Raw genomic sequence first — 72,089 nt, 5'->3', positions numbered from 1 at the left:
TTCATATATTTTCAGGCTACATTGTCCAGTTCCTAAAAGTTGAATTTAGGTAGATTATGATTTTTATCATGTTGAAGTATACTTTATGTTTATCAAGGTTTTATACTTTAAATTCAATATATTCCAGTATTAGTATGGTACACTAGCTTAATTTGGTTAGTATTTTCCTGGCATATCTTTTTATATCTTTAATAATTTCAAATTTTCTCCTGTTTTCTATTTTGCTTATAAGTGCATTTCTTGTAAGCAATAAAGAGCTGGATTTTTAGATTGGAATATTATCTTTCTTATCAAATCAATACATTTAATCAATATTCATAAGAGGAGAGTGAAAAAGTTGGCTTAAAGCTCAACATTCAGAAAATGAAGATCATGGCATCTGGTACCATCACTTCATGGAAAGTAGATGGGGAAACACTGGAAACAGTGTCAGACTTTATTTTGAGGGGCTCCAAAATCACTGCAGATGGTGATTGCAGCCATGAAATTAAAAGATGCTTACTCCTTGGAAGAAAAGTTATGACCAACCTAGATAGCATATTCAAAAGCAGAGACATTACTTTGCCAACAAAGGTCTGTCTAGTCAAGGCTATGGTTTTTTCCAGTGGTCATGTATGGATGTGAGAGTTGGACTATGAAGAAAGCTGAGCACCAAAGAATTGATTCTTTTGAACTGTGGTGTTAGAGAAGACTCTTGAGAGTCCCTTGGACTGCAAAGAGATCCAACCAGTCCATTGTAAAGGAGATCAGCCCTGGGATTTCTTTGGAAGGAATGATGCTAAAGCTGAAACTCCAGTACTTTGGCCTCCTCATGCGAAGAATTGACTCATTGGAAAAGACTCTGATGCTGGGAGGGATTGGGGGCAGGAGGAGAAGGGGACGACCGAGGATGAGATGGCTGGATGGCATCACTGACTCGATGGACGTGAGTCTGAGTGAAGTCCGGGAGTTGGTGATAGACAGGGTGGCCTGGTGTGCTGTGATTCATGGGGTCGCAAAGAGTCACGACTCGCAAAGGACACGACTGAGTTACTGACTGACTGAACTGATATTGTATATTTGGAAATATTTACATCTTTTTATGTTTTCTGTTTATTATGCATTTTATTTTATTTTTTTTTCCATCTTGATTTATACTGAAGCTTTTATCAAGCTTTTGTAAAAAAATTTTGTTTTCCCTTAGGAACTATACCTTATATATCTGTATTTCTGGTGGGTTTTCTTTAAATTTTTAGCATCTGCAGTAACATATACAATTTTTATAACAAGTTCCAAAGTTGCTCAATATCTCTAGTCTCCTACAATGCAAGACAAAGATCTTAGAATGTTCTCCAAATCATTGAATCCCCACACGAAGTGAGAGTTGCTCAGTCATGTCCGACTCTTTGCAACCCCATAGACTATACAGTCTGTGGAGTTCTCCAGGCCAGAATACTGGAGTGGGCAGCCTTTCCCTTCTCCAGGAGAATCTTTCCAACTCTGGGATCAAACCCAGGTCTCCCACATTGCAGGCAGATTCTTTACCAGCTGAGCCACAAGAGAAACCCAAGAATAGTAGAGGTGGTAGCCTATCACTTCTCCAGCAGATCTTCCTGACCCAGGAATTGAACCGGGGTCTCCTGCATTGCAGGCAAATTCTTTATCAACTGAACTCTCAGGGAAGCCTGAATCCGCATGGCCTGTGTCCTTATTTATTGTCTAAAACTTAATTCTTCCTTTCAGTACAAATAGAATCTGTGTTCTTTGTTGGGTATCAGGTATAGTTTTCGCATGCACCTTGCTTGGAGCAAGGGATCGCTCTCAGATCCAGCTTCATTCAGAGTGGTAGTTCTGATTTGTAGGGTTTTTCTTTTCACCTCAAGGAAATCAAATGAATCTCTGTCTAATTCCTGTTCTGTGACTTCAGTGGCACATCCCCATTGTTATGGGGCTGATTGTGTTTTCTGTAAATTCATATGTGAAATCCTAACCCCCTAATCCTAATATCTTGGAATATGACTGTTTGTAGAAATGCTGTCTTTAAAAGAGATAATTAAGATAAAAATTAGGTAATGATCTGGGCTTAATCCACTATGCTTGGCATCCTTGTAAGCAGAAGAGGAGATTAAGATACAGATAGGTACCTAGAGAAGACCATGTGAAGACAGAAGATGATGGCTATTAACAAGCCAAGAAGAGAGGCCTTTAGAAGGAACCAATTTGCTAACTTCTTGATCTTGGACATCTAATCTCCAGAATCGTGAGGAAATAAACATCTACTGTTTTAAGCCATCTAGTTTGTCATAGTCTGTTATGGCAGCCCTAGCAAGCTGGTATACGCACTCTATATTTCTGTTCTACTTGTGGTACACAGATTTATTTATTTATTTAAAAAGCCAGTTATGTCTTTTTATTTAAAAAAAACTTGTTCATTTCTATGTGAGAATTGGGGTGGGAAGCTTTGTTCTTTTAGATTGATATTTAATTGGAGGATGATTGCTTTGCAGTGTTGCACTGTTTTCTGCTTTACAACATCACAAATAAGTTATATATATATATATATATATATATGTGTGTGTATATATATATATACATCCTCCCTCTTGAATCTCTGTGTCACTCCCCTCATCCCACCCCTCTAGGTGGTTACAGAGCACCAGGCTGGGCTCCCTGTGTTACATAGCAGCTTCCCACTAGCTATTTTACACATGGTAGTGTATATATGTTAAAGCTACTTTCTCAATTCATTCCACCCCTCCTTGCCCCTCTGTGTCCACAAGCTCATTCTCTATGTCTGTGTCTCCATTACTTCCCTGCAAATAGGTTCATCAGTACTGTTTTTCTAGATTCCATATATATGTGATATTTGTTTTTCTCTTTCTGACTTACTTCATTCTGTATAACAGGCTTTAGGTTCATATACCTCAGTTCAGCTGATTCACATTTGTTCCTTTTTATGGCTGAGTGTGGTGTTGGAGAAGACTCTTGAGAGTCCCTTGGACTGCAAGGAGGTCCAACCAGTCCATTCTGAAGGAGATCAGCCCTGGGATTTCTTTGGAAGGAATGATGCTAAAGCTGAAACTCCAGTACTTTGGCCACCTCAATGCGAAGAGTTGACTCATTGGAAAAGACTCTGATGCTGGGAGGGTTTGGGGGCAGGAGGAGAAGGGGATGATAGAGGATGAGGTGGCTGGATGGCATCACTGACTCGATGGACGTGAGTCTGAGTGGAGTCCGGGAGATGGTGATGGACAGGGAGGCGTGGTATGCTGCAATTCATGAGGTCGCAAAGAGTCGGATACGACTGAGTGACTGAACTGAACTGAACTGAATATACCATTGTATATATGTACCAAGCTTCTTTATCCATTAATCTGTTGATGGATATCTACACTGTGTCCATGTCCTGGCTATTATAAATAGTGCTGCAATGAACACTGGGGTACATGTGTCTTGAATAGTTGTTTCCTCAGGGCATATGCTCAGTAGTAGGATTGCTGGGTCATATGGTGGTTTGGGGCTTTCCTGGTAGTTCAGATGGTAAGAAATCTGCTTGCAATACAGGGAATCCAGAGTCAATCCCTGGAATGGAAAGATCCCCTGAAGAATGGCTACCCAATCCAGTATTCTTACCTGGAGAATCTCATGGCAGGCTATAGTCTATGGAGTTGCAAAGAGTTGGACATGACTGAACATGCACATACTGTATGCCATGGTAGATTTCTTCCTAATTTTTAAAAGAACCTCCATACTGTTCTTTACGGGGTGGGAAGCTTTGAATATGAACTCCTAGAATCATTTTTAATTGAATCTCATCCTCTCTTCTTTCTATAACATTCAATATGGATTTTTAATGTAAACTCTGAGTGACATACTATGATTAGGACACACTTTGCTTTCAGAAACAACTAGAAGACAGGAAACATAATGGTCATTTTTGTATTCCCCTACATGTCTAACACAATGCCTGATACATCATTTGTGTTCAATACATTTTTAGTAAACTGACTAATGGAAAGAAGATTAGACTAGAGTCCAGAAATCTAGGTTCTATCATAGCTGTATATCTCACTAACTGGGCAAATCAGTTAAGTTCTCTGGGCCTCATTTTGTCCTCTTGAACTATGTGTGTCCGAGTTAGGACCTCTTAGGTTAGAATATTGCAAACCTATATATGTCCCAAAAAATATGCCTAGTCTATCCAAGGTCCTGTAGAGAGAGAAAAAAGTTAATGGAGTACAATTTTCCTCTTGGTTCTCCTCAATTACTTTGAAATCAATAACCAGTCTAGGCACTCCTTAGAAGCAGCTCTACAGCCCACCATTAGTCTTCAATTGACTAAACAAATCTAGACTTAAAACTTACTTTTGCTAATGGCAGGTAATGGAAGAATCAGAATCTCCCAGACACCACAGGGTTCATTTCCCTTCACACTTTACTTGCTGGATCAGCAGTTACTGCTGTACTTGAGCTGTATAACGCTAACAACCCTGGAGCAGAGAAAAAAAAAAAAAAAAGCCTCACTTACTGTTTTACAGCAGTCACTATCTGATAATCACAAAATAGTTTCTGGGTCAGTTATGCGTCCTTAAGGTAAGACCAAAATGCCAGCTCAAATAATAGGGCAATGGAGTGCCTTAATAAAGAGATTTCTATAAAATGCTTAGAGGCACTGGTCTTAAAATTGCAACAGATTTTCTTTCATGCCAGCTGCTACCTAAACTTGGTGCTCTATGAAATATATTTATTTAAAAGTTTAACTGAATTTCACTGATGTTGGTGGCAAATGTAATATTTGAATGCCTCTATTAAGATAAGTACTATTAAGCAAGAGATTTATGAAGATGTGTGCAAAGACTATTCATACTTTACATAGAAGCTCTGTCTTTGAGGGAATTCAATTAAAATTCCTGTACTCATACAGCTCAAGTGCCAGAAAGGGTTTCAGCTGGAAATCTCTCCTTCGAATAAAGAGATTAAAAGGATGGATTTTTAGTTCCTTTTTTAAATATCAGTACTCAGTGTTAATAACTAAGTTTAATGAGGGTTTTTGCCTCCGGTTAATCTCTTTACAATTCACAGGTTTAGAAATTGTGGAAGAAAGAATCTTCTGCCTCAGTGTACATTATCTCCTGGTTGTTTGTGAGTTTAAAAAGATGACAGCAGGTTACAAGCAGTTCATTGACAAGTATTTAAGGCAATTTACGATCCACAGGCATATTGGTTAGGAAAGTCATTATTAACAAAGTTTCACAAAACTTTTGAATATCTATGCTTGCTATTCCTGTTAGTTCTATGTAGGCCAAATCTAGCTTGTAGGAGACATCAATCTGCCTCATGAGTTTAGTCCCAGGTTAGTGAGTGTCTATAGCAATACAATTTATAAGGCTGAAATCAAAATAATCTGGGGAAAGGAGATCTCTTAGAGGTACCAGTTACCACTTAATCAAGGAAAAAAATCTATCTTACCTGTTTTTGTGCTGGTATCTCACTGTTACAATTAGTTATTGGGCCAAATTCATTTATTTTTCAACAAATATTGATCGAATGCCCACTATGTGCCAAGCAGTTTTCTAGACACCGAGCTTACAGCATTAAAGAAAACAAGCACATTTCTAATCTCATAGAAGGTAAATTCTGATAGGAGGATATAGGCATGCAGGAAGCATTGTGTAGTAGTTGAGTATGGTTTAAGTTAGATATGGTCACCAGAGAGACGTCACCAAGAAAATGGTATTTGAGTAGAGATCTGAAGGAAGTGAAGGAGTAAACCATGCAGATATCTGAAGAAGAGCATACTAGGCAGATGGAACAGCAATTACAGAGGCCCTGAAGCAGGAAGAAGCCTGATATTATCTAGCAATAGCTAGGAGGCCAGTGTAGCTGGGTCAGAATGAGTGAACAGGAGCATAGTCTGAGGTCAGGTCAAAAGATATAGGGGATTGTCATGCAGAATCTTATAGACCATTATATAAACTCTAGTTTTTTTCAGTGAGATGGGAATCATCACTGAGTTTGAAGCAAGGGAGGCAAATACAGAAGCAAGAGGTCCAATGAGGACGCTATTGTAGCATTCCAGGGGAAAGATAATGGTGTTTTTGGTTAAAGTAGTAGCAATGGAGTTTGTGGAGAAGGTGTCAGAGTCTTGATATAATTTGAAGTTTTAGTGATGGATTTGCAACAGGATTTACTGATGTATTTGCAACAGGATTTACTGATGAACCAGATGTGGGTTGTGTGATGTATTGGAGAATTAAGGATGGCTCCAGAAATGGCAACCCACTCCAGTACTCTTGCCTGGAAAATCCCATGAACAGAGGAGCATGGTAGGCTCCAGTTCATGGGTTTGCAAAGAGTTGGACATTACTGAGTGACTTCACTTTCACTTTCCAATATTTTTGCACTAAGCACCTGGAGCTACAAATTTTCACATGGAGAAAACTGCGGAAGGACAAATTTGGTGGTGGTGGTGATGGGGAACAGGAACTCAGTTTGATACGTGGTAAGTTTGAGATGCCTGGTAGTTGCTGGAAGTGATGGTATATCATTAAGAGCACACATTCAAGAGCTAAACTATCTGAATTTAAATTATCTTTCCACCATTCAGCAGCCATGTGACCTTGAGAAAATTACTTGATAAGTGTGTGTCCCTATTTTCTCATCTTAGAAGGGAGTGATATTAGCACATACTTCATACAGCTGTTTTAAGGATTAAATACGTTAATGTTTAGAAAAACTGCTTAAAATGAGGTTTAGAAAAGAATAAACACTATATGAGCTCAGTTGTGCCCGAATCTTTGCAACCCCATGGACTGTAGCCTACTAGGCATCTCTGTCTGTGGAATTCTTCAGGCAAGATCACTGGAGGTGGTTGCCATTCCCTTCTCCAGGGGATCTTCCCAACTCAAGGACTGAACCCCAGTCCCCTGCAATTGCAAGCAGATTCTTTACCATCTGAGCTACCACGGTAGTACATATAAGCATTAATTTTTATTATTGTTATTATTATCATTGCTATTATTTATTCTTACTATTAGACATTCCAGTTGAGCTGTCAACTATGCTACTGTCTAAGTCTGAAGTTCAGAAGAGGACGTAAGTTTGAGACTAATTTTGCAGTCATCAACATATAGATGGCACTTAAGCCAAGAGACAAGGAGAATAGCAAAGATATGAGTGTAGGTAAACTTTTCAAGGGCACTGGGACACACTGTGCCTTTTAGAAGTTTGGCAAATAAAGAAGAATTGAAAAGGAGATGGAAAAGGAGTGGTCAGAGAAGTGAGAGGAAACAATGTGTGGTATTCTGGAAACTAAGAAAGAAACTACATGAGATGAGGCCTCAGAAATAAGTTGTGGTTTCAATTCTATTTAATTCAATTTATTTGTGACCTTGACAAGAGCAGTTTTATTGGGGTGGTAGGATCATAAGCTTTATTCGGGTTCAAGAAGAAATATAAATAGTATAGACAATTCTTTCTAGGAGTTTTGCTGTATTTCTAGAAATTGGCATGAAGCTAAGCAAGGAAGAGGAGCCAAGAAAAGTTTTTACTTAGGACGGTAGAAATAGTATATTTGTATCTGATGATATTGATCCAGGAGAGAAGGAAATGTGATGATGTTGGAGAGAGAGAATTATTGGACTATTATGATTAAGGCCAGTTTCTCAACATTACTGGGTGGAAAAAGACATTACTTTTTATTATCTCTGAGAGCTTTAACTATATAATGAATAAAATTGGGTGTGGACTTTGATATCACTTAAAGAGGGAGATAAATTACCAGTAACATTTCTGAACAAATCAGAGAAGGGGGGTACTTCGGGGCTGGCTTCCTTCCTCACACTGATAAGCCTTGGAAGCCGCTAATGGTCATAGTCTTGAAAAGGCATATGTTGATAAAAGCTCATATCAGCAGTTCCTGAAATCTCAACAACAAAATTATATTATGAATTCCTGTACTTTTCTTTTTCATCTGCACTGATCCCAACTTAGTACAAGTCCCTATTGCCTCTCATCAGAAGCAGAGTAATGGGCTTCTAAGTGGTCATCCTACTTTGATTGTTGCCTCTTGCAGTCTCTTCTCCACACAATATGAAGAGAAATCCTTTTGAATGGAAGTTATGTAATATCAACATTCTACTTCCTCCAAGGTCTGTTGTGAATGAAAATTTTATACCAAACTTGGAAAATCACAAAATGTTAACTGCTTGATATGTCAATATCAAGGCTTCCCAGGCTGCTCAGCAGTAAAGAATCAGCTTGCCAATGCAGGAGACACAGGAGATGCGGGTTCGACCTCTGCCACCCCGGGCTGGGGGGATCCCCTCTAGGAGGTTAACAACCCACTCCAGTATTCTTGCCTGGGAAATCCCAAGGACAGAGGAGCCTGGTGGGCTAGAGCCCACGGGGTTGCAAGAGTTGGACATGATTTGGTGACTAAACCACCAACACCACCATGTCAGTATCATGCTAACACAGGTTCTAAGAAGCTTGCTTCGTTCTCATTTGACACACATTTTAATATGAGTGTTGCCTTATTGTCACAGTTTATTCTGATTAGTGGACTTTTCTGGTGGCTCAGTGGTAAAGAATCTCCCTGCCAAGAAGGAGACTAGGGTTGGATCCCTGGGTCAGGAAGATCTCCTGGAGAAGGAAATGGCAGCCTGCCCCCATATTCTTGTCTGGGAAATCTCATGGACAGAGGAGCCTGATGGGCTAAAATCCACGAGGTTGCAAAAGAGTCAGACACAACTTAGCAACAAAGTCACAACAACAAATCTGATTAATAATCATCTGCAGCAATTAAAGATGAAATCTATTTAGAGTTCTGAAAGTTTCAAGGCTAACCTGTAGAAATTGGCAAGTTGATGGCAAAGCCTGCTGGAAAAGTTATCCACAAAACTGTTATGATTTTACTTTCCTATAGAAAGATATACAATGTATATCTTTGTATATACATGTATATACAAAGATCCATGTATCTAACTTAGCAGCCTTAGGCATTTCTTTTTTGGTCTATACAAACCATTATTTGTCAGTCTTTGAACCAGCTCTTATTTCTTTCTTATTTATTCTTTTACTAATGAAGTTAATAAAAAGTTCACATATGCAGTTATCTGTTTATATGAGAATATTGTAATGTTCCTCATGATATTTTAAATAAAGTGGAAAGTCTTTAGCTATAGCCACAAAGCCCTATGTGATCAGGTTGCTATCTAACTCTGAGGTCATCCACTACCACTCTTCTAAGCCCTGTTGGCTTTTCTAGAGCACAGTAAGTCATTTCTGATCCTAAAGCCACTTCAATGTGCTATTATATCTTTTTGGAGAGTTTTTTCCCCCAGATTTCTACTTTGACTCATCGATTATATGAGACAGGTCTCTACTTAAATGTAAGCCCCTCACAAATGCTTCACTGAGTTCCCTATCCAAAATATCACAACTACATACCACTCTATAAAACTACTTAACTGGATTTACTCTTTCTAACATTTCACTGTGATCATTTTAAAACACATAGCTTAATGGAAAGGAATTTAGACTGAACACCCATCCATCCACCAGTGAGATCCTATCATTAAAATTTTTGCCATTGCATAATATTTTATAAATTCATTTATGATCCAAACTTATCATTTTCATGCCCAAATGCACCCCCCCCAACACTGCAATTTAAAATCCAGAAGTACAGTGTGTTTGTCTGTTTTAAGCACTGCTGTATCCTCAGTACTTGTAACAGCACTTAATATGCAGAAGATGTCATAGATTAAATGACTGGTTCTAATTATTTAGTCACCTGCAATAGCATTATACATCCATGTCCTATGATAGATGAGTAGGATCTCTATAAGGAAGGAACCTCAGCCTTGCATAGGCTTTCTTCTCAGTGAAGCAGCATTCAACACACACTTAAACCTAGTGTCATGGCCCATGGTTCAGGCCCCTCACTATAACAGTTTCTGGGGAAACTGAGGAAGGGTTCCATAAGCCCTGACATCTTAGAATGGGTATCCTTACCCTTAAAGCTGTCACTACTGTTGGGCCCCTTAGACTTAGGCAGGTAGGGGCACATCATCACAGGAGATTTACTAGGCTAAACAAATTTACATGCCTACTATAATTAATGTTTAGCAATCAAGAGATGTTTTACTTAACTGACAGAAAAACATCCAATAGTGCAGTAACCATTTTTACCATTATAATAACATTTTCCTCTTTTAATAAGTTGATTGCATTTGATGGTATAGTTTAAGACATAATGGGGTAGTAAGAGTTCTGTGATAAAGAAAGATAAATATATTACCCAATTTGAACTATGTGTCAAACAATGGTAGATTTAAGACTTCATTTATTGGAATGAGCTAAAGAGAAAAATCACATGCAAAAGTGATAAAACTATACATTTTAGCTTTCATTGGTAAAATGTTAAAGAAGTAGTCATTTATTAGTTCCCTTGATAGTCACAATGGTGATATTAATCATAATGGGTTCACTAAATAATAATGTGACTGAGATGCAGTGCTAGACATTCTAATTTACTTTTTGAAATAATTAATAAAATATACTCAGAAGTATTGGCCTCTTGTTCTGGAGAAACAATTTAAATGGAAAATGTTAATTTTACTGGTGTCACAACTATATTATAGAATTAATGATGATATTGTTCACCTAGATGTAAAAAGGAATTTTAATGCAATTTAAATTTCTTGAACTGTATTTTTGTGGATTTCAGTTAATTTTACTTTGCAGAATGAAAACTGAACACAGCATATTTTGATATGTGTAAAGTGGTAAATGGGATAGCCTTTAGATACTTCTCTAAAACAGTAGAATGTAATCTATTTGCAAGTGAGTCTTCTATGTACATTTTCCTATATAATTCCTATAAATTTATTTCTGATATTCCTATAAAATATAAGAAGATTATGTGAATTAGTACACCTAAATGTATTGAAGTCTCCTTAAGGATATGGTGCCTAAAGAACCCTTTCAAGTGTTGGCATGATTGCAAATGGCGGGAGTTCTTTTCAGAAGATAATTTCACCCTCTATGGAGCTAGAGCTATTCCAGTGGGTTAGATCAATGTGCTTTAAAATTTCAGGGATATTTCAATATAGTCATTGGATCAGATTGGTGAAGGGTATTCCTTCAAAGGGACAAGTATGTTCTTAAGTCAGTATTTTCAAACCTGTGTAAGACCAGTGTGACTTTATGTTAATGCAATTTGCTTCATGGAGCTGGTGTGTAGGATGACAGTTGCCCTGTTAAAGGCTTGTCATAGGTCATGTTATCCAACTTACTCATTGCATACATAAGGAAAATATGTCTTGCTCAGGGAATAAACTTTGAAATGGTGAGGTATTTTAGAAGGCTGTTCGGTAGAAACGTGTATTATCTATATAAACTTCTGATCATATTTAGGTATAGTGTATAGAGATAAATTTTGCTTGTCCAATTCACAGTGAGATATTTAGCAGATTCAGGTTATCAGTCTTTTTCTTGTGGTAGGAGCTATGATATATTTTCCAAGTAGACAATATTTTAATGAAAATAATATGTTTTCTTCATTTAAATTAAGAGGTTTAATCTTAAGGATTTAAATTAAATGTCTTGAATTATTTTAATTTGAATTATTTATATGTTTAAAATGAGAGCTTTAATTTTATGTATTAAAACTCATATATGAATGATGTACCTAAATTCAACTCTTTAGTTTTATAATCAGAAATTAGAAATTATCCATGACACCATTATTAAAAACAGAATTGAATCAGTGTTTCCCCTCCCACACAGGTGTTTATCATCCTCATCAAATCTAGTGAGAATATCCAACACACTACTGAAAAAAAGCAAGCTAATTAAGAACTACCATAGGAAATAATTTTTTATTTAATTGTATTTGTGAAATAGCATTTTTATTTGATTACCAAAGTAATACACGTTAATTGCTCTAAGTGTAGCAAATGCATAAAACTACAAAGAGGGGAAATAAAAATAATTTTACTTCTTAGAGATGAGATCTGTGAACAGGCTGGCATTTATCTTTCTACTTTTTGTTTCTATGTATATATCTAAATATATAGTCATTATTAAATAAAATCTTAGCCTATGATGTTGTTTGCTGCTGCTGCTGTTAAGTCGCTTCAGTCGTATCTGACTCTGTGTGACCCCATAGATGGCAGCCCACCAGGCTCCCCGGTCCCTGGGATTCTCCAGGCAAGAATACTGGAGTGGGTTGTCATTTCCTTCTCCAATGCATGAAAGTGAAAAGTCAAAGTGAAGTCACTCAGTCGTGTCCGACTCTTAGTGACCCCATGGACCACAGCCTTCCAGGCTCCTCCGTCCATGGGATTTTCCAGGCAAGAGTAGTGAAGTGGGCTGGCATTGCCTTCTCCATGATGCTCTTTAGTGATTGCTTTTTGGATATGATATATCATAAAATTTTGCTACAAGATTTTAAGATTCTTTTTTAAAAAAATACTTATTTTTAATTGAAAGATAATTGCTTTACTGAATTTTGTTTTCTGTTAAATCTCAACATGAATCAGCCATAGGTATACATATATCCCCTCCCTTTTGAACCCCCCTCCCACCTCCTTCCGCATCCCACCCCTCTAGGTTGATACAGAGCCCCTGTTTGAGTTTCCTGAGCCATATAGCAAATTCCCGTTGGCTATCTATTTTACATATATAACCACATTCTTAAGAGCTCCATCATTTTCTATGTAATGATGCCTTAGGCTCTGGTTAAAGAAGACCAAAGCATGTTTGAGGAAGGTTGAAAAGAAAATTTAGGGACACCTATTGTTTCTACTCATAAATCTTATTAAGATAGAAATGATAGAAGGATAGGAGAGGCATAGGAGACAGCTGAAGTAGGACAGTTTCTGAATGTCTCCTTTCATTTGGAGGTCAATCCCAAAGTGATGAGGAATGCAAGAATCTGTTAGATCCATCGAGTCTTGAGAAAACGAGCTCATACATAGGCTCTTATGTCTACCGGAAGGGTCTCCAAAGACATTATTTTTCTACTCAAGAAACACTATTATAAGACTTAACTTTAAACTTTCAAATCCTTGAGTGACAACAGAAAAATAGCACAATAGGAATTTTCTACCATCTTTAATGTCAAGAGAGAACATCTCGACCTGCAGTTTCTGCCACAAGGGAAAGTGAGAGCTTATGAGTTAGTATAACAGCTTCCCTAGCTGTGCATGGTGCTACTAAAGAGGCTCATTTCTTTGTCACCCAATCCAGAATAAAGTGATGTGTTGCACAACTGGAGGGCATGGAGGGGCTGTGAAAACAGTAACCAGGGCTCTTTAAGAGCATCAAAGTGTTGCGGATCCTAAGAGCTTTGACGAATTCATCAGAAAGCCTGCCCACAAATCACAGGGGATGACTCACTTGTAGATCCTGCCAGTGGGCCCACAAGAACCCCCCAGTGCTCCTAACCACAAACACACCCACACTGTGGCTAGCTCCCATGAATGCTCTGGAAGACTTTGAGTGTAAGCTTTTGTATATGTCTCGTGAGGTTACTGGAAGGATTCCCTGGTGGCTCAGACGGTAAAGCATTTACCTGCAATGAGGGAGACCCAGGTTCGATCCCTGGGGTCAGGAAGATCCCCTGGGTTGGGAAGATCCTCTGGAGAAGGAAATGGCAACCCACCTCAGTACTCTTGCCTAGAAAATTCCATGGATGGGGGAGCCTGGTGGGCTACAGTCCATGGCGTCACAAAGAGTCAGACACGACTGAGCCACTTCACTTTCTAGAGAGGTTACTCAGAAAACTGGCCTGATTCTGCAGGATTTAAAGAAAGTACACTAACTTGAGAGTTAGCATCACCATAAGGAAAGCAAATAGGACGCTGTGAGCACTCAGCCTGGCTTTGCAAGATTGAGAGAAGGCATACAGTTTTAGGAATTCATTTCCCTGACCACACACAATAAGAGGAAACAAGAAGTGTGGAAATGGTGTATTCATAAAAAAGGTCGACAAAACCTCAGAATCTCCAGAAGGACTAAAAGAAGGTATTTTCATCTCCAAAGCAGTGAATAGAGACTGGAGGACTTGACTGCTTCTTTAAATGTGAAGACAATGGTGTAATACATCAAGAAACATAAGAAGTCAAGTAAGCATGGCAACACTAAAGAAATAATGATTATTAACCAACCAAAAAGAAATCAATATACAATAATCAGTTGTGTTTCTGTAACTAACAACAGACTATTGAAAAAAGAGATTAAGAAAATGGCCCAATTTACAATAGCATCAAAAATACTTAGGAATAAAGTTGAGGAACTGTGTATTTAATGTAAATTTCATGAGTGAACTGTATACTAAAAATTTTAAAGTGGTGATGCAAGAAATTGAGGAAGATGCAAATAAATGGAAAAATATTCCTTGCTCATGAATTGGAAATATTAGTATTGTTATAAAATTTATTCCATACAAAGTGATCTATAGGTTCTATGCATTCCCTATCAAAACTGCATTAACACTTTTTTTGCAGAAAAAATGCTGAAGGTTGTATGGAGCCATAAATGACCACAAATAGCCAAAGCAAAGAAATCTTGAGAAAGGATAACTAAGGTGGACATGTTGCAGTTTGCAATTTCAAGCTATACTACAAAGCTATAGTAATAAAAATAACATGTAACTGACAAAAAAAACGCATACAGACCAATGGAAAAGAATTAATAGACCCAAAATAAGCCCATGCATATAAAATCAACCAATATTTGATGATTCAGAAAAGGTAGTTTCTTTAATAAATAGTGTCAGGAAAACTGGACAACCACAATGCAGATGAACGAAACTGGACCCCTGTTTACACCACTCACAAAAATTAGCTTGAAATGGATTAAAGCTTAAATACAAGACCTTAAACTATAAAATGTAGAAGAAAACACAAGGGAAAAGCTGCTTGACATTGGTCTTTGCAATGATTTTTTTTTTTTAGTGATACCAAGGCACAACCAACCAAAAACAAACATTTTTTATTATATATTTTCTCAGTTTGTGTATGCTACACATTGACAGTAACTCCAGAATATTTCATTTATAATTTACATATATATTGAAATATTTATTGCCACCTCATTTCCTTTCTTTCATTATCGTTTTCTCTCTTAAGGCTTCTTTTTTTGGTTCATTTGGTGTTCGACTAGAGTCCCATTATCTTTTCTCGAAAATATCACTCAGACAGGGTTGTGGTTGATATATTATCTGATGGGTGATTTATATCTTGCCTAAATTTGTTAATCACAGTTCTTCTTTTTTTTTCTTTTTTTCCAGTTCTTTGTCCCTAATAGTATACTATTTCTAGTTGCTGACATTAGACATGACAAGCTTCGTATTTGTCTGATTTTTAAAAAAAATCACTTTATTCTGTCCAGGTGATTGTTTTCTTTTTTTTCCTTTTTTTTCCCTTTTTCTTTTCCACAGTGGCTGCACCGACTTTTATTTCTGCCAAGAGTGCAGAAGAGTTCCCTTTTCTCCACACCCTCTCCAACATTTTTACTGGTAGACATTTTAGTGATGGCCATTCTGAGTGGTGTGAGGTGGTACCTTATTTCAGTTTAGATTTGCATTTCTCTAATAATTAGCCACGTTGAGCATTTTTTTCTTTTTTATTTCTTTTTTAAATTTAAATATTATTTTTTTACTTTGCAGTACTGTATTGATTTTGCTATACATTGACATGAATCCACCACAGGTGTACATGAGTTCCCAACTCTGAACCCCCCTCCCACCACCCTCCCCATATCATCTCTCTGGGTCATCCCAGTGCACCAGCCTCAAGCATCCTGTATCCTGTATCGAACCTAGACTAGCGATTTGTTTCTTACATGATAGTATACATGTTTCAATGCCATTCTCCCAAATCATCACACCCTCTCCCTCTCCCAAAGAGTCCAAAAGTCTGTTCTTTACATCTGTGTCTCTTTTGCTGTCTCATATATAGGGTTATCATTACCATCTTTCTAAATTCCATATATATGTGTTAGTGTATTATATTGGCGTTTTTCTTTCTGGCTTACTTTGTATAATCGGCTCCAGTTTCATCCACCTTATTAGAACTGATTCAAATATATTCGTTTTAATGGCTGAGTAATACTCCATAGTGTATATGTACCACAGCTTTCTTATCCATTCATCTGCTGATGGACATCTAGGTTGCTTTTATTTTGTAGTTTGGGAACTTCCCAGGTGGCGCCAGTGGTAAAGAACCCACCTGCCAAAGTAAGAGACATAACATATGTGGATTCTATCCCTGGATTGGGAAGACCCCCTGGAGGAGGGCATGGCAACGCACTCCAGTATTCTTGCCTGGAAAATTCCATGGACAGAGGTGCCTCGTGGGCTACATTCCATGGGGTTGCAAAGAGTTGGACATGACTGAAGCAACTTGACAGGCGTGTATGCACACCTAATTGTATGTTCCTTAATGAGTCCTTTCTGTAAATTCCTCAGTCGTTTCAATAGATTCATTCACATCTTTTCAGTTATTTGACTAATGATTACTTCTGTTGAATTTTCTCTTTCTGTACCTCCTATTCATTTGTATGATCTGGATTTCAGTTCAGATTTACATCTCTTTATTTGTGCCTTGTGTTTTGAGTTATTTTTTCTCCTACTAGGCCCTTCAGGCATTTCATTTTGGTTTCAATATCATCCTCTTCATCTTATCAACTGAAAATTTAACTTCAAAACACATATTTCTTGTTGTTCTGTAGTCTTTTCATGCAATAATTGAATGTTTTTAAGTGTTTTTATTAAAATTGTTGTCATCCATCTCTTCTAGCAGTTTCCTTGTACTAGTAACCTCCTGTTACTTTGTTCTGTCTGGTAGTTTTCTTGCCAGTGAATCATCTTAAATTAGTTATTTCCTTTTACTTGCTCATGTATCTATTTACTCTCAGAGCTTAAAAGAAGCTGTTAAGTTTCACTAGACACTGTTGGTCTTGCCTGTGTCAGGTAACATGGTAGTTTCTGTCCTAGTATGTTGGTGATGTACCACCTAGCAAGTCATCAGCTCCCTGTCAAGGTACCAGCAGGAAGTATTTCTGTTCTATGGTCTCCTTAGTTGGAAACATGTCCACTCTATCTCTTAGGGGATAGAAGACTCAAATCACTTCTTAAAATCTTTCCATAGCAAAGAGTGAGCTAGGGAGACTGCTACTCATCTTCTAAGAGGACTTGTAGATCTCCTCTTGCCAAACTGTTCCCAGCAGCTCCTCATTCCTGAGCTCTGCAGCAAATCACCAAGGTCTAGCTTGAGTCACAAAAGAGCAAATTCATCCTCTATTTTTTTTTTTTTTGTGAGGACTGCAGCAGAGCTGGGGCTTGGTTTATATAGTCTTGGGGCTCCATAGGTTTTCTGTCTCAGCCACTAGGCTGGTAAGGAGAGTAAACTGGCAATTGGATTAAAATTGGAGGTGAGACATGCAGAGATGAATGTTAAAATTGGGATCTTCCACAGTCTTTCTCCATTTCACTTAACCATTCCTCACATGACATGATCTGATTCTCCTTACATAACATCCAACCAATCTATCCTAAAGGAAATAAGTCCTGAATATTCATTGGAAAGACCAATGTTAAAACTGAAGCTCCAATACTTTGGTCACCTGATGCAAAGTACTGACTCACTAGAAAAGACTCTGATGCTGGGAAAGAATGAAGGCGGGAGGAGAAGGGGACGACAGAGGATGAGATGGTTGGATGGCATCACCAACTCCATGGACATGAGTTTGAGTAAACTCTGGGAGTTGGTGATGGACAGGGAGGCCTGGTGTGCTGTAGTCCATGGGGTCACAAAGAATTGGACATGATTGAGCGACTGAACTGAACTGAACTGAACATAACATCCTGGTCGCATTCATTAGGCTACCCTCTAGTTTTCAAATGCTCCAAGATAGTTGTACTGACTATTGCAGAATTGGTAGGGAAATTAGGAAAAAAAATAGTTTTATTTAGGTTTCAGGGACAAAGCATAGCAGACCTCTGACCTTGCTTCTAACTTGCCTGGACACTGCCCTGGCTGGGAGTAACTGTAAGTGACTGCCTGCTGTGAGTTCAAGACTTGCAGCACCTTAGATAAGATAGGGGAGGAATCTTGAGATTGTTGAATCCCTGAAGGGGGCCTTGCCAGGCTTAGCAACATCCCAAGTTTTTCAAAACAAACATCATTACCATGAAACTAGGCTTGCAATTTGATCACAGATTGATGGTGATAAATCAGTTTGCATCAATCCTGGGATTATATAAGCAGGAACCAAACTGCAGTCTTTGAAATCTCACCCACAGAGTGGACGTTTCTGCCTGGGACCCTTTCCCAATTAAGACTCCAGATGTACTTTGACATGGGACTCCCCAATGCTGCTTATTTATTTATTTATTTATTTTGGTGTGATCCCTTAGTTTATTAAAAATTTTTTAATATGTTTATTTTAATTGGAGGCTAATTATTTTACAATATTGTATTGGTTTTGCCATATATCAACATGAATCCACCACAGGTATACACGTGTTCCCCATCCTGAACCCCCCTCCCTCCTCCCTCCCCGTACCATCCCTCTGGGTCATCTCAGTGCACCAGCCCCAAGCATCCAGTGTCATGCATTGAACCTGGACTGGCGATTCATTTCACCCAGTGCTGTTTAAATCTAGATGTTGGTCAAAACCCAACTTGGTGATGTATCCTCTGATGTCTCTTTCTTTTTTAATGTTAGTATGTTGAACTAAGCTAAGTAATTCTCTAATAAGTATTTATATTATTCATTAGTATATAATGAGTGGCTTAGTTTGCTAACAAATCCTTTGAACCTGAGACAAAAGTAAAAACTTTCAACAAAACAAGAATTTGCACAATGAGTAACATAATCATCAGCAGATTACTGCCCCTAAAGAATTAGGAACACTTCAATTTGCAAAAATGGAGCTATCCCCACTTGAAAGTAAACTCCTAAGAAAATAAAATTTCTCACATTTACTTTAAACACATAATCTTTTAGTCATTTAAAACTATATGGCATGCAAACTTTCATTGTTTATCTTCTTAGTAACTAGAGCAGCACATTTTAAGATTACTCTGAAATGAGAAATAAAGATTTTCCCCCCAGAGACCTAGAAATGAAGTAACATGCTTTAAAGGTTTTCAGGAAAATGATATTTCATCAAGCAAGATACATGAAAAAAAATTGAGAAGCACCCAATATTTGTATCTCATTTTCCCTACAATATTCACTGTTTAGAGTAATAAGAAAACTCTGCCCAGGTGATGCTAGTAAAGAATCCATCTGCCAATGCAGGAGACATAAGAGATGTGGGTTCTATCCCTAGGTTGGGAAGATGCCCTGGAGAAAGAAATGGCACCCCATTCCAGTGTTCTTGCCTGGAGAATCCCATGGATGGAGAGCCTGGTGGGCTACAGTCCACAGGGTTGCAAGAGTCAGACTGAGCACAACACACACTCTGAAGAGGATAGTTTTTAATGATTTTGGAGAAACCACCTTCTCTAGGCCAGCTGCTATAACATTAGGCCACATCTTCCTAGGATCCAAAATTTTCTGTGGTATTTCATTGATTTATAATTACTGTGATCATAAATTCTGGAATTTCTAGAATGTTTTCATTTGAAAGTTTCTGTAATATTGTCAAGCCATATTTTGCAACACTGGGCTCAGAAATATGAGTTGTATGTTGCATTTGGATTTTGTGGGAGAATTTCTCCAAGGTTATAGAGGATGAATATCTATTAACCAGATGATGAACAGGTAATGGATTTGGAACCTCTAGCGTACTTAGCAATTCCTTCCATGTAAAGTGAAAGTGATCTTTGTTTTATGAAAACTAGTCTTGACAGTCTTGATAATGGGAAAAAAGAAACTGTAATTTGGAATGGATGGTTTAGTCCCTAATGCCTTACCAGAAAAGTTGCTCTGTTCCTGTTGTTATCTGTTCTGACTTGCTACTGTGAAAATAATATTTAATCCCAATTATAAAGACTTGGAATAAATGAAGGCCAGAAATCATTAAAAACCTATTGGTTTAATATAACATTTTATTTTAATGTTCTTTTTGCTACTTTTCACTTAACCTTTTCAGTGACCTAGTGTGCTCAGGCATGGTATAGAATAACCAAGGGAAGTAGGACAGTTAATTGAAGTTCATAGAACTCCATCTGAAAAAGTGTTTTCCACTTTTTGTAATTTATTGGATTCTTAAATGTAATATATTTTGATTGTATTTTAATTATTTTTCTGAAATGCTTCAGGGGCTGGTTTTTCTAGTATATGTTATGGAGTCGTGCTGTCTAGTAGAGTAGCAACCAACTAGAACTAGCCACATGTGGTTACTACACTTGACGTACTCAGTTCAAGTGGAGATGTGCTGTAAGTATAAAATACAAACTAGATTTCAAAAGATAATGTGCAATATGTTATTAAAAATTTTATATGTTGAAATAATAATTTAGCTTTATTGGGTTAAACCAAATCTACTTTTAAAATTAATTTCATAAATAAATTTATATTTAAAAAATAAATAAAATTAATTTCAATGTTTAAATGTTTGTATTGTGGTTATTGAAAAATTTTAACATGCATTTCTATTGTTCAACACTTGTATAGTGAAGAGAGATCTTTAAATGATTTAAAGGAGAAGCTGATAAAAAGCTTTTGCTGTTATTATCTCTGTTGGAAAGAATTTCAAGTAGGACTTAACTACTCAGAAAAGCTAGTCAGCTGCTGGTCCTTCATGAAGAAAAGGACAGTGCCAGTGTGCTTTAGTCAGTCCCTCACATTATATTTTGGGGCCTGTGACTTACTGTGTCTGGCCCATATCAAGTATTCCACATATATGTGTGAATTGATAATGACTGGCTTGTGAATTAGGAATTTTTTGAGTTTTGTCTCCAGCTCTGCCATAACCTAGCTCTGTGACCTTGCACAAATCATATCCCTTTTAATTGTCTTATTTTTTTATATGTAAAATGAGAGAATTTAATATGCTGACTAAATAATTTTCAGTTCAGACATGCTGTGGTTCTATTATGTGACTTCATATTGCTAGTCTACTAGGCTGTTAGAATCCCCAGTTCTAACGAGGCACAGAAGTTTCTGCTCTAATGAAGATGAGTTTAGTTTGCATGTGTCTGTCCCCTTAGACTGATTATTTCTTTATTCCTGACTATGTTAACATAATGAGGTTCTGGAACCTGTACACCCTTCTGTGACCCTTACCTGGTAAGTGAAATATTTCCCCTCATCTCTCTCTTTATCCTCTATAAAGTTCAATACTTTTATTATTAGCCATGTCGAAATTTTAACTTTAATTTTGCATTAGAATATGCCTAGTTGCTCAGCCCATATGAGCACATTTAGACTTTGAGGCATAGGGATGCCTTACTGGATGACACAGAGAATCTGTCACCACTTGGTGCCTTAGTTTATGACTCCATAGAATCTAGTTGGTAATACTTTCTATGTTCCTGCTGACCTGTGTGAGGAAAAGTTCTGCTCTGGCAGCTGTACTTTCAGATGAAAGATGAAGAAGAACTAGACTGGATAATATGTGCCAAGAAAAAAAAAATCCCTTGAGGAGCCCATTTAGCATCTTTTGCTCCTTTCTATCTATGCTTTAAATTTTGCTGTTAGCATTGGTTCATACCTACTCCTCATAGCCCTGTTTTCCCATATATGTGCCTTAATAATGGAGAGGACAAGAACTACTTCTGAGAATTTACAGCTACACAAGGAGTATAAATTGTTTGTTTCTGTGTACTGAATAATTCTGTGGCTTTGTCAAACTTAGATACTTCCACCAAAGAGCTCGCTGTTTGACATATCTATATATGTCTTATATAGATACAAATAACTCTAAAACAAGGAACATATAAGTTGGATTGCCATTAGAATTCAGAGAAGACAATTTAGAAGAATTAAGGAGGGCCTTGGGCATATTTATGCTGGCCTTTTAGGGATTGGTAACAAGTAAACATGGGGTGAAGGTGGGAGGGTAAAGGATTAAAGGAAGGAGGAGCAATGTAAGAAGGGCAGAAGTAGGAGCCAAGTTAATAGAATAGTTAATAGAATCTCATTTGAATTGATCATAGAATAGACGGTTAGTGAAATGAAATTTGTTAGATTGTTTTAGGGTTGCAAGGGATCTCTAATGGGAAGCCGCAAATTTGAAAGATCTGAAATGTCATGGCATGATTTGCAGACATTATCTCCAATTAGCACAGTTCTCTCACTCACAATTGGCCAGTATAGTGAATATTATGGCTCTCCACTCAGATGCTAATCTCAAGTCTGTGCCCTCTGCAACAGAGAATTATAAACCATTTGAAAAGCAGCTCCTGTTGTTCTACTCTACTGGATGGTAGAGTTAGAATATCTAAGCATGGGACTTGAAGTGATCACAGAGACAGAGTTGCACATTAAGAGCTGGATCCTGTCAGACCTCCCAGTGCATAAGGACAGGAGGACCCAGTAGGAATCCATTGTAAAATTGCAGCAATGCATTCAAGAACAGGATTGAACAGCTGTAAGCTGTAAAATCTATGTGTCTCCCTGCTTCATCTCTATGCATTTTTAAGGCAATTTTCCTTGCTGTTCATTAGGGATATATGTGGAGTAGTCAGGTTAACAGGACTTTTCAACATCAGCAGGATTTGTTAACCAACTATTGACATTTTGGTCCAGATAATTGTTTATTGTGGATGTCTATCCTATGCATTTTAGTTTGTTTAGCAGTATCACTAGTCTCTAACCACTAGATACCTGTAGTACACCTCAGCTGAGATAGCCCAAAATATCCCAAGATTTTGTCAAACATCCTCTAGGGGGCAAAATTAGCTTTGTTTGAGAACCACCAACCTAGAATAGCTACTAAAATAATATTTATTTATTTATTAATGAGGAGTCATAGGGTTGAATTGCAATTTTGCCCTTACTGACAGTGTGACTTTGAGTCTATAAAATGATGGTCATAATAGTAATCCACTTACAGTTTTGCTGGGAGAATTAAAGAAAATAATGTATATAAAGCATTTGCCAGAGTGTTTTATGTGTAAAAACCACTCAACTAATGTTTTACTATTATTATCACTAACATCTTTTAAGACCTAGATCAAATATCACTTTTTACTTGAAACCTTCTCTGATTTCTTTCTCACAAAACTACTCATTCTCTGTTCTAAATTGTACTAAAATTTTGTGTTTTATAGGCCATGACACATCAGTTTATTTGTTTCAGTGTCTGTTTATTCAAGTGGACTATGAACTACTCTCCAGGAAAAGGGACAGGGACGTATATGTTTTGGTATCATTTGAGGTATCTAGCATTTGGCACAATTGCCAACATCCTTTGAATCATAGAAAAAGCTAGAGAATCCCAGAAAAACATCTACCTCTGTTTCACTGACTACGCTAAAGCCTTTGTCTGTGTAGATTACAACAAATTAAAAAGTTCTTAAACAGATGGGAAAATCTGTTTGCAGGACAAGAAGCAACAGTTAGAACTAGACTTGGAACAACAGACTGGTTCCAAATTGGGAAAGGAGTACATCAAGGCTGTATACTGTCACCCTTGCTTATATAACTTCTCTGCAGAGTACAACATGTGAAGTGCTAGGCTGGATGAAACACAAGCTGGAATCAAGATTGCTGGGAGAATTATCAATAACCTCAGATATGCAGATGATGCCACCCTTATAGCAGAAAGCAAAGAGGAATTAAATAGCCTCTTGATGAAGGTGAAAGAGGAGAGTGAAAAAGCTGGCTTAAAACTCAGTATTCAAAAATGAAGATATGGCATCCAGTCCCATCACTTCCTTGCAAATAGATGGGGAAACAAAGGAAACAGCAACAGACTTTATTTTCTTGGGCTCCAAAATTACTGTGGACAGTCACTGCAGCCTTGAATTTAAAAGACTCTTGCTCCTTGGAAGAAATGCAATGACAAACCTAGACAGCATATTAAAAAGCAGAGACATCACTTTGCTGACAAAAGTCCTTATAGTCAAATCTATGGTTATTCCAGTAGTCATGTATGGATGTGAGAGTTGAACAATAAAAAAGGCTGAGTGTCAAAGAATTGATGCTTTTGAACTGTGGTGTTGGAGAAGACTCTTGACAATCCCTTGGACTACAAGGAGATCCAACCAGTCTATTGTAAAGGAGATCAGTTCTGGGTGTTCTTTGGAAGGAATGATGCTAAAGCTGAAACTCCCGTACTTTGGCCACCTCATGTGAAAAGTTGACTTATTGGAAAAGACTCTGATGCTGGGAGGGATTGGGGGCAGGAGGAGAAGGGGATGACAGAGAATGAGATGGCTGGATGGCATCACCGACTTGATGGATGTGAGTTTGAGTGAAGTCCGGGAGTTGGTGATGGACAGGGAGGCCTGGCGTGCTGCGATTCATGGGGTCACAAAGAGTCGGACACGGCTGAGAAACTGAACTGAACTGAACTGAACCCTAGTCCTAGGACCAGAAGTCATACACATTATGTAAAATATTTCTTCTGAGTTTATTCAGTGGAAATTAACCATAGGAAACAGTTATTCCCTTTAAAGAGACTAAGAATTTTACACAGACACCATGTAGTGGCAATAGAACATGGGAGGAAAGAATTAAGATGACATATTCACACAGACCTGGGCTTGAAACCTGACTTTACCTTGTATTAGCTGCCTATCCTTAGACCAGGTGGGAAAGGATACACCTGCCAATGCAGGAGATGCAGGTTTGATTCCTGGGTCAGGAAAATCCCATGGAGAGGAGAATGGCAAACCACTCCAGGTTACCAAAGTGTCAGACATGACGTATCAACCAGACAGGAACTCAAACATTCTTTAAATGTTTTCTAAAAACTTCTAATTTTTCATTAACACAATAAGCATTAACTGTAATGAATATTGTTAGAAGTCTTACAGATACATTTTAAATACAGTGAATGGTGAATTATGACTGTGGTTTATGTTTCAAAGCCAGTTTCACATTAAACACCTTTTCCTTTGTTCTTCATTTTCCAGTGAGAAAGAACTATTTCCCACTAATCAAAAGTGCTAGTTTTCTTTTTGACTTAGATAGCACAGAGAAGAAATTACCAAGAGGGAAGAAAAGGCTATAATTCTTTTCTGATTCTTTATATGCCATTCTCATCCCATAGTGCAAAGCTGTTGACTAGTGTGAAACTCTGTGATTGTGTTTCTTCAGTCAAAAATTTCAAGGATTTTTGCTTTTCTCTTTCTTCATTTGTTTTATTTTACCACATACTACTTACTTCCCCATATTACTTAGAGCCTATTGCTTCTGTCAGTACTCTAAATAAGCTATTAGAGAATGAAATGAATGGAGCAAATATATATGACTCCCAATTACAGACTATCCAAAAAGGCAATTTTAAGTTAGATGCATACAATCACAACTTATGTACAAACTTATTGTTTCAAAATGCATTTATGAGAGAAATAATTTGGAGAAATTTAAAGTGTATTCACAAAAATTCTGATAGATGTTACAGAAAGTCTACCCTGGAAAATTAAAATAAGTTTCTCAGAAATAGCCAATGATGTTTTTTTCCCTTTCATAGTTCTAGTAGTAGAAACCATGGTCATTTTAATGCATACTGCCTGGCACATAGTTGCATCTCAGTGAATGTTTGTTGGGCACATGGATGCAAAATAAATAGAATAATGCAATATTGTTTGTATGGCAAAAAAATATCATATGCACAAACATACACACTGAATGTGATATTCATTAAAAGTGCCCTGATTATATACATAATAGTCCTTATATTTTATAAAATATTAACAAAATATTCAATAAAATAAAAGATTTTTATCTGCAATGTATCTTTTACATGTTTTCAAAGGGTTGAAGTAGGGACAGTAAATAGCAAATAAATATATGGTATGATTCAATTTAAAAAAAAAAAAAACAATGAAAGAGCTTCCATTTCTGCCCATGAAGGAATAACCAATTTAGCACTTTCCCTCCCAATACAAAAATTAGAAAATAAACATTTGAAACAATCTCTTTTCAGAGATCACTACAATGGTCAGTGCAGGACTGTGATCACTAAGAGAAGGGAAATAAACAAGGTGAGCTCTACAATCATTCCAACTCCCTCCCAGGAGGTAAATTTGTACTGTGACAAAGGAAAGAAGAATTCAAATAAACTACTATTGTTTCAATAAGTTGAAGAGTAGAAATTGAAATTCAGGTAGGTTGAAATAATTGAAATTTGCATAGCAGAATAATGGAGAGGAAGGAACTATTCAGAAAAAGAACTCCAGATATCTTCATGGGGGCCTTTTGAATATTTGTCTGACTACTAATTAACACATTTGCAGGATGAATTTTGTGACATCCAAGAAAGAATGATTGCTTATGAGTCATAAGTTGAAAATTTTCCAGAACTCACTGTCGCTGCCCCCCCAGAAATGCATGAGTAAATGAAGAAGTCAGATTTATTACTCATCTCAGTGAGGGCTAATGAACACCAGGGTATCTTAGTAAGAGGATGTCAGAAAGAACCTATTATAGGGTTTAGGCTTTGGTTGGGTGGCTTGAAAAAGGGTCTAAGGAAGTAATGCTTTGCTCTTAATTTGATGCTGTTAAAAAACAGAGGCAGTACTAGGAGTGGATATCAAAATAAATCTTATATAGGAGGGCAGACTAGGGCAAATATAAAGCTATAATTAGAAAAGCAGCATTTGCTCCTATTAGCAGAGAGAAGGGATATTAATATTTTGTGGGTTACATAGTGATCTTATTTTGTGCTTAGACAAACTTATAAAATGAGCTTGTTTTATTTCATGTTATCATGGTCTGAAATTGATGTTCTGTGAGACTGTTTATGTCCAACTAGAGAATATGGCTTAGCTGAGTGCCAGGCCAACTTCTAACAGCACTGAAGCCTAGTTATAAGAGTCAGAGAAATTCCCAGATGTGAAGGACTGTTTCTTTGTCCCCCCCCCCACCACAGGGATGAAATATCTTCAAAATCCTCACCCTAATACTTTAAACAATCAGTAGACTTGTCCAAGAGTACATGCTACTCTAGACTCACCCTCCTAAAGCTTCAAAACAAAGCTTAAAACCAAAATCCAAAACTTTAAAATCACCATCCAAAAAAATCAAATAAGATGGTATGGGGAGGGAGGTAGGAGGGGGGTTCAGGATTGGGATCAAGTGTACACTCGTGGTGGATTCATGTTGATGTATGGCAAAACCAATACAATATTGTAATGTAATTAGCCTCCAATTAAAATAAATAAATTTATATTTTTAAAAAAAGAAGAAAAAAAGAAATCCTTAAAATCAACCCCCCCAAATCTTCATTTAACTTTCTAACAAAACAAACTGAACAGCAAATATATTAAATAATCTCAATCAGGGGGGTGGGAGTGAAGGTGAATATGAATGGAAACCATGAGAGTAAAAGCAAAAGAATTTACATAAACACTGCAGACTGTTGGATGACCCAGTTTCCCTTTGGTGTATAGGCTAACAATTCTAAAACCACTCGACATGTATACTGGAACTGGATACCTAAGTAAATATATGATGGATTGTGGAAACTCAGTTACTCACTTTTGGAATGTGGAAGTTTGGTGGATTAAGTTGAAAATATCAGTATAAAATCATATTTAGCTTAATATAAATACAAATGGCTACATATAGAAATATTTATAGGTATGGGTGCAACCCATTCCAGTACTCTTGCCTGGAGAATCCCATGGAGGGAGGAGCCTGGTAGGCTACAGTCCATGGGGTCACAAAGAGTCAGACACGACTGAGCGACTTCACTTTCTTTCATGGGTATATACAAAATTGTGTATATGTACATAAACTCACTCATTGTATCAGTTGAGAGGGCCTAGAATTGATGACAACTAACTAGCAACCAACATACCTAGGGATCAGAATTTAATTTCTAGTATCATTCTTTTTAAAAAATAAATCAGGGCTTCTTGAAGAAATGGCTGATTCTAGGACTGGGGCAGAAAATACACAATATGAGCCTGGAGCTCTTATAATACCACAAAGTGATCCAAAGTGAAAGAATAGGGGATTTTCCACAGGACACAGAAACCAGCAAAAAGAGCCCCTAGTGGTCCAAGCTGGAATAATATGAAAAATAAAATTAATAAAGCAGTATTTAGCTGTAATGCAAACTATACTTTAAATGTCTGATATAAATAAATTACTGAGTAAATAAATAAATGGAAGACAAGAGACAAATCTCCTATATAGAAAAATTCCAAATAATTTGTGTTGATTATGCTGTACTCAAGAGGTGGAGCTTAAGTCTCCTTTTCATTGAGTGTTGGCAACATTCAATTATTTGCTTTGAAAAAATAGTGTACAGAAAGGGAAGGGTAAGTATACTGTGGAGAACATGGCATACACTATTTTGGCTAGGTGTTTAAAGTTAATGTGATATATCACCTGATATCGTGTAGCCCTGATATGATGTGATGAGAATAAAACAGTTCATCTCTGTGGTATTCTTCCCTAAAACTTATAGCTTCAGTTTAATAATAAGAAAACATCTGACAGATCCCAGCTGAGGGATATTCTACAAAATACCTCATGAGTAATTCTAACAGCTGTCAAGGTCATCAGAAACAAGGAAAATTTGAGAAATAGCTAAGAGGAAACTAAGGAAGCAAATTACCAAATATAATATGGTGCTCTGCATAAGATCCTGGAGCACATAAAGGACAACAGGTAAAACAAGAAATACTGAATGAAGTATGAACTTTAATTAATAATAATAAATCAAAGTTGGCTCATTTGTTATGATAGATACACTATACTAGTGTAAGATGTTAACACTAGGGGAGCTGGCTATGGGATTCTCTTGTATGTGAACTTGCTATACAAGTTTCACATCTTTACAGTAAATCTAAAACTATTCTAAAATTTTTATTAAAAACTCTTCAGAGAACTGGGAATAAGCGCATGATGCCATATCATGCAATATGTGTATATTAGGAATCTAAGAGAGAAAAGGGAGAAAGATGGTAACAGAAAAAATCATTTGAGGATAAATGGATGTAATTTAGTACATTTGACTGAAAATATTGTAAATTAATAGAACCAAGGAATTCAGTTAACCACAGGAGGATAAATACAAAGAAGACAAAGCTGAAGTAATCACAATAAAATATTTAAACAAGTAGAGAAATGAAATTAAAGGCAGGAGGGGAAAAAAGAGCATGTTACCTGTAGGTTAACGCAAAGACTTATTACAGACTTCTTGTAAGGAATTATGAAAGGCAGAAGACACTTTGACAAAATTTTTAAAGTGCTACAGCAAACAAAACTGATAAACTAGATGTCTTTTTCAAAAATCACTCAGTCATGTATGATTCTTTGCAACCCCATGGTCTGGCCAAGGAACTCTCCCAGAAAGGATACTGGAGTCGGTTGCCATTCCCTTCTCCAGGAACCTGGATGTCTATATCCAGTCAAGATATATGGAGATGAAGAATTATAGAAATTTTCAGAACAAAACGAAGCAGAGAGAATATTTCAAGCAGTCCTGAAGTATTAAAAATGTTATAGGAAGTTCTTCAGATTAAAGAAAATGAAATATATGACAATGAAGTTTGGATTTTTACAAAGGATAGGGCCTAAAATGATGAGTGTTTATGATGAGATTTAAATAATTTTTTTTATCAGTTAAGATAAAAAGATAGGAGACACAAATGACCAATATCAGGAATGAAACAGGAGATATCACTATATAGCCCATAGTTCTTTCATATATAATATACATTTCAAACAACTTTATGACCATATATTTGCACCTTAAATGAAATACACAGTTATCATGAAAGACATAATACTTAAATATAGAGAATTATAATAGGTTGACATTGTGTACCTATATTGTATATAAATGTACAATTCATATATGCTAAAAAAGCTGAATGCAATTTCCTTTTAAATATAATGCCAACATTGTTTTCCCATTTGTACTATATAAATACTTCTAATTATGCTTTCCATACACCTCTCATTAAAATTTTGTTATTAAAGAAAAGGAAGAAAAAGTCACAATGTTTTAACCATGATACGAAATATTTAGCACTAAGGAGCTGAGATCATCCAGTACCCTTCTTGCTTTACCATGATCATGAAAAGAGAATAAATCATTCTGGTAAAAATCCCTTAAAAAGAAATAACTATGAAGAAAAAATGATTCCTGGAATGCAGTTATAATGTAAACTTGCCCTTGAAGCACTTGACTTTGGACCATTCAGGGTTTAGAAGTCTTCCTTGACAGCTAGCAATTATTTTTATTTTGTTTTCACAAAATCCAGAAAACAAGGGCTTTGGTCACAAAAAGCTGACTAAGCTATGTACTTCCTTATTATGCAATTTGATGGAATTTACTTAACTGAGCTGAGTCTCACATCCATACTTATTAAATGGGACATAATACTTATGTATTCTTGTTGTTATTGTTCAGTGTTAAGTTGTGTTCAACTCTTTGAGACCCCATGGATTGCAGCATGCCAGTCTTCCCTGTCCTTCACTGTCTCCCTGAGTTTCCACAAACTCAGAGTTTGCTCAAACTCAATGGCATCCATTGAGTCAATGATGCCATTCAACCGTCTCATCCTCTGTCTCCTTCTTCTCCTCCTGCCTTCAATCTTTCCCAGCATCCAGGTCTTTTCCAATGAGATTGCTCTTCGCATCAGGTGACCAAAGTATTGGAGCTTCAGCATCAGAAATTCCAGTGAATATTCAGTGTTGATTTCTTTTAGGATTGATTGGTTTGATCTCTTTGCAGTCCAAGAGACTCTGAAGAGTCTTCACCAGCACCACAGTTTGAAAGCATCCATTCTTTGGCACTCAGCCTGCTTTATGGTCCAACTCTCACATGAGTACATGACTACTGGAAAAATCATAGCTTTGAATATACAGACCTTTGTCAGCAAAGTAATGTCTCTGCTTTTAAATATGATGTCTAGGTTTGACATCACTTTTCTTCCAAGGAGCAAGCATCTTTTAATTTTATGGCTGCAGTCACCATCTGCACTGATTTTGTAGTCCAAGAAAAGAAAATCTATCACTATTTCCACTTTTCCATGTCTATTTGCAAAGAAGTGATGAGACCGGATGCCATGGTCTTAGTTTTTTTGAATATTGAGTTTCAAGCCAGGTTTTTCACTTTCACCCTCATCAAGAGACTCTTTAATTCCTCTTTACTTTCTGCCATTAGAGTGGTATCATCTGCATATCTGAGGTTATTGATATTTCTCCCAACAGTCTTGCTTCCAGATTGTGATTCATCCAGACCCGAATTTTGCATAATGTACCTTGGTGGTTCAGATGGTAAGTAATCTGCCTGCAATGTAGGAGACCTGGGTTTGATCCCTGAGTTTGGAAGATCCCCTGGAGGAGGGCAACCCAATCCAATATTCTTGCCTGGACAATTCTCATAGACAGAGGAACCTGGTGGGCTACAGTCCATGGGGTCGCAAAGAGTTGGACATGATTGAGTGACTAAGCACACAAGCATACACACACTCTGCTTATATAAGCAGGGTGACAATATACAGCCTTGATGTACGCCTTTCCCAATTTTGAACCAGTCCATCATTCCATGTCTGGTTCTAACTGTTCCTTCTTGGCTTATCAGGAGGCAAGTAACATGGTCTGGTATTCCCATCTCTTTAAGAATTTTCCACACTTCACTGTGATCCACACAGTCAAAGAGTTTTGTGTAGTTAATGAAGAAGAAGTAGATGATTTCCTCGAATTCCCTTGCTGTTTCTATGATCCAATGGATGTTGGCAATTTGATATCTGGCCCCTCTGTCTTTTCTAATTCTAGCTTCTACATCTGTAAATTCTTGGTTCATGTACTGTTGAAGCCTAGCTTGAAGGATTTTGAGCATTACCTTGCTCACATGTGAAATGAGGACAATTGTATGATAGTTTGAATATTTTTTGACATTGCCCTTCTTTGGGATTGGAATGAAAACTGACCTTTTCCAGTCCCGTGGCCACTGCTGAGCTTTCCAAATTTGCTGACATACTGAGTGCAGCACTTTAACAGCATCATCTTTAAGAATTTCAAATAGCTCAGCTAAAATCCTATCACCTCCATTAACACTGTTCGTCGGGATGCATCCTAAGGCCCACTTGACTTTGCACACCAAGATGTCTGAATCTGAATGACCACACCTTCGTGGTTATCTGGGTCTTAAGACATTTTTATATAACTATTCTGTATATTCTTCCCACCTCTTCTTAATCTCTTCTGCTTCAGTTCACTTCAGTTCAATTCATTTCAGTTGCTAAATTGTGTCTGACTCTTTGCGACACCCATGGAGGCATGCCAGGCCTCCCTATTCATTACCAACTCCTGGAGTTTACTCAAACTCATCCCCATTGAGTCAGTGATGCCATCCAACCATCTCATCCTCTGTCATCTCCTTCTCCCCCTGCCTTCAATCTTTCCCAGCATCAGGGTCTTTTCAAAAGTGTCAGCTCTTCGCATCAGGTGGCCAAAGTATTGGAATTTCAGCTTCAACATCAGTCCTTCCAATGAATATTCAGGACTGATTTCTTTTAGGATAGACTAGTTGAATCTCCTTGCAGTCCAAGGGACTCTCAAGAGTCTTCTCTAACACTACAGTTCAAAAGCATCAATTCTTCAGTGCTCAGCTTTCTTTATAGTCCAACTCTCACATCCATACATGACTATCAGAAAAATCATAGTTTTGACTAGACAGACCTTTGTTGGCAAAGTAATGTCTCTGCTTTTTAGTATGCTGTCTAGATTGGTCATAGCTTTTCTTCCAAAGAGCAAGCGTCTTTTAATTCCATGGCTGTAGTCACCATCTGCAGTGATTTTGGAGCACAGAAAGAGAAAGTTTCTCACTGCTTACATTGTTTCCCCATCTATTTGCCTTGAAGTGATAGGACTGGATGTTATGATCTTAGTTTTCTGAATGTTGAGTTTTAAGCCAGCTTTTTCACTCCATTCTTTCACTTTCTTCACAAAGGTCTTTAGTTCTTCTTCATTTTCTGCCATAAGGGTGGTGTCATGTCTATATCTGAGATTATTGATATCCCAACAATCTTGATTCCAGCTTGTCCTTCATCCAGCCTGGCATTTTTTATGATGTCCTCTGCACATAAGTTAAATAAGCAGGATGACAATATTCAGCCTTGACATACTCCTTTCCTGATTGGGAACCATTCTGTTGTTCCATGTCCAGTTCTAACTGTTGCTTCTTGACTTGCATACAGATTTCTCAGGATGCAGGTGAGGTTATCTGGTATTCCAATCTCTAAGAATTTTACACAATGTGTTGTGATCCACACAGTTAAAGGCTTTGACGTAGTCACTAAAGCAGAAGTAGATGCTTTTCTGGAACTCTTTTGCTTTTTCTATGATCCAATGGATATTGGCAATTTGATCTCTGGTTTTTCTGCCTTTTCTAAATCCACATCTTCTTCATCTCTTTGCTTCTGTAAGGTCCTTGCTGTTTCTGTCCTTTATTGTGCCGATCTTTGCATGAAATGTTCCCTTGGTATCTCTAATTTTCTTGAAGAGATCTCTAGTCTTTCTCATTCTATTGTTTTCTTCTATTTCTTCACATTGCTCACTTAAGAAGGTTTTCTTATGGCTCTCTGGAACTCTGCATTCGGTTGGATATATCTTTCCCTTTCTCCGTTGCCTTTCACTTCTCATTTTTCAGCTATTTGTATGGCCTCCTCAGACAACCATTTTACCTTCTTGCTTTTATTCTTTTGGAATGGTTTTGGTCACTACTTCCTGTACAATGTTATGGATCTCCATCCATAGTTCTTCATGCATCCCTTGATTCTTTTTTTTTTTAATGTATGCAAAATTTTATTTTATTTTATTTTTGATTTTTATTTTTACTTTATTCTACTTTACAATACTGTATTGGTTTTGCCATATATTGACATGAATCCACCACGGGTGTACATGCGTTCCGAAACATGAACCCCCCCCTCACCTCCCTCCCCATAACATCTCTGTGGGTCATCACTGTGCACCAGCCCCAAGCATGCTGTATCCTGCCTCGGACATAGACTGGTGATTCAATTCTTACATGACAGTATGCATGTTTCAATGCCATTCTCCCAAATCATCCCACCCTCTCCCTCTCCCTCTGAGTCCAAAAGTCCGTTATACACATCTGTGTCTTTTTTCCTGTCTTGCATACAGGGTCGTCATTGCCATCTTTCTAAATTCCATATATATGCATTAGTATACTGTATTGGTGTTTTTCTTTCTGGCTTACTTCACTCTGTATAATTGGCTCCAGTTTCATCCATCTCATCAGAACTGATTCAAATGTATTCTTTTTAATGGCTGAGTAATACTCTATTGTGTATATGTACCACAGGTTTCTTATCCATTCATCTGCTGATGGACATCTAGGTTGTTTCCATGTCCTGGCTATTATAAACAGTGCTGCGATGAACATTGGGGTACATGTGTCTCTTTCAATTCTGGTTTCCTCGCTGTGTATGCCCAGCAGTGGGATTGCTGGGTCATATGGCAGTTCTATTTGCAATTTTTTAAAGGAATCTCCACACTGTTCTCCATAGTGGCTGTACTAGTTTGCATTCCCACCAACAGTGTAGGAGGGTTCCCTTTTCTCCACACCCTCTCCAGCATTTATTGCTTGCAGATTTTTGGATCACAAACATTCTGACTGGTGTGAGATGGTACCTCATTGTGGTTTTGATTTGCATTTCTCTAATAATGAGTGATGTTGAGCATTTTTTTCATGTGTTTGTTAGCCATCTGTATGTCTTCTTTGGAGAAATGTCTATTTAGTTCTTTGGCCCATTTTTTGATTGGGTCGTTTATTTTTCTGGAATTGAGCTGCAGGAGTTGCTTGTATATTTTTGAGATTGGTTGTTTGTCAGTTGCTTCAATTGCTATTATTTTCTCCCATTCAGAAGGCTGTCTTTTCACCTTGCTTATATTTTCCTTTGTTGTGCAGAAGCTTTTAATGTTAATTAGATCCCATTTTTCTATTTTTGCTTTTATTTCCAGAATTCTGGGAAGTGGATCATAGAGGATCCTGCTGTGATTTATGTTGGAGAGTGTTTTGCCTATGTTCTCCTCTAGAAGTTTTATAGTTTCTGGTCTTACATTTAGATCTTTAATCCATTTTGAGTTTATTTTTGTGTGCAGTGTTAGAAAGTGATCTAGTTTCATTCTTTTACAAGTGGTTGACGAGTTTTCCCAGCACCACTTGTTAAAGAGATTGTCTTTTCTCCATTGTATATTCTTGCCTCCTTTGTCAAAGATAAGATGTCCATATGTGTGTGGATTTATCTCTGGGCTTTCTATTTTGTTCCATTGATCTATATTTCTGTCTTTGTGCCAGTACCATACTGTCTTGATGACTGGCTTTGTAGTAGAGCCTGAAGTCAGGCAAGTTGATTCCTCCAGTTCCATTCTTCTTTCTGAAGATTGCTTTGGCTATTCGAGGTTTTTTGTATTTCCATACAAATCTTGAAATTATTTGTTCTAGTTCTGTGAAAAATATCGCTGGCAGCTTGATAGGGATTGCATTGAATTTGTAAATTGCTTTGGGTAGCATACTCATTTTCACTATATTGATTCTTCCGATCCATGAACATGGTATATTTCTCCATCTATTAGTGTCCTCTTTGATTTCTTTCACAAGTGTTTTATAGTTTTCTATATATAGGTCTTTAGTTTCTTTAGGTAGATATATTCCTAAGTATTTTATTCTTTTCATTGCAATGGTGAATGGAATTGTTTCCTTAATTTCTTTTTCTGCTTTCTCATTATTAGTGTATAGGAATGCAAGGGATTTCTGTGTGTTGATTTTATATCCTGCAACTTTACTATATTCATTGATTAGCTCTAGTAATTTTCTGGTGGAGTCTTTAGGGTTTTCCATGTAGAGGATCATGTCATCTGCAAACAGTGAGAGTTTTACTTCTTCTTTTCCAATTTGGATTCCTTTTATTTCTTTTTCTGCTCTGATTGCTGTGGCCAAAACTTCCAGAACTATCTTAAATAGTAGTGGTGAAAGTGGGCACCCTTGTCTTGTTCCTGACTTTAGGGGAAATGCTTTCAATTTTTCGCCATTGAGGATAATGTTTGCTGTGGGTTTATCATAGATAGCTTTTATTATGTTGAGGTATGTTCCTTCTATTCCTGCTTTCTGGAGAGTTTTTTTTATCATAAATGGATGTTGAATTTTGTCAAAGGCCTTCTCTGCATCTATTGAGATAATCATATGGCTTTTATTTTTAAATTTGTTAATGTGGTGAATTACATTGATTGATTTGCGGATATTGAAGAATCCTTGCATCCCTGGGATAAAGCCCACTTGGTCATGGCGTATGATCTTTTTAATGTGTTGTTGGATTCTGATTGCTAGAATTTTGTTGAGGATTTTTGCATCTATATTCATCAGTGATATTGACCTGTAATTTTCTTTTTTTGTAGTATCTTTGTCAGGTTTTGGTATTAGGGTGATGGTGGCCTCATAGAATGAATTTGGAAGTTTACCTTCCTCTGCAATTTTCTGGAAGAGTTTAAGTAGGATAGGTGTTAGCTCTTCTCAAAATTTTTGGTAGAATTCAGCTGTGAAGCCGTCTGGACCTGGGCTTTTGTTTGCTAGAAGATTTCTGATTACAGTTTCAATTTCCATGCTTGTGATGGGTCTGTTAAGATTTTCTATTTCTTCCTGGTTCAGTTTTGGAAAATTGTACTTTTCTAAGAACTTGTCCATTTCTTCCACGTTGTCCATTTTATTGGCATATAATTGCTGATAGTAGTCTCTTATGATCCTTTGTATTTCTGTGTTGTCTGTTGTGATCTCTCCATTTTCATTTCTAATTTTATTGATTTGATTTTTCTCTCTTTGCTTCTTGATTCGTCTGGCTAATGTTTTGTCAATTTTATTTATCCTTTCAAAGAACCAGCTTTTGGCTTTGTTGATTTTTGCTATGGTCTCTTTTGTTTCTTTTGCATTTATTTCTGCCCTCGTTTTTAAGATTTCTTTCCTTCTGCTAACTCTGGGGTTCTCCATTTCCTTCTTTTCTAGTTGCTTTAGGTGTAGAGTTAAGTTATTTATTTGACTTTTTTCTTATTTCTTGAGGTATGCCTGTATTGCTATGAACTTTCCTCTTAGCACTGCTTTTATAGTGTCCCACAGGTTTTGGGTTGTTGTGTTTCCATTTTCATTAGTTTCAATGCATTTTTTTTTTATTTCTTCTGTGATTTGTTGGTTATTCAGAAGTGTGTTGTTCAACCTCCATATGTTGGAATTTTTAATAGTTTTTCTCCTGTAATTGAGATCTAATCTTACTGCCTTGTGGTCAGAAAAGATGCTTGGAATGATTTCGATTTTTTTGAATTTATCAAGTTTAGATTTATGGCCCAGGATGTGATCTATCCTGGAGAAGGTTCCATGAGCACTTGAGAAAAAGGTGAAATTCATTGCTTTGGGGTGAAATGTCCTATAAATATCAATTAGATCTAACTGGTCTAATGTATCAGTTAAAGTTTGTGTTTCTTTGTTAATTTTCTGTTTAGTTGATCTGTCCATAGGTGTGAGTGGGGTATTAAAGTCTCCCACTATTATTGTGTTATTGTTAATTTCCCCTTTCATACTTGTTAGCATTTGTCTTACATATTGCGGTGCTCCTATATTTGGTGCATATATATTTATAATTGTTGCATCTTCTTCTTGGATTGATCCTTTGATCATTATGTAGTGTCCTTCTTTGTCTCTTCTCACAGCCTTTGTTTTAAAGTCTATTTTATCGGATATGAGTATTGCCACTCCTGCTTTCTTTTGGTCTCTATTTGCATGGAATATCTTTTTCCAGCCCTTCATAATCCCTTGATTCTATCTGTCACATCCACTGTATAATCATAAGGGATTTGTTTTAGGTCATACCTGAATGGTCTAGTGGTTTTCCCTACTTTCTTCAGTTTAAGCTTAAATTTTGCAGTTATGAGTTTGCAATCTGAGCCACAGTAAGCTCCAGGTCTTGTTTTTGCTGACTGTATAGAGCTTCTTCATCTTTGGTTGCAAATAATATGATCAATCTTATTTCATTAGTGACCATCTGGTGATGTCCATGTGTACAGTTATCTCTTGTGTTGTTGGAAGAAGGTGTTTGCTATGACCAGTGTGTTTTCTTGGCAAAACTCTGTTAGCTTTTTCCCTGCTTCATTTTGTATTCCAAGGCCAAAGTTGCTTGTTATTCAAGGTATCTCTTGACTTCCTATTTTTTCATTCCAACCCCTTCTAATGAAAAGAACATTTTTTTTTTTTTTTTTGGTGTTAGTTTTGGAAAGTCTTGTTGGTCTTCATAGAACTTTTGACCTTCAGCTTTTTCAGCATTAGTGGTTGGAGCATAGACTTGAATTACTATGATGTTGAATGATTTGCCCTGTAAAGAAACTGAGATCATTCTGTTGTTTTTGTGATTTTACCCAAGTACTGAATTTCAGACTTTTGTTGACTATGAGGGCTACACCATTCTTCTGATGGATTCTTCCACACAGTATTAGATATAATGTTCATCTGAATTAAATTCGCCCATTCCAGTTTACTGATTTCTGAAGTGTCAGTGTTCACTCTTGTCATCTCCTGCTTGAACACATCCAATTTACCTTAATTCACATACCTGACATTCCAGGTTCCTATTTAATATTGTTCTTTACATCATTGAACTTTGTTTTCACCACCTAACACATCCACAACTAAGCATCATTACTTCTTTGACTCAACCACTTAATTCTTTCTGGAAATTAAAGTTATTATTTGGAAATTACAGATATCACTTAGAAATCTAAAATGGGTAGATGCCTAATAAAATGACAGCTATTATGATTGGTTTTACATGTTTAGTTTCTTGTTTGCATTTATTCACAGGGCTGGTTTAGGGGTACATAATATTCTCTTGAAGGCTTTGAATCCATTAAAGTTAAAAAATGCTGTTTCTATTGCTAACAAAATTAATACTTTTTTTTTTCATGGATAGGACATCTTAACATTGTGGGGGAGTATGTTTTAAACTTGAGTCACAAGGTGACAATTTGAACAATGTAATTGTCTTTGTGTCTGGGACCAAGGTACAAGAATTGCAAGGAGGCAATTCTTTGCTAAACTTTTTGATAATTAGTATATTGACAGGTTGATTGGCAAAGTTACTTAGTAATGTGGGTTTCCTTCTTTGTATTTAAATTAAAATGCAATTTAATTTAAATGTCATCCAAAAATAAATTCTGAAAAAGTGAACAACTTGCACTGCTCCTATTTTGTCACATGATAATTACATCTTTCATATTAGTCCTTTCGTTTCAATCTTGTTTCAGGTAGAAAAGTTTAATTTATAAGTTTTTATTATAAATAAGACTACAGTTATCACAGAGAAAGAAAAAAAAATTGCATTGAGGAATTAGCCAACTTACATTCCAAATACAGCTTATTTCTGGTATGTTATACATCTATCTTACTACTCCCTTCAGGGTACCTCTGAGAGCAATAGTGTAAATGGAAAATAAACAGTGTGTGATCAGAGGTGTGAGGTCCTGCTTAGAGTCTTTTAACACATGAGATATATCATCATCACATGCCATGATCTTGTAGGAAAAGTCAATACAATCTACTCCTGAAACATACATCTTTTACAAGCAAAATAAAAAACAATATATGTGATAAGTCACCTTTATTCTAACGTGGCAAACTAAAGATTTGAGAATAAGCCACAGGGCAACATGTCTTCAATATTAGACAATAACTTTTTAAATTAATTATTTAAATATTGAGTAACTACTACAAACCAACCAATATACTAACTAGATCTGAGATGGGGTTGTGTGAAGCAGAACTGAACAGGGCATAACCCTGGTTATCAAGAGATTTTCAATTTGATAAAATATATGAGTCTTGTATTTTAATATTTATCTGATGTATTTCAAGTTGTGTGTTACATATTTCTCCATATATTAGCTAATGAAATCTCCAAAACAACTCCACTGAGTGATTATCACCCACGTTTTGTGGATGTGGAGAAGGAGGCCCATATAGACAAATTTGATGCCAAAGGTCACAGATTTTGTAAATCACAGAAGTGGAATGTGAATTCCTGGCCTCCATTTTATGAGTCTAAATGCCATTTCCACCACAATTTCCTCTCTATACTTCGTAGTGAAATATTACAAGAGAGTAACAATGTAGTATAAGAGTTTAAAAGAAGTAAATAAATCTACAGTCAAAGGTTTGGGCCATGTTTCATGGAAGAGGAAGCATTTAAATTGGGACTTGGGTGATAATCATACTTTCAATTGGCAGATGTGGAATGGAACAGGAGAAAGAACAGGTCTGTCAGCTAGGGCACATCAGCAATGACAGGCACATTGGGAACCTGGACCCATGGGAGGATGACAGCACCATTAAGTTTAATGGAAAACTTGACCAAGAAAATGCTTGGGATAATTGGCATTTGCCAGGGCTGCTGTGTTGCTGATGATCTTGTCATCCATTTAAAATATTTTATTATTCAAAAAGAAATCACAAAAAGATATCAGTAAATCTGTGCTGGGGACTAAAGTACAGAGCTGGTAAAGAGATGAATAAGTAAATTTGAGAAACATTCAAAAGATAACTCCAGAAAAGGGAAAAACAGCTTCCCTTTTCTGAAATGAGACACTGAAATGAGAATGTGCTGAAAGTATACAAAGAAATTTAGGTGACGTCAAGTGATATTGGAGTAGAGAGAATGAGGAAAGTAGTAAGAGATGAGTTCACAGAGGTAACCTGGGGGTGAATAAGAAGGGCTGGTGTGGGGACATCACAAAAGCATTTTGGCTTTGGCTTTAATTCTGAGGATGAGTGTTTTGAGAAAAAGAATGACTTGATTTGATCGAAATGTATAAGGACCAATGTGGCTTCTGGGTTGGGGATAGATTGAAGGAGGGGCATGGCTGAAACCAGGAATCCAGAAGAGGCTATTGCAATAATCTAAACAAGAGTTGATGGTGACTTGGATCAAGATATTGGCAACTGGAAAAATGATAAGTGGATGAATTGCAGATTGATTTTGAAGGTGGAATCAACAGGGTTTTCTGACCAATTGGATGTAAGGAGTGAGAGAATGAGAGGACTCAAAGGTAGCTCTGATATTTGCAGCCTGAGTAACTAAAAAGATGTTGACATTCATGAGATGAAGAAGACAGAGTAGAGCAGGTGTTGGCAGAAAAATGCAATCTTGGCTTGGGGCATGTGTTAATTTGTGCTAGGGATATGAATGTTGAGTTCAGGTGAAAGATCTATGCTAGAGAAATAAATATGGGAGTCATTCCCATCAAGATGGCATCTAAAGTCATATGAATGAAGATCGCTTATAAAGAAAGCATTGACAAAGAGACTTAAGTTGTCTTGAAACCCAAGTGAAAAAAGTTTTCCAAAAAGGAATGAATAAACAATTGGGTCAAATGCAGTACAGAAATTGAATAATATGAGAACTGAGAGTTGAAATTGGATTTTTAGCAATGTGGATATTACCATGTGTGCTGAGTCACTTCAGTCCTGTCCAACTCTTTGCAACCCTATATGCCGTAGCCCACCTGTCTGCACTGTCTATGGGATTCTCCGGGCAAGAATCCTGGAGTAGGTTGCCACGCCCTCCTCCAGAGGACCTTTCTGACCCAGGGATCGAACCCTCATCTCTTTCCTCTTCTGCATTGCAGGTGGGTTCTTTACCACTAGTGCCACCTGGGAAATAAAAACAGTTTGGATGGACTGATTAAGGTGAAATTCTGATAGGTTTATTTGAAAATAGGCAGAGAGTAAAAGGAAGTAGAGTTAAAGGTTTTTTTTTTTTTTTTAATGGTATTTTGTTTGCTGATAGATGATATTGGGAGAGTGTGTTTGTATTTTGATGTAAATAATGCAATGGAGATGGAGAATCCTATGATACTTTAAATAAAGGGATAATTGCTAAAGCAGCATCCTTCAATTGGCAAAAGAAGATAGCATCTAATGTTTCATTGAAGAAAATGGCCCTAACTAGAAGTAAGAATGGTTCATCCAGAGTAGTCAAGGTCAAAGGAGAGTGGTATATGGTTCAGAGGCAGTTGGGTGGGTAGATGTGATGAAGCAGCTCTAGGAAGTTCATGTCTTTAACTGCTTCAGTTACTTCTATTTAGAAGATCTCAGATGAGACCAAACTATACGTTCTGCTTCCTTATTTATTTCTGTCTTCTATAGAAAAAGTGGTAAGTTCTTCCATTTACTCTTTAAATCATGACAATGCTAAATCTATAAGAAAGTAATCACAGAAAGAAAAATTAGGAAATAGGACTTGGAAAAGTCTCAAAGCAAAATGTATGTTTTATAACATAAAATTATAATGTTAATAGTAACAATAATATTTATTTCAATGTAAGAATTGTTACTATTCTAGGAATTTAATATAAATATTGTTTGTTTCTCATGATTTTCACCTGTTCTATTTTTGGAAGTAAGTATAAAGTAGAATTTATATGACTGATCTTTAGTGATATACCCAGAATGGTGATGCTAATAAATTTATGTCATAAAAGTTATCCATCCATTTTAAAGCATTCTGAAGATCTGCTATATGTCAGATACTGTGTAGGTTCTCTGGATACACAGAAAAGAAAGAATAATTCTCTGTTCTTGAAGAGGTGTGGTTTGATGAGAGATAGTAGGGCAGAAAGACAAGAAAGTCGACAGTTGCAATGGAGGTGATATCTGCTATCATGGAGATACAGACTATAATAAGTGTCATGGAAACAGAGGTAGGAGTGACTAATTCTGAAAATTGTTTACATTGGCTCATAGATGATATTTTGGCTGAATTTTTAATATAATAACTGAATATAAAATTCAACTTTATAATAACTTTTATGTGTTTATTTTATTTACTATTTATCATTATTTTACACATAATATAACATTTCAGTTCAGTTCAGTTCAGTCGCTCAGTCATGTCCGACTCTTTGCGACCCCATGAATCACAGCATGCCAGGCCTCCCTGTCCATCACCAACTCCCGGAGTTCACTCAGACTCACGTCCATCAAGTCAGTGATGCTGTCCAGCTATCTCATCCTCTGTCGTCCCCTTCTCCTCCTGCCCCCAATCCCTCCCAGCATCAGAGTCTTTTCCAATGAGTCAATTCTTCGCATGAAGTGGCCAAAGTACTGGAGTTTCAGCTTTAGCATCATTTCTTCCAAAGAAATCCCAGGGCTGATCTTCAGAATGGACTGGTTGTATCTCCTTTCAGTCCAAAGGACTCTCAAGAGTCTTCTCCAACACCACAGTTCAAAATCATCAATTCTTTGGGGCTCAGCCTTCTCCACAGTCCAACTCTCACATCCATACATGACCACAGGAAAAACCATAGCCTTGTTTACCATTTTTAATTAAGTGATGTTTAGTATATGTAAAGATGTACAATCAACAGAACTATGTGATTGCAGAACATTTTCATCACTCAAAAAGAGACCCTCTACACATTAGTGGTCACTTTATTTTTCCTTTTCCTCAGGTGTGGCAACTGCCAATCTGCTTTCTGTCTCTAAGAATTTGCCTGTTGACATTTTGTATAAATATGATTATATAATATGTGGCCAGTTGTGTATAGCTTCTCTGATTTAATCTTTTCAAGGTTCATACATGTTGTGGCATGTGTCAGAACTTCTTTTGTTTTTATAGCTGAATAATGTTCAATTTTTAAAAGAATCAAAGCTTTTGGTTTTGATGACATGAGTTTGAGCAAGCTCTGGGAGTTGGAGATGGACAGGGAAGCTTAGCATGCTGCAGTCCATGAGGTCACAAAGCGTTGGACATGACTGAGTGACTGAACTGAATATTTCACTGTGTGAATACATCATATTTTGTTTATCCATTCTGCAGTTGATGAATATTTGGGTGGTTCTTGCTTTTGGTTATTATGAATAATACTGCTGTGAACACTTGGGTATACATTTTTGTGTGAACAAATGTTTCATTTCCTCTCTTTCCTGAACTTATTAATTTGAATCCTCTTTCTGTTTTGGTCAGTCTAGCTAAAGATTAGTTGATTTTGTTGATCTTTTAAAAGAACCAGCTTTTGTTTTTTTTTTTTTATTTTTCTTTTTCTTCTAATCTGTATTTCTTTTTTAGACTTCATTATTTTCTTCCTTCTACTTGATTTAGGTTTACATTGTTCTTCTTTTATAAGTTCTTAAGGTGGTAGGATAGGTTATTGATTTGAGTTTGCTGGGTTTTGTTCCCTTATTTATATATATACACACATATATAGTGAAAGGATAGGGGACAGAAAACAGGTGAAAGTGGTCAAAAGGCACAAACTTTCAACTATAAAATAAATAATTGGAAAAAATCATCTCATAGTGTTTCTTAAATTTACCTGATTTATTCTTTGATCCACTGGTTACTTGGGAGTGTATTGTCTAATTTATGCAAAATTTCCAATTTTTTTTTATTGATTTCTAATTTTATTCTTTTCTGGTCAGAGAATGTATATTATAGGAAAATTTATTGAGATTTGCTTTATAGCTTAAAATATGGTTTGTCTTAAAGAGTGTTCCATGTATACCTGAGAAAAATGTGTACTTTGCTAATGCTGTATGGAGTGTTTGATACATTTGTCAGGTCTAGTTGGTTTATAGTGTTGTCAAAGTTCTCTATTTCTTTGTTAAACTTCTGTATAGTTTTTTCTATTCATTATTGCAAGTAGTATATTGGTATTTCCATTTGTTAAAACTGAGTTGTCTGTATCTATTTTCAATTCCATCAGTTTTTGCTTCTTGTATTTGGGGCTCTGTTGCTCTTGCCTCATGATGTGGCTACCTGCTATTCCACCTAAAATGCTCTTCTTCAAAATCTTCACACAACTGACTAGATCTCATTGTTCAAATCTTAATTCAAATATCAACTCGTCAGAGAAGGTTTCCTTACTCTCTTTAGCCAAAGAAGCTCTCCTCCGTCCCACACCAATACCATGAACCACCTCTTCACCCATGAAAATAGAAATTACTTGATGACAGGAACTATTCACTTTATGTCCTTCACTGTAAGTCTAGAACCGAGAACAATATCTGGCACGTACTAGGCACTAAAGACATATTTTTTTCCTGAAATACTGGTATCTTTCTTAAAGTATCATACTATATGTATATATACAAACACATACACACACACACACACACACACACACACATGCTGTTACTGCTAAGTCACTTCAGTCGTGTCTGACTCTGTGCGACCCCATAGATGGAAGCCCACCAGGCTCCCCCGTCCCTGGGATTCTCCAGGCAAGAACACTGGAATGGGTTGCCATTGCCTTCTCCATATACATACATATATATGCCTTTGTGAAATATGTGAGCATTTTTCCTCTCATAGAAGTGGAATGTACACCTATCACACCAAATTTCATCCCAGTGTCAAGACTAATGATGTCACACATACACCAAGAAAGTATGAAAAGGATACTCACATAATGAGTTACGCATCAAAAATAGAGTTAGGCCAAAAAAAAAAAAAAAAGAGAGAGAGAGAAAAAAAAAATACTATGTAGTGATGGGTAATTAGATGACTGTGATTCTTTCATTCTATAGATATATGGATAGATATAGATACAATCAAAACACCAAGTCCTATGCCTAAAACATATACAATTTTCATTTGTCCATTATACCCCAATAAAACTGAATAAAAAATGGGATTAATCTCTGTTACAATTTACCCATAATGATTGATTGATAACTAAAATGTTTCATGTTTAATTTAATGTGGACATATTTATGTAAACCATGTTGCACCTGCAGCATAAGACCAGTAAAGGAATGACAGTTCCATTGTATGTCTTGTTCAGGATCTGGTATTGTGTATTCTGAAAGCAAAATGAGTGTCTTGGTTTCTAGCAATGTGTAGAACTCCAAAGAGGATAAGGAGTGCCATGGTTGAGACATTGTATTGTGGCTTTGACATGTGCAGAAAATATGTAACCCTGAGTTATATTTTGGGTATAATCTCTCTGGAGGCAAGCAATTCCATTAGTTTTTTACCCTAAATGAGACAAGCTTGGTTAGGAATTGTTTGACTTGGCCAGAACAGACGGTTAGCCCATTGGCAGTGGCCCAAAGGTCTATAAAGGTGTGAAGGTGAGGCCAGTTGTTGGCCAAGACATTCTCTGCTAAAATAACTGCCTAAAGTTTGGCCATTTGAGCTGACCTTTGGGTGCTGTCCTTTATCAAGAATATTCTGATTAAGAGATGAAAAGCAGCGACTCTCAAGCAAGCTCCATCAGGTGTAATAGTGATGATATGATTGGTTAAGTGAATGAACTCCCTTTGTTTTTTGCTATGTTGATCCTAAGGGGCTCCCCAGGTGTCCAAGGGTTCTGAGAATGAACTCTTCTAGCAGTGTGAAATCTAACAGGGGACTGAGCACAGGGGAAGTTAGTCTTTCCTGAATACAGGGTATGCAGAGGGCCCAGGTTCAGCTCCATCCTATAGCAAGGGGGCCTCACTAGTTAAGCTAAGCTTTCAGAGTGCTGCTTCCATAATCAAAGGCCAAATGGGCAGCTGGATATGGAGGGTCATAGGTTCAAGATCTGAGAGAGTCAACTTTTCTGGAAAGTCCAAATGTACCCATAATTGCTACACTAAGGGCATACAACATTGGTCCAAGGTGGGCAGTTTCTTGCATCAGAATCCCATGACACCAATGGCGATCACTGATGGTACAGGGACTCCAAGACACATGAGAGAAGGTTACTAAAGCTTGCACAGTGAAGGAGTCTCAGGGGGCTGTAATAGCAGTGCCTGTCCTGTGGCAATTTAAGCAGATTCTAGAATTTTTGACACAGGGAGTCTTGTTCAAGGAGGGTCTATTTGGAAGTTGCAGAGCAAACAAATGTGTATATGAGGAAATGTTGCCTCCAGAATCCAAAAATGTCTAAAACGTGTTGGGCTTGTTTTACAATATGGGTGCTAAGGAGACTAAAAGCTGTTTCTCAACACTATCAAGATTAGATCATTCCTCCACTTACCAAAGAATTTTCAGGATCTTAACTAAAGTGGTGGGACTGTGTATTATGTGGGTCATAGGAATCTCCTCAAAGGAGGATGTCATCAGTGTGAAGTCATAATTGTGTACCTGGAAAAAGCTAGAGTTGGTGAAAATATTGCCTGTAAACACTGTGTGAGATGGCAGGTGTGGACACTAGGCCAAGTGAGTAGCCAGGTGAAGGTATTCCTTTTAAAGTGAAGGTTAAGTGTTGCTGAGAGGTTGTTGAGATAGGCACTGGATAGATCATTCCAGACAAATGCTTTGCTATGACTACAAAGTATCAACCAGTTATTCAGAGAAAGCAGTACTTTCAATAATATGCATGGAGCTCTAGTGAGCAGGGCCATGACGAGAAGGGTACAAGTTCACACTGAGGCACTGTTCTTGTTTTCCAGATTGAAGATCAAATAAAAGTTGTCTGTTAAGTGCAGCAGAAGTGGGGATAATCACACCTTCTCTAAATAGGTCTCCTATAACGAGCTTCAATCTGTGAAGACCCTGCTTTCATTTAGATTGATTTTTTTTCAAAGAGAAGAAAAGTGCTATTTTAACTAACTAGAAAGGTCCATAGGATCTCACATATTTTTTAAAATATAAATTTATTTATTTTAATTTGAAGTTAATTACTTTACAATATTGTATTGGTTTTGTCATATATCAACACGAATCCACCACAGGTATACACGTGTTCCCCATCCTAAACCCTCCTCCCTCCTCCCTCCCCATACTATCCCTCTGGGTCGTCCCAGTGCACCAGCCCCAAGCATCTAGTAGCATGCATCTAACCTGGACTGGCGATTCTTTTAAAGGTGATTATAGGGGGCAAAGACTTAATGTTATTAACTCTTAGGCAAGATTATCCATATGCACTAGAGGATATTTTGAATTAATGGATATTTTGGCTATGGGAAATGTAGGCAAGGCAATAATTCCAGTGGTTAAGGTTAGGTATATCTGTTTTTATTGTATGTTCCTTTACTCCCTGGCTGTTTTTATCAGCTTGCCCAAATGTGGGCCAGAAGAGGAACAGAAATCTATGAGGTTTAAAAATTCAATTGTCAAACATCAAAAATGGAATTTGATTATTACACATGACCACCACATCTACATCACCCCTCTCCCCAGCTGGGATCTCCCAGACACACAAATACCAAGTCTTTTTCCTCCTCACCAGTGGTATAAAGTGTTCAGGAAGAAGTCTTCCGTGCTCAGAAATCTTCAGTCTTCAGTGCTCAGTCTTCATCCTGTCCTCATTCCCAGTGTCTGGGTAACTATGGACTGGCTGGTCTGGGCCCCAAACTGGAAGGATTCCACCTCCCTCCCTCTTCACCTCCCTGACACTTCCCTTCCCCACTTCCCTATCATCAAAAAACAGATACACATATCTTTTTATAGCTTTTTGATATTTTAATCATCAATATCTGAGTATCTGGTCTCTACAGAGGTGACCATGCTGTATGCTTGATCCTTTCACAAACGACTATTCCACCAGCTCTTTTCCTGCATGGACAGCAGATTGCTCAAGATCTTGGGCTCCAGGTGGACACATGGGGGTGCTTAGAGAACTGTTGGGAGAATTGTTGGAAGAATCCTCCGGAATTTGTTCATCCGCCATTGGCTGATTTTCATTCTTCTTTTTCTTCTGCTGCTGGTGGTGGAAGACTAGCATCGTTGATGTCTTCCATTTATTATTCCTTTCCCAATTCTTCTGAAGGGCTAATTTTAACTTCCTAATGTTCTCTCGTATCTGGTAAGAAAACAAATTCATACAGGAAGAGATTAGTGAAGGAGGACGGGTAGGAAAACTTTAAGTGAACGGGTGTGGATTGAGGAGGGGTTTTATGCCAGGGAAAAGCAGGGTAAGTCTCAGGTAGGGGATGAAGACGAGGAACATGAGTAGGTTAATCTGACCTCACTGTTCAATGTGTTGAATTGATCAGACTTCTTTCTCTTCCTTCCATCAGCGCTTGATTCTTGTTGCTCCAAATTTACACTGTCTATTTCAATCTCTAACTCCTCCTCCTTCACTCCCTCAGTTACTCCTGCCATGTTGTAGCAACAGTGGCCTACACCAAGGCTTCTAGCCTCTCTATATATATTCCCAGAACAATGAAGAGCTGCAATCATCAACTTTGATTGGTCAGCAAGAAAGTTCTCCAGCCAATGGTAGCCCTGAAATGGCCTGACATCACAAAGCACCACCTTTGAAAATTTATGGGTGATGGGAAGGGTTCAGAGGAGTCTAGGTGCTCTGGTTAGGAAAAGGAAGTGCTTCTTCAACACTCATTAAAGAGCCTTCCCAAGTTGACTTTCCATGCTTCCTCATGGTCTCTGTTCAGTTCCTGTAGTGTACATGTTAGGAAGCAAGTATTCCCTCCAAATCATTCCTCATGGCTACCCCCATTCAGTGTTTGATTCTTTTATCTTCCGGATTTCATTACCTAGTATTTTTTGTGTGTGTTTTTTTAAATTATTTTGGAAGTTTTAGATGTACAGAGTAATTGTGAAAAGTATATGTATATTGCACAACCAATTCCCCTTATTAACATTGTATATTAGTGGAACATTTATTAAACTTAGTGAACAAACACTGAAACAGTATTATTAACTAAAGTTTGGACTTTATCAGATTTCCTTTTTTTTTAAAAAATGTAATGTCCTTTTGCTGTCCCATATCCCTTTCAGGATACTACATTGCAATTAGTCAATCCATGTTATGCCTTCTTAGGTTCCTCTTTGCTATGACAAGATTTCGATTTCTTATTTCTGAGGAACTTAATAATTTGGAGTCTCGTTTTATGGATTTAATATCAGATCCTGTGGTGTTACTGATTATTTGGTTAAAAGTTTTTATGTTTGTTTTTCCAGAGGACCTCAAATCAAGTTAGTACTGTCAGTCTTGTGGACTTCCCCATGGCAATGATTGAATTAATCTCTTGGCTTTGTCACACAGGTGACACACGCTTTTTTTTTTTTTAGAGTCCAGAGGATCAAGATCATTTCTATTTTTGAGGCCAAGGTGGCAGGAGAAGGAGCATTTTGTAAGGTACTAGTGAATCCATCTGCCAATGCAGGAGATGTAGGAGACCCAGGTTGAATACCCTGGAGGAGGAAATGGTAACCCAGTCCAGTACTCTTGCCTAGAAAATCCCATGGACAGAGGAGCCTGGCCAGCTACAGTCCATGGAGTCACAAAAAGTGAGACATGACTGACCACCCACAGTCACACACACAGATATACACACACAGACACACACACCCCCACCACACACAAAGTCATTTACTTTTAGAAGTATGACTTCAGCATCCTACGAAGTACTGCTCTTCCTCCATGAGTGACCATCCTGTATATTGAACAGACTATCAGTTTTTCTCCTCAGTTCTATATAGAAAGGGAGCCAAAATATGGTTGAGACACAACCAGTGTTCACAAGGTAAGCATAATTTCTCTGAGATTAGTATCAGTCATGAGTTATTTTGGAATTGATGCACATGATTCAACGTGAGACTCACACATAAGTCCAGGTTGAGAGACACAATTCAGAACTGCTTTAAAGAGAGTTCCAATCCAATAATCCTTACAGTATATGACAACTAGCTAAACTGATTTATGTTAGTCAAAGTTTTAGTGGGTGCTCACAAATGCAGCCCAAAGAAGCAAGGTCAAAGCACAAGCTAGCCAGATGGCAGTAGCTCAAAATGCTTGTTCACCAGCATACTGTAGAGCCAGTTCAAAAGCCAAAGTAGAAAAGACACCTGGTGGTAAGGGACAGCATCTCAGTCTTCTGCTCTTGGGACCAGTTGCTGCCATCACTCCATAGAGACAGGATGGACACTTCAACCAAAATTTGGTTTGGATGTCGAGACTGATGACACATACATCCAGAGAATGAAAAAATTATTAATCACATATTGAGTTTTTCTGAGGAGAGCAGAGAAAACTCACAAGCAGATTCAAGAATGGCTTAAGAGAGCAGAGGAAGGAGACTGGCGTGGCTTTTATGCTGATTGAAGGGGATAAAGCTGGAGAGTTCCACACATAGGTCAGGGCTTGGATAATCTGACCTTCATTTTGGTCCAGAGATGAGAGTACTTGGGCTTTCTTATCAGATATAGATAAATAGGGGAGGAGGTGTGGTAGGGCTCTTTTATAGAAAACTGTTATGTAAATTCAAGGTGTTTAACAGTTTTGAATTCTCATAACCATTATAACCAAGCTTGTATTGTTTTCAGTTAAAGTGCTCTTCATTAGATTTGTTGTTGTTGTTCAGTTGCTCAGTCATGTACAACTCTTTGCGACCCCATTGACTGCAGCACACCAGGCTTCCCTGTCCTTCATCATCTCCTGAAGCTTGCTCAAACTCATGTCCATTGAGTTGGGTATGCCATTCAACCATCTTATCCTCTGTCATCCCCTTTTCCTCCTGCCGTCCATCTTTCCAGCATCAGGGTCTTTTCCAGTGAGTTAGCTCTTTGCCTCAGGTGGCCAAAGGTTTGGAGTTTCAACTTCAGTGTCAGTCCTTCCAATGAATATTCGGGGCTGATTTCCTTTAGGATGGACAGGTTGGAACTCCTTGCAGTCCAAGGGACTCTCAAGAGTCTTCTCCAGCCCCACAGTTCAAGGAATTAATTTTTTTGGCGCTCAGCCTTTTTTATTCTCCTGCTCTCCCATTCATTCATGACTACTGGAAAACCGTTGCTTTGACTATACAGACTTTTGTAGGCAAAGCGTTATCTCTGCTTTTTAATACAATCTCTAGGTTTTTCATTGCTTTTCTTCCACGGAGGAAATGTCTTTTAATTTTATGGCTGCAGTCACTTTCCATAGTTATTTTGGAGCCCATGAAAGTAAAGTCTGTCACTGTTTCCATTGTTTCCTCATCTATTTGCCATGAAGCGATGGGACCAGGTGATATGATCTTAGTTTTTTGAATGTTGAGTTTTAAGTCAGGTTTTTCACTCGCATCCTTCACCTTCATCAAGTGGCTCTTTAATTCCTCTTTGATTTCTGCTGTAGGGTGGAGCCTTCTGCCCCAGTTCAGTAACTAAGTCATATCTGATTTTTTGTGACCCCGTGAATTGCAGCACTCCAGGCTTCCGTGTCCATCACTAACTCCCAGAGCTTGCTCAAACTCATGTCCATCGAGTTGGTGATTCCATCCCATCATCTCATCCTCAGTTGTCTCCTTCTTCTCCTGCCTTCACTCTTTCACAGCCTCAGAGTCTCTTCAACGAGTCAGTTCTTCACATTAGGTGGCCAAAGTCTTGAAGCTTCAGCTTCAGCCTCAGTCCTTCCAATGAATATCCAGGACTGGTTTCCTTTACCATTGACTGGTTGGATCTTCTTGCAGTCCAAGGTACTCTCAAGGGTCTTCTACAACCCCACAGTTCAAAAGTATCAATTCTTTGGCTTTCAGCTTTCTTTATGGTCCAACTCTCACATCCATACATAACTAGTGGAAAAACAATAGCTTTGACTAAATGAACCACTGTTGGCAAAGTAATGTTTCTGCTTTTTTATGTGTTATCTAGGTTTGCCAGAGCTCTTCTTCAAAGGAGTGAGCATCTTTAAATTACATGGCTGCAGTCACTGTCTGCAGTGATTTTGGAGCCCAAGAAAATAAAAGCTGTCATTGTTTCCTTTGATTCCCCATCTGTTTGCCATGAAGTGATGGGACTGGATGCAATTATCTTAGTTTTTTGAATGTTGAGTTTTAAGCCAGCTATTTCACTCTCCTCTTTCACTTTCATCAAGAGACTCTTTAGTTTCTCTTTGCTTTCTGCCATAAGGGTGCTGTCATCTGAATATCTGAGGTTATTGATATTTCTACTGGCAATCTTGATTCCAGCTTGTGCTTCATCCAGCTCAGCATTTTGCATGAGGCACTCTGTATAGAAGTTAAATAAGCAGGGTGACAGTATACAGCCTTGATGTACTCCTTTCCCAATTTGGAACCAGTCCATTGTTCCATGACCAGTTTTAACTTTTGCTTCTTGACCTGCATACAGACTTCTCAGGCGGCAGGTAAGATGGTCTGGTATTCCCATCTCTTTAAGAATTTTCCACATTTGTTGTGATCCACACAGTCAAAGGCTTTGGCATAGTCAATAAAACATAAGCAGATGTTTTTCTACAATTCTCTTGCTTTTTCTACATTCCAATGCATGTTAGCAATTTGATCTCTGGTTCCTCTGACTTTTCTAAATCCAGCTTGAACATCTGGAGTTTTTCTGTTCACATACTGCTGAAATCTATCTTTGAGAATTTTCAGCATTACTTTGCTAGCATGTGAGGTGAGTGCAATTGTGTGATAGCTTGAACAATCTTTGACATTACCTTTCTTTGGGATTGGAATGAAAAGTGACCTTTTCCAGTCCTTTGGCCACTGCTGAGTTTTCCAAATTTGCTGGCCTATTGACTGCAGCACTTGAACAGCATCATCTTTTAGGATTTGAAATAGCTCAACTGGAATTCCATCACCTGTACTAGCTTTGTTTGTAATGATTCTTCCTAAGGCCCACTTGACATTGCCTTTCAGGATGTCTGGCTCTAGATTAGAGATTAAAACATCATGGTTATCTGGGTCATTAACATCTTTTTTGTATAGTTCTTCTGTGTATTCTTTCCACCACTTCTGATCATCTCCTGCTTCTGTTAGGTCTGTATCATTTCTGTCCTTTATTGTGCCTATGTTTGCATGAAATATTCCCATGGGATCTCTAATTTTCTGGAAAAATCTCTAGTCTTTCCCATCCTATTGTTTTGCTCTTTTTCTTTGCATTAATCACTGAGGAAGGCTTTCTTATCTCTCCTTGCTACTCTTTGGAACTTTGCATTCAGATAGGTATATCTTTCCCTTTTTTCCTTTGCCTTTAGCTTCTCTTCTTTTCTCAGCTATTTCTAAGGCCTCCTCAGACAGCCCTTTCACCTTTTTGCACTTCATTTTCGTTGGAATGGTCTTGATCACTGCATCCTGTACAATGTCATGGACCTCTGTCCATAGTTCTTCAGGCACTCTGTCTATCAGATCTCATTCCTTGAATCATTTGTCACTCCCACTGTATAATCATAAGGGATTTGATTTAGGTCATAACTGAATGGTGACTGCCTTCAACTTAAGTCTGAATTTCGCAATAAGGAGTTCATGATCTGATCCACAGTTAGATTGGAAGCTAACTGTTTAGCATCATATGAAAAACTATTTATCCCAGCACAGTTTACTAAACAGATCATTGTTTCACCACTGTTTTGAAAATTCAACTTTCATGTAAAATAAACATACCAAAGTTTCTATTTGAATTCTCAGCTATACCAGATAGATCTATTTTCTCTGATAGCAGTTAATTTTATACTACTCTAATTGGATACGACAAGATCCCATGTAAACTTCTCAGTCTATCTTAGTCTGATGTGTTTATTATTTTAGATGAACATAATGTCTAATTTATCAATTTTTCATTGGCTTTTCTAAAATACTCAACAAATTTTAAAGCTATGAAAATTCTTGGTCTAAATTAGCAAGTGAAAAATAGTTAAGATACTGCCTTCATCTCTTTAGAATCTATTTATAGCCATGTAGATAGTTGTAATAGTATACATATCACAGAGTGTTTGCAGTTTTTAGTGCTTAAGGTTCTTTTTTTAACTTTCATCCTTATCCTTTGAATATTTAACAATAAAATTTTTTAATGATTTTAAGCTTAACATTTTCTAAAGCAAACATTATAAAGCAGGGGACATGATCTAGTATATGCAGAATTATTTGAGTATTCACTCCTCCAGAAAATCATAAAACATGCATTGAGCAGTGACCATAATATTGTGTTTCCTGTGTTCAGGTGGTTGGGATTACAGAGATGAATGAAATATGCTTGTCCTTGTTGTATATTGTATACTGGGGAAAACATATAGGTACATGAACTATTTTAATACAAAGTGGCAATTGTTTTAATATAAGTTCTTATAAGGACAGCAGGAGTAATGGACTCTGCTGGCACTGGTGGCTGAGAGACTTCAGAGCAGAAGCACCATTTGTGTCTAGCCTTAAAGAATAAGGGAACTTGCATCATTCAGCAGCTCTGGGTGGGGAAGGGAAAGCAATTCCTTCAAGTGGAAGGAAGTATCTAGTCCTAGTTGGTTATGTGGAGAAGGCAGTAAACAGCTTATTACTCACAGTCTTAAATGATGTTAATGTGGAAAGATGGGAAAATATCAGAGACCAAAACAAGGAAGTAAGAGCATCAGGGGAACAAGGGATTTTGGAAGAGTCCCTTCTAAGGAAGCAAGCAAACGAGAACTTGCTTTGAAAAATGCAGGCAGATTTTTCTGAGGAAAGAACTCAGAGCTGCCTTTAATGCAAGGAAGCAACTGTCAAAGCAGTCTGACTAAGCTCAGCATGTTCTGTTTGCAGCTAGAGTAAAAATATGTGTTGCTGTTTATTTAGGACCCATGGTAGAGGTTGGAGAAAAGGAAGTAGGTATTCCAGATATTAGTCATTAGGTAGGAAGAGAAGATTAGAAATCAGATACTACTGACACTTATTAAATAAATTAATCATAAGCCATATATAGGCATATTATCTAAAAGTACCAGAATGGCTAAACACTGAGCAAAGTGGGACTGTGTACTGTGTGTGTCATAGGAATCTCTTCAAAGGAGGATGTCATCAGTGTGAGGTCATAATTGTATACTGGAAAATGCTAGAGCTGGTGAAAATAATGCCTGCAAATACTATATGAGATAGTAGATGTGGACACTGGGACTGCTGAGTAGCCAGGTGAAAGTGTTTCATGTCCCTTTTAAGGTGAAGGTTAAGTGTAGCTGAGAGGTTGTTTAAATAGGCACTGGAAAGAGCATGCTAGACAAATGCTTTTCTAAGACTACAAAGTATCTACCAGTTATTTGGTGGAAGCAGTATTTTCAGTAATATGTGGAGCCCCAGTGAGTGGTGCCATGACACCAAGGATACGTGCTCACACTGAGGCACTGGTCTTATTTTCCAGGTTTAAGATAAAGTAAAATTTGTCTATTAAGTGCAGCAGGGGTGAGGGTAATCACAGCATCTCTAAATAAGTCTCCTATAATGTGTTTCCAGGGAAGGCAATGGCACCCGATTCTAGTACGCTTGATTCGAAAATCCCATGGATGGAGGAGCCTGGAAGGCTGCAGTCCATTGGGTCGCTGAGGGTCGGACATGACTGAGTGACTTCACTTTCACTTTTCACTTTCATGCATTGGAGAAGGAAATGGCAACCCACTCCAGTGTTCTTGCCTGGAGAATACCAGGGACGGGGGAGCCTGGTGGGCTGCCGTCTATGGGGTCACACAGAGTCAGACACAACTGAAGCGACTTAGCAGCAGCAGCTGCAGCAGCATAATGTGTTTCAATCTGTGAAGGCACTTCTTTCATTTAGACCGTATCTTCAAAAATCCATTCACCATTGTAATGAAAAAATAAAATACTTAGCTATAAATTTTCCTAATGAAACAGAAAGGCTATTATAGAAAAATATAAATTTCTGATGAAAGAAATCAAAGATGACACAAATAGATGGAGAAATATCCCATGGTTATGGATTGGAAGAATCAATGTAGTGAAAATGGGCACACTACCCAAAGCAATCTACAGGTTCAATGCAATCTCTAAAGCTGCTGCTGCTGCTGCTACTGCTGCTAAGTTGCTTCAGTCGTGTCCGACTCTGTGCGACCCCATAGATGGCACAGAGTCAGACATGACTGAAGCGACTTAGCAGCAGTAGCAGAGTGAAGTAAGTCAGAAAGTGAAACACCAATGCAGTTTATTAATGCATATATATGGAATTTAGAAAGATGGTAACAACGACCCTATATGTGAGAGAGCAAAAGAGACAGATGTAAAGAACAGACTTTTGGACTATGTTAGAGAAGGCAAGGGTGGGATGATTTGAGAGAACAGCACTGAAGCATGTATATTACTATGTGTAAAAGAATGACCAGTGCAAGTTCGATGCATGAAACAGGGCACTCAAAGCTGGTGCTCTGGGACAACTCAGAGGAATGGTGTGTGGAGGGAGGTGGGAAGGAGGTTCATGATTGGCGGATACATGTACAAGCATGGCTGATCACGTTGATGTGTGGAAAAAAATATGACAATATTATAAAGTAATTAGCCACCAATCAAAATAAGTAATTAAAAACAAAAACAACGACTGAGGGGCAAAGTGTTATTTTAACTAAGTGGAAAGGTCCATAGGGTCTCATATTTTTAAAGATGATTGTAGGGGCCGAAGACTTAATTTTGTTATTCATGGGGGTCAGAATATCCACGTGCACTGGAGGATATTTTGGGGTAATATATGTTTCTGCTATGGGAAATATAGAAAAGGCAATAATTCCAATGGTTAAGGTTAGGTATATCTGTTTCTATTGTATGTTCCTTTACTCCCTGGCTGTTTTTATCAGCTTGCCCAAATGTGGACCAGAAGAGGAACAGAAACTGTTGAGGCTTAAAAATTCGATTGTCAAACATCAAAAGTGGCATCTGATTATTACACATGGCCACCACCCATACACTGCCCCTCTCCTCAGCTGGGACCTCTCAAACACACAGAAATGCCAAGTCCTTTTCCTCCTCACCAGTGGGATAAAGCGTTCAGGAAGAAGTCTTCCGTACTCAGAACTCTTCAGTCTTCAGTGCTCAGTCTTCATCCCGTCCTCTTTCCCAGTATCTAGCTAACTATGGACGGGCTGGTCTGGGGCCCAAACTGAAAAGATTCCACCTCCCTCCCTTCTCACACACCTGACCCTTCCTTTCCTCACCTCCCCGTCATAAACAAAACAAAACAAACAAAAAAACAGATATACACACTTTTTTTTTTTACAGCTTGTTGATATTTTAATTATCACCATCTGAGTACTTTGGTCTCTACAGAGGTGACCATTGCTGTACGCTGACCCTTCACAAACGACTATTCTCCCAGGGCTTTTCCTGGAGTGACTGCAGATATTGCAAGGTCTTGGGCTCCAGGTGGGCACTTGGAGAGTTGTCGGGAGAAGTGTCGGAAGAAGTGTCAGAAGAATTCTCCAGGATTTTTTAATCCGCCATTGGCTGATTTTCCTCCTTCTTTTTCTTCTGCTGCTGGTGGTAGAAGACTAGTATCATTGACATTGTCCCTTTATTTCTTTCTGCTTTCTGCTAAAGGGCTAATTTTAACTTCCTAATGTTCTCTCGTATCTGGTAAGAAAACAATGTCGTACAGAAAGACATTAGTGAAGGAGGATGGGAAGGAGCATTTGAGAGAATGTATGAGGATTGAGGTGTTTTTTTTTTTTTTGGCCAGGCAAGGGCAGGGTAAGTCTCAGGTGGGGGATGAAGAAGAGGAACATGGGTAGGGTAATCTGACCTTCTCAATATCCTTGTCATTGGATTGATCAAAGGTTTTTCTTTTCCTTCCTTTAGCGCTTGACACTTGTTGCTCCAAACTTATGCTCTGTATCTCAGTCTCTGCTAACTCCACCTTCACTTCCTCAATTACTTCTGCCATATGGCAACAGTGGCTTACACCAAGGCTCCTGGCCTCTCTATATACCTTCCTGGGACAATGAAGAGCCACAACCATTAGCTTTGATTGGTCAGCAAGAAACTCCTCCTTCGAATGGTAGACCTGAAATGGCTTAACATCTAAATCACCAACCATGAAAATCCATGGCAGAGGGGAAGGGAGCAGAGGAGTCTAGGTCCTCTGGTTTGGGAAAGTGTGTGCTTCCTCAACACCCATTAAAGAGCCTTCCCAGGTTGACTTTCCACTCTTCTTCATGTTCTCTGGTTCAGTTCTTGTGGTGTACATGTTACGGAGTGAGTGTTCCCTTCAAACCATTCCTCATGGTCAGCCCCATTCAGTGCTTAATTCTGTTGTCTTCCAGATCTAGTATTTTGTGGTTTCATTAAAAAAATTTTTTTTAGAAGTTTCAGAATTGCAGAATAATTGTGCTTAGTCTCTCAGTCCTGTCTGACTCCTTGTGACCTCATGGACTGCAGTCTTCAAGGCTCATCTTTCCATGGAATTCTCCAAGCAAGAATACTGGAGTGGGTGCTATTTCTTTCTCCAACAGAATATTTATGAAGAGTATATTGGTATACTCCACAACTAATTACTCTTATTAACATTTTACATTAGCATGGAACATTGATTCAACTTAGTGAACCAACGCAGCGACAGTTTTGTTAACCAAAGTTTGGACTTTATCAACTTTCCTTGGTTTTTGCCTAATGTCCTTTTGCTGCCCCAGTATCCCATCCAGGATACTACACTAAATTCAGTCGATCTATACTATGCCTTCTTAGGTTCCTCTTTGCTGTGACAAGTTTTTTAGATTTCTCATTTCTGAGGACATTGACAATTTGGAGTTTTGTCTTGTTTTTTACATTAGATCCTAAGATGTTATTGATCTTATAATTAAAAGTTTTTATAAGTTTGTTTTTCCAGAGGACCTCAAATCAAGTTAGTATTATCAGTGTTGTGGACTTCCCCATGGCAATGGTTGAATTAATCTCTTGGCTTCATCATGAAGTACACAGATGTTTCTCTCTAGAGCCCAGAGGATCAAGATCATTTCTATTTTTGAGGCCTAGGTGACAGCAGACAGAGCATTTTGTAAGGTACTAGTGAACCCATCTGCCAATGCAGGAGATGCAGGTTGGATCCCCTAGAGGAGGAAATGGCAACCCCCTCCAGTATTCTTGCCTGGGAAATACGATGGACAAGAGCTGGATTGACTACTGTCCATGGTGTGACAAAAGAGTCAGACATGACTGACCACATACACACAGACACAAACACACAATGAGTCATTTACTTTTAGAAGTATGACTTCAGCATCCCACATAGTAACTACTCTTCCTCCATATGAGTGACCATCCTGTATATTGAACAGACTATCAGCTTTTCTCCTGAGTTCCATATAGAAAGAGGGCAACATATGATTGAGATATATCCAGTGTTCCCAAGGTAAGCATCATTTTTCTGAGGTTAGTATTAGTCAGGAGTTATTTTGGAATTGATACTCAAATTCTACCTGAGACTCACACATAAGTCCAGGTTGAGATACACAATTCAGAACTGCTGTAAGGAGGGTCCCAATCCAATAATCATTTCCCTACATGCCAACTGGCTAAACTGATTTATGGTGGTCAAAGATTCAGCAGGTGTTCACAAATATAGCACAAAGAAACAAAGTCAAAGAACAAGCTAGCCAGACAGCAGTAGTTCAAATTACCTGTTCACCAGCATACGGCAGAGCCATTTCAAAAGTGAAAGTAGAGAGAAAAGACACCTGCCGGTAAGAAACAGCATCTCAGTCTTCTGCTCTTGGGACCAATTGCTGCCATCACTCCACAGAGACAGAATAGATCCTTCAACCAAAATGTGGTTTGGAGTCGAGACTGATGACACATACACCCAGAGAGTATGAAAAAATTCATTAATCATATAATGAGTTTTTCTGGGGAGAGCAGAACAAGCTCTCAAACAGGTTCAAGAATGTTTTAAGAGAGCAGAGAAAGAAGACTGGCTTGGCTTTCATGGTGGTTAAAGAGGATAAAGCTGGAGAGTTCCACAAATAGGTCAGGTCTTGGATGGTCTGAACTTCATTTAGGCCCACAGAATTTTTAGTTAAAGTTCTCTTCACTACATTTCTTGTTGTTTGATCGCTCAGTCATATCCAACTCTTTGTGAACCCATGGACTGCAGCATATCAGGCTTCCCTCTTCTTCACCATCTCCTGGAATTTGCTCAACCTCATGACCTTTGATTCGATGATGCCATCCAACCATCTAATCCTCTGTCATCTCTTTCTCCTCCTGCCTTCCATCTTTCTTAGCACGAGGGTCTTTTCCAATGAGTCAGTTTTTCACCTCTAATGGCCAAAGTATTGGAGGTTCAGCTTCAGCATCAATACTTCCAATGAATATTCAGGGTTACTTTCCTTTAGGATTGACTGGTTTGATCTCTAGGGGACTCTCAAGAGTCTTCTGCAGCACCACAGTTTAATGGCATCAATTCTTCACTGCTCAACTTCCCTTATGGTCCAACTATCACATCCATATGTCTACTGGAAAAACCATAGCTTTACTAGACAGACATTTGTCAGCAGAGTAATGTCTGCGCTTTTTAATATCTTCTCTAGGTTGGTCATAGCTTTTCTTCCAAGGAGCAAGCATCTTTTAATTTCATGGCTGCAGTCATCATCTTCATTGATTTTGGAGTCCAAGATAATAAAGTCTAATACTGTTTCCTTTTTTCCCCCATCTATTTGCCATGAAATGATGGGACTGGGTGCCATGATCCTAGTTTTTTGAATGTTGAATTTTAAGCCAGCTTTTTCACTCTCCTCTTTCACTTTCACCAAGAGGCTTTTAGTTTCTCTTTGCTTTCTGAAATAGGCACTGGAAAGATCATGTTAGACAAATGCTTTGCTATTACTACAGAGTATTTACCAGTTATTCAGTGGAAGTAGTATTTTCAGTAATATATATGGAGCCCTAGTGAGTGGGCCATGACACCAAGGGTACACGTTCACACTGAGACACTGTTCTTGTTTTCCAGTTTTAAGATCAAGTAAAATGTGTCTGTTAAGTGCAGCAAAGTGGAGATAATCACACCTTCTCTAAATTGGTCTCGTATAATGGGTTTCGATCTGTGAAGACCGTACTTTCATATAGAACGAGTCTTTCCAAAACGCATTCACCATTGCACTGAAAAGAATAAAATACTTCGGAATAAATTTACTTAAAGTAACAAAAGACCTATATAGAGAAAATATAAAACACTGATGAAAGGAATCAAAGATGACACAAATAGATGGAGAAATATCCTATTATCGTGGATGGGAAAAATCAATATAGTGAAAATGAATATAGTACCCAAAGCAATTAATAGATTCAATGCAATCCCTATCAAGCTACCAACTATAGTTTTCACAGAACTGGAACAAATAATTTCACAATTTGTATGGAAACACAGAAAACCTCAAATAGTCAAAAAAATCTTGAGAAAGAAGACTGGAACTGGAGGAATCAAGTTGCCTCATTTCAGACTATACTACAAAGCTACAGTCATCAAGATAGTATGGTACTATAAGAAATACAGAAATATAGATCAATGGAACAAAATAAGAAACCCAGAGATAAATTCACTCACCTATGGACACCTTATCTTTCACAGAGGATGCAAAATATGCAATAGGGAAAAGACAATGTTTTTAACAAGTGGTGCTGGAAAAACTGGTCAACCAGCTGCAAAAGAATGAAACTAGAACACTTTCTAACACCATACACAAAAAGAAACTCAAAATGGATTAAAGATCTAAATATAATACCAGAAACTTTAAAACTCTTACAGGAAATCATAGGCAAAACTCTCTCTGACATAATCAAAGCAAGATTTTCTATGACACACCTGCCAGAGTAATGGAAAGGAAAACAAAAATAAACAAATGGGACCTAAGTAAAATTAAAAACTTTTGCACAAAGAAGGAAACTATAAGCAAGGTGAAAAGTCAGATCTCAAAATGGGAGAAAATAATATCAAAGGAAACAACGGACAGATCTTTAATCTACAAAATATACAAGCAGCAGAGGTTAAAGCATCTGCCTGCAATCCAGGAGACATAGGTTCAATTCCTGGGTTGGGAAGATCCCCTGGAGAAGGAAATGGCAACCCACTCCAGTATTCTTGCCTGGAGAACCCCATGGATGGAGGAGCCTGGTGGGCTACAGTCCACGGGGTCACAAAGAGTCGGACACGACTGAGCAACTTCACTTTCACTTTCACTGCACTCAACACCAAAAACATAAATGACCCAATCAAAAAGTGGGCCAAAGAACTAAACAGACATTTCTTCAAAGAAGATATACAGATGACTAACAAACCCATGGAAAGACGATCAACATTACTCATTATCAGATAAATGCAAATCAATACCACAATGAGGTACCATCCCACGCTTGTTAGAATGATTGCCATTAAAAGATCCAGAGATAATAAATGCTGGAGTGGGAGTTGAGAAAAGGGAACTTTCTTATTCTGTTGGTGGGAATGCAAACTAGTACAGTCACTATGGAGAACAGTGTGGAGATTCCTTAAAAATGGGAAAAACCTGCCATATGACACAGAAATCCCACTGCTGGGTATAAACTCTGAGGAAACCAAAATAGAAAGGAACGCATGTTCCCCAATGTTCATTGCAGCACTGTTTACAATAGCTAGGACCTGGATGGAACCTAGATGTCCATCAGCAGAAAAATGGATAAGGAAGTTGTGGTACATATACACAATGGAATATTACTCAGCTATAAAAAAGAATGCATTTGAGTCAGTTCTAATGAGATGAACGAAACTGGGGCCTCTTATACAGAGTGAAGTAAGACAGAGAGAGAAACACTAATACAATATATTAACGCATATGTATGGAATTTAGAAAGATGGTAATGACAACCCTATATGCAAGACAGCAAAAGAGACACAGATGTAAAGAACAGACATTTGGACTATGTGGGAGAAGGTGACGGAGTGAAGGTTTGAAAGAATAGCACTGAAACTTGTATATTGCCATATGTAAAATAGATGGCCAGTGAAAGTTTGGTAGTCAAAGCTGGTGCTCTGAGACAACCTAGAGGAATGGCATGGGGAGGGAGGTGGGAGGGTGTTTCACAATTAGGGGACACATGTACACCTGTGGCTGATTCATGTCGATGTATGGCAAAAATCACCACAATATTGTAAAGTAATTAGCCTCCAATTAAATAATTAATGAAAGAAAAACAACTGAGGGGGAAAGTGTTACTCATCTAAGGGGAAATGTCCACAGAATCTCATATTTTTAAAGGTGATTACAGGGGCCGAAGACTTAATTTTACTACTCATTGGGTCAGATGATCCACATGCACTAGAGGATATTTTGGGGTCATGGATGTTTTGGCTATGGGAAATGTAGGCATGGAAATAATTCCAATTTAAGGTTAGGTATATCTGTTTCTATTTTATGTCCACTTAGTCCCTGGAATTTTTTTATCAGCTTGCCCAAATTTGGGCCAGAAAAGAACAGAAACTGATGAGGCTTAAAAACTCAATTGTCAAACATCAAAAGTGGCATCTGACTATTACACACAGCCACCACCCCTATATCACTCCTCTCCCCAGCTGGGACCTCCCAGACACACAGAAATACCAAGTCTTTTTCCTCCTCACCAGTGGGATAAAGTGTTCAGGAAGAAGTCTCCAGTGCTCAGAGATAGTCAGTCTTCAGTGCTCAGTCTTCATCCTGTCCTCTTTCCCAGTGTCTAGCTAACTATGGCAGAGAAGGCAATGGCAACCCACTCCAGTACTCTTGCCTGGCAAATCCCATGGACAGAGGAGCCTGGTAGGCTGTAGTCCATGGGGTCACTAGGAGTCTGACACGACTGAGCAACTTCACTGTCACTTTCATGCATTGGAGAAGGAAATGGCAACCCACTCCAGTGTTCTTGCCTGGAGAATCCCAGGGATGGGGGAGCCTGGTGGGCTGCCGTCTCTGGGGTCGCACAGAGTCGGACACGACTGAAACGACTTAGCAGCAGCAGCTAACTATGGACTGGCTGGTCTGGGCCCCAAACTGAAAGGATTCCACTTCTCTCCCTTCTCACACAGCTGACTCCCTTCGCGCCCATTCATCAAAAAACAGACACACACACATTTTTTAACAGCTTGTTGATATTTTAATTATCAACATCTGGGACCTTGTTCTCTACAGAGGTGACCATCACTGTGTGTTTGATCCCTGCGCAAATGACTATTCTTCCAGTGCTTTTCATGGAGTGACAGCAGATTGTGCAAGGTCTTGGGATCCAGGTGAGCACAGAAGGGTACTTGGAGAATTGCTGCCATCATGCCACAGAGACAGGATAAATCCTTAAACCAAAATTTGGTTTGTACATCGAGACTGATGACACAAATACGCAGAGTGTATGAAAAAATTCATTACTCATAGAATGAGTTTTTCTGGGGAGAGCAGAACAAGCTCTTAATCAGGTTCAAGAATGGCTTAAGAGAGCAGAGGAAGGAGACTGACTTTGGCTTTTATGGTGGTTAAAGGGGATAAAGCTGGAGAGTTCCACACATAGGTCAAGGCTTGGATGGTCTGAACTTCCTTTTGGCCCATAAAAGAGAATACCTGGGCTTTCTTATCAGATATAGGTAAGTAGGGAAAGAGGTGTGGTAGGGCTGTTTTATGGAGAAGGCAATGACACCCCACTCCAGTAATCTTGCCTGGAAAATCCCATGGATGGAGGAGCCTGGAAGGCTGCATTCCATGGGGTCTCTGAGGGTCGGACAGGACTGAGCGACTTCACTTTCACTTTTCACTTTTCACTTTCATGCATTGGAGAAAGAAATGGCAATCCACTCCAGTGTTCTTGCCTGGAGAATCCCAGGGACGGGGGAGCCTGGTGGGCTGCTGTCTATGGGGTCGCACAGAGTCGGACATAACTGAAGCGACTTAGCAGCAGGAGCAGCAGCAGGGCTCTTTCATATAAAAATATTATGTAAATGCAAGTTATTTAGCACAGTTTTGAATTCTCATAACCAGTATAACCAAGCTTCTCATATTGTTTTCAGTTAAACTGCTTTTCACTAGATTTTTGTTATTGTTCAGTGGCTCAGTCATTTCCAACTGTTTGCAACCCCAGGGACTACATCATATCGGGCTTCCCTGGCCTTCACCATCTCCTGGAATTTGCTTAAACTCATGTCCTTTGAGTTGCTAAAGCCACCCAAAGTTTACACCCTCTCTTGTTCCCTCCTCCTCCTGCCTTCCACCTTTCTCAACATGAAGGTCTTTCCAATGAGTCGACTCTTCATCTCAGCTGGCCAAATTATTGGAGCTTCATCTTCAGTACCCATACTTCCAATGAATATTCAGGGTTGATTTTCTTTAGGATTGATTGATTTGATCTCCTTGATGTCCAAGGGACTCTGAAGAGTTTTTCCAGCACCACAGTTCAAAGGCATCAGTTCTTCGGCACTCAGCCTTTTTTATTTTCCAGCTCTCCCATCCATTCAAGACTACTGGAAAAACCATTGCTTTGACTATACAGACCTTTGTAGGTAAAGTAATATCTCTGCTTTTTAATATACTCTATAGGTTTCCCATTTTTATTCTTCCAAGTAGAATGTGTCTTTTAATTTTATGTCTGCAGTTACAGTCCATAGTGATTTTTGAGCCCAAGAAAATAGTCTGTCACTGTTGACATTGTTTCCCCATTTATTTGCCATTTATTGATTGGACAAGATGCCATGTTCTTAGATTTTTAAATGTTGAGTTTTAAGCCAGGTTTTTCACTCTCTTCTTTCACCTTCATTAAGTGCTCTTCAATTCCTCTTTGCTTTCTGCCATAGGGTGGTGCCATCTGCAGCAATTCAGTTACTGAATCATGTCTAACATATTGCATCCCCATGGAATGCAGCATGCCAAGCTTCCCTGGCCTTTACCATCTCCTGGAATTTGCTCAAACTCATGTCCATCTCATTGGCGGCACCATCCAGTGATCTCATCCTCTGTAATCTGCTTCTCCTCCTGCCTTCAATCTTTCCTAGCATCAAGATCTTTTCCAATGAGTCAGTTTTTTTGCATCTGGTGGCCAAAATCTTGGCACGTCATCTTCAGTCTTGGTACTTCCAATGAATATTCAGGACTGATTTCTTTTACAATTGATTGGTTTGATCTCCTTGCAGTCCAAGGGACTCTCAAGAGTCTTCTCTAATATCACAGTTCAAAAGCATCAGTTCTTTGGCCATAACTTTCTTTATGGTCCAACTCTCATATACATACATGACTACTCTAAAAACCATAGCTTTAACTAGATGGACTTTTTCAGTAAAATCTCTGCTTTTTAGTAAATTTGTCTCTGTTTGTCATAGGTTTTTCTTCCAAGGAGCAAGTGTCTTTTAAATTCATGGCTGCAGTCACCATCTGCCATGATTTTGAGCCCAAGAAAATAAAATCTGTCACTTTTTCCATTATTTCCCCACCTATTTGCCATGAAGTGATGGGACCAGATGCTATGATCTTAGTTTTTTGAATGTTGAGTTTTAAGCCGTTTTTTTTTTTCACTCTCCTCTTTCACTTTCATCATGAGGTTCTTCAGTTCCTCTTTGCTTTCTGCCGTAAGGGTGGTGTCATCTGCATATCTGAATTTGATATTTCTCCCTGAAATCTTGATTCCAGCTTGTGCTTCATCCAGTATGGAATTTTGCATGATTTACTCTGCATATAAGTTAAATAAGCAGGATGACAATATACAGCCTTAACATACTCCTTTCTTAATTTGGAACCAGTCTGTTCTTCCATGTCAGATACTAACTGTCGCTTCTTGATGAGCATACAGATTTTTCAGGAGGCAAGTAAAGTGGTCTGCTATTCCCATTTCTTTAAGAATTTTCCACAGTTTGTTGTGTTCCACACAGTTAAAGACTTAGTATAGTCAATGAACACAAGTAGATATTGTCTGGGATTCTCTTGCTTTTTCTATGATCCACCAGATGTTGGCAAATTGATATCTGGTTCCCCTGCCTTTTGTAAATCCAGCTTGAACATCTGGAAGTTATCAGTTCGCATACTGTTGAAGCCTAGCTAGGAGATTTTTGAGCATTGCTTTGCTTGTGCGTGAGACAAGTGCAATTGTGTGGTTGTTTGAACATTCTTTGGCATTGCCTTTCTTTGGGACTGGAATGAAAACGGACATTTTCCAGTCCTGTGGCCACTTCTTCATTTTCCAAATTTGCTGGCATACTGAGTTTAGCACATTCCTAGCATCATCTTTTAGGATTTGAGACAGCTCAGCTGGAATTCCATCACCTCCACTAGCTTTGTTTGTAGTGATGCTCACTTGACTCAGGCTCAATTGACTTCTCACTCCAGGATATCTGGGTCTATGTGTTTAATCACATCATTGTGGTTATCAGGGTCATTATCATCTTTTTCATATAGTTCTTCTGTGTATTCTTGCCTCCTCTTCTTAATATCTCCTGCTTCTTTTAGGTCCATACTGTTTCTGTCCTTTATTTTGCCCATCTGTGCATGAAATATTCTCTTGGTAGCTCTGATTTTCTTGAAGAGATCTTTATTCTTTCCCATTCTATTGATTTCCTCTATTTCTTTGCAGTGATCACTTAGGAAGGCTTTCTTATCTCTCCTTGCTATTCTTTGGAACTCTGCATTCAGTTGGACATATCTTTCCTTTTCTCTTTTGCCTTTCAATTCTCTTCTTTTCTCAGCTATCTGGAAGGCCTTCTCAGACAATCATCTTGCCTTTTTGCATTACCTCTTCTTGGAGATGGTCTTCGTCACTGCCTCCTGTACAATGTTACAAATCCCCATCCATAGTTCTTCAGGCACTCTGTCTAGCAGCTCTAATCCTTTGAATCTATTTCTCACTTCCACTGTATAATCATAAGTGACTTGATTTAGGTCATACCTGACTGGTCTAGTGATTTTCCTACTTTCTTCAATTTAAGTCTGAAATTTACAATTAAGAGTTCATGATCTGAGCCACAATCAGCTCCTGGTCTTTTTTTTTTTTTTTTTTTGCTGATGGTAGAAAGCTTCTCCACCTTGGTTCCAAATAATTTAATCAATCTAATTTCTGTATTGATCCTCTGGTAAGATCCATGTATAGCTTCATCTCTTGAGTTGTTGGAAGAGGTAGTTGCTGTGACCAGTGCATTCTTTTGGCAAAACTCTATTAGCCTTTGTCCTGCTTCATTTTGTACTCCAAGGCCAAACTTGCCTGTTATTCCATGTATCTTTGACTTTTCCCTTATGCATTCCTGTCCCCTATGATGAAAAGGAAAATTTTTTGGTGTTAGTTCTGGAAGGTCTTATAGGTCTTCATAGAACCATTCAATTTCAGCTCCTTCAGCATTACTGGTTGAGGTGTAGACTTGGATTACTGTGATATTGAATGGTTTGCCTTGGGAACGAACTGAGATCATTCTGCCATTTTTGATATTGCACCCAAGTACAGCATTTTGGACTCTTGTTGACTATGAAGGCTTCTCTATTCTAAGGGATTCTTGCCCACAGTAGCAGATATAATGGTCTTCTGAATTGAATTCACCCATTCCAGTCGATTTTATTTCACTGATTCTTAAAATGTCAATGTTCACTCTTACTATCTCCTGTTTGATGACTCCCAATTTATCTTGATTCATGGGTCTAACATTCCAGGTTCCTATGCAATATTGTTCTTTACAGCATTAGACTTTACTTCCATCACCAGTCACATCCAAAACTGGGTGTTGTTTTTACTTTGTCTCTTCATTCTTTCTTGAGCTATTTCTTCACTCTTCTCCAGTAGCATATTGGATACCTACTGATCTGGGAAGTTCATCTTTCAGTGTCTATCTTTTTGCCTTTTCATACTGTTCATGAGGTTCTCAAGGCAAGAATACTGAAGAGGTTTGCCACTCCCTTCTCCAGTAGACCATGTTTTGTCAGAACTCTGTACCATGACCAGTCCATCTTGGATGGGCCGACACAACATGGCTCATAGTTTCATTGAGTTATACAAGGCTGTGTCCAAGTGATCCATTTGGCTAGTTTTCTATAGTCGTGGTTTCCATTCAGTCTGCCCTCTGATGGGTAAGGATAAGAGGGTTGTGGAATCTTCTTGATAGGAGAAATTGGCTGTGGCAGAATCATCAGCATATCTGAAGTTATTGATATTTTTCCCAGCAATCTTGATTCCAACTTGTGCTTCATCTAGCCTGACATTTCTCATGATGTACTCTGCATATAAGTTAAATAGGTAGGGTGGCAATATACAGCCTTGATGTACTTTCCCAGTTTGGAACCTTTCTGTTGTTCCATGTCAGAGTCTAACTGTTGAAGTCTACACCTTAACCAGTAATGCTGAAGGAGCTGAAATTGACTTGCATACAAGTTTCACAGGAAGCAGGTCAGGTGGTCTGGTATTCCCATCTCTTTAAGAATTTTCCACAGTTTGTTGTAATCCACAGAGTCAAAGGCTTTAGCATAGTCAGTGAAGCAGAGGTAGATGTTTTTCTGGAGTTCTCTTGTTTTTTCTGTGATCCAATGGATGTTGGCAATTTGATCTCTGGTTCCTCTGCCTTTTCTAAATCCAGCTTGTACATCTGAAATTTCTCAGTCCACATACTGTTGAAGCCTAGCTTCAAGGATTTTGAGCATTATTGTTTTTCCTAGCATGTGAAATGTATGTAATTGTGCAGTAGTTTGAAAATACTTTGGCCTTGACTTTTTAAGGGATTGGAATAAAAACTGACTTTTTCCAGTCCTGTGGCCTCTGCTGAGCTTTCCAAATTTTCTGGCATATTGAGTACAACACTTTAACAGCGTCTGTTTTGGGATTTGAAATAGCTCACCTGGAATTTGATCACTTATACTAGCTTTGTTCATAGTAATGCTTCTTAATGACCACTTGACTTCACACTCCAGGATGTCAGGCTCTAGGTGAGTGACCATACCATCATATTTACCTGGGTCTTTAAGACCTCTTTTGTGTAGTTCTGTGTACTCTTAGAACCTCTTCTTAATATCTTCTGCTTCTGTTAGGTCTTTACCATTTCTGTCCTTTATTGTGCCTATCCTTGCACGAAACGTTCCCTTGATATCTCCAATTTTCTTGAGGTAATCTCTAGTCTTTCCTATTCTATTGTTTTCCTCCATACCGTTGCATTGTTTACTTAAGAAGACTTTCTTTTCTTGCTGTCTCTGGAACTCTGCATTCAGTTGGGTATATCTTTCCCTTTCTCCCTTGCCTTTCACTTGTCTTCTTTCGTTAGCTATTTGTAAACCTTCCTCAGACAACCACGTTGCCTTCTTGCATTTCTTTTTCCTTGGGATGGTTTTGGTCACTGCCTCTTGTGTAATGTGACAAACTTCCATCCATAGTTCTCCAGACAGTTTGTCTACCATATCTAATATTTCAAATTTATTGCTTGCCCTACTTTGCAATTTAAATTGCACTGACTCTCTTTTGCTTTGTTGTTTTCTTGCAATGTCATTTCTGACTCTTTGCAATCCCATAGCATCTACCTTGCCAGGCTCCTCTTTTCATGGGATTCTGCATGCAAGAATACTGAAATAGGTTGCTATTTCTTTCTCCGGGGGAGGTTCCTGACCCAGGGATCAAACCTAGATCTGCTGCATTGGTAGGTGGATTCTCTACCATCTGAGCCACCTGGGAAGCCATTCTCTTTTGGCTTATCCACAGGCTATAAGCTTCCAGTGCTAATAGTAACCATACCTTCTTCCTATAATCCTGAACCAACTTTGATGGTTCCCACCATTTAAGAATGTGAACAAAATACAGTATGTGAAATAAATAAAGAAAACTATTTTTTTTGTTTTTCTTTTAGCCAGGAGGAGCTGGTGAGAGATCACTATTTTTAAATAACACCAATTCAGGTGCTTTGTTGCTGCTAAGACTGACCTAATGCTTTTAAATGTAAAAAGCAGTCTCTGAGGACATTTTCTATCAAAACAGATCAGTGACTCAATTTCGCAACATAGCCTATAATATCACCTAAATCTTTCATATCCTTTGAATAGATACTTAAACCATTTTCCCATGGGCAAATATGCAAATATGTGGACACAATAAAACCTTGGCTTCATGGAGACAATTCCTTATTCAAATAAAAAGGTAATTGATGATGAGATCCAGATGTAGAGCATATTAATTTGGCTTCATCACAAGGTTATAGTATAGTAACTCTAAATATTTCAGTAATTTTTTATAGAAAGAAACTGTCCCCCAAAACAATAATGATGTTACTTTTTTTCTAATTGTAAAAGAAGTTCACTAAAATGTTAAATCCAAGTCTTCAACTTTAGGCTACAAATAAGATTCATACTGATTGTGTGGCAAAAACAATCACAATATTGTAAAGTAATTATCCTCCAATTAAAAT

This window comes from Capra hircus (genome assembly GCF_001704415.2).
Source record: "Capra hircus breed San Clemente chromosome X unlocalized genomic scaffold, ASM170441v1, whole genome shotgun sequence".
NCBI lineage: Eukaryota > Metazoa > Chordata > Mammalia > Artiodactyla > Bovidae > Capra > Capra hircus.
Note: the sequence above shows the minus strand (reverse complement) of the source record.